Source organism: Vitis riparia, unplaced genomic scaffold, assembly GCF_004353265.1.
Source record: "Vitis riparia cultivar Riparia Gloire de Montpellier isolate 1030 unplaced genomic scaffold, EGFV_Vit.rip_1.0 scaffold720_pilon_pilon, whole genome shotgun sequence".
NCBI classification, from domain to species: domain Eukaryota; kingdom Viridiplantae; phylum Streptophyta; class Magnoliopsida; order Vitales; family Vitaceae; genus Vitis; species Vitis riparia.
This window is the reverse complement of record NW_023269750.1, coordinates 46,828-118,916: the sequence shown is the minus strand read 5'-3', so window position 1 is coordinate 118,916 and position 72,089 is coordinate 46,828. Positions and strand designations below refer to the sequence as shown.

The 72,089-nt window shown below is 33.3% G+C and overlaps 3 protein-coding genes and 3 long non-coding RNA genes across 8 annotated transcripts; 3 read left to right on the top strand and 3 right to left on the bottom strand.

Moving 5' to 3' along the window:
- The first annotated feature begins 2,196 nt into the window (after positions 1-2,196).
- LOC117910350 (protein FAR1-RELATED SEQUENCE 5-like) lies at positions 2,197-3,559 on the top strand. The gene is made up of 4 exons (XM_034824428.1): positions 2,197-2,226; positions 2,312-2,737; positions 2,862-3,359; positions 3,446-3,559. The coding sequence occupies exons 1-4, from the start codon at positions 2,197-2,199 to the stop codon at positions 3,557-3,559; spliced, it is 1,068 nt and encodes a 355-aa protein (XP_034680319.1).
- Positions 3,560-6,348: 2,789 nt separating this feature from the next.
- On the bottom strand, positions 6,349-6,974 carry LOC117910351. Its single transcript, XR_004650654.1, has 3 exons — positions 6,863-6,974; positions 6,679-6,779; positions 6,349-6,579 (listed from the first exon to the last, which is right to left on the bottom strand). It is a non-coding gene; the product is annotated as an uncharacterized LOC117910351 (long non-coding RNA).
- On the bottom strand, positions 6,970-7,741 carry LOC117910352. 2 transcript variants are annotated; one of them, XR_004650656.1, is made up of 3 exons: positions 7,468-7,741; positions 7,126-7,218; positions 6,970-7,003 (listed from the first exon to the last, which is right to left on the bottom strand). It is a non-coding gene; the product is annotated as an uncharacterized LOC117910352 (long non-coding RNA). The 2 variants fall into 2 exon arrangements; XR_004650655.1 differs by lacking the exon at positions 7,468-7,741 and adding an exon at positions 7,297-7,335.
- An 817-nt stretch (positions 7,742-8,558) lies between these two features.
- LOC117910349 lies at positions 8,559-9,266 on the bottom strand. Its single transcript, XM_034824426.1, has 3 exons — positions 9,050-9,266; positions 8,805-8,951; positions 8,559-8,711 (listed from the first exon to the last, which is right to left on the bottom strand). The coding sequence occupies exons 1-3, from the start codon at positions 9,212-9,214 to the stop codon at positions 8,559-8,561; spliced, it is 465 nt and encodes a 154-aa protein (XP_034680317.1). The 5' UTR covers positions 9,215-9,266.
- Positions 9,267-24,954: 15,688 nt separating this feature from the next.
- On the top strand, positions 24,955-39,671 carry LOC117910346. Of its 2 annotated transcripts, XR_004650653.1 has the most exons (5): positions 24,955-25,108; positions 25,328-25,586; positions 25,674-25,782; positions 27,439-27,488; positions 39,372-39,671. It is a non-coding gene; the product is annotated as an uncharacterized LOC117910346 (long non-coding RNA). The 2 variants fall into 2 exon arrangements; XR_004650652.1 differs by having other exon boundaries at positions 25,328-25,782.
- Positions 39,672-55,686: 16,015 nt separating this feature from the next.
- Positions 55,687-61,295, top strand: LOC117910348 (transcription factor MYB113-like). The gene is made up of 4 exons (XM_034824425.1): positions 55,687-55,801; positions 55,881-56,010; positions 56,348-56,705; positions 60,859-61,295. Exons 1-4 carry the CDS (start codon positions 55,687-55,689, stop codon positions 61,267-61,269), a joined length of 1,014 nt encoding a protein of 337 aa, XP_034680316.1. The 3' UTR covers positions 61,270-61,295.
- The last annotated feature ends 10,794 nt before the right edge of the window (positions 61,296-72,089 follow it).

Sequence of the window (72,089 nt, the reverse complement as noted above, 5' to 3'; positions counted from 1 at the left end):
GTAGAATATCAAAACATATCTCATTTTACGTAATTAAGTCTAATTAACTAACATTTCTCATATCTATGATATATTATGAAGCATTAATTAAAAATAAATTACGTTAATTCATGAAAAAATATAGTATAATGAACTCACTAAGATATAGTCACACCTATTAGATTAAAATTGTAATTAACTAACATATAGTACCATAGGGCCATTAAAATTAATAATGGTTGTATGACAAATTGTTCGAATAAGTACGATATACCATGGTGAGTAAATAAATTAATGAATCTGAATTTATTTAAAATTTCCATTAGTAGAATATCATAACATATTTCATTTTACGTAAATAAGTCTAATTAACTAACCTTTCTCATATCTAGGATATATTAGGAAGCATTAATTAAAAATAAATCACGTTAATTGATAAAAAATATAGTAAGTAGGAAACGGTATGAAAACATAGTTACAATAAATGGGCTAAACAACAGTAAGAAATGTCAATATTATCAATTAAGTCCATATCTCCCCTTTATATTTTGTTAAGTTATACATATATCCATTTCAAATGGGTCAAAAAATATCAACATTAGGCTGACTTTCCCACCTGATATAAATGCTATATTTAATGGCACATAAAAAACTGGTGCAACTATCCAAACTATCAACCACTAAGTGTACCATTGTGGTGGTTGGTTTTCAACATGTGGCAGCCTATTAAAATATGTAATAACTCCATCAACCAACCACATACATATGTTAGTATATATTTGGAAGGGAACATATTGTAAGGAGCTTGGAGACTGAACGAGGTCTGATATATGTTGGAGAACAGGTTACAAAAAACATCCAGAAGACAAATCTTCAGGTGAAGCTGCATCACACTTGGACTTTCCATTTTAACGGTATGATCTTTAACTCAATAAAGAATAGGTAAACAAATCCATAATACATTTTTTAAGCTGAATGCCCTCATCTTTCAAATGTATGGGGAAATTTTCCCAAAACCTAGTACTGATTTTTAAATGGTATGTAATGATGTTAAAGAGTTTGGATTTTGATTGTCTATAGCACATTGTTAGTAATATGCATCACTGATCTGTTGAACAGTTGACATTAATTTATTTAATATAAGTGATTCATGTTGGCTGTAAAAATCACACAATCATCAAAATTATAGGGTAATACATATTCAACTGACTTAAAAGGAGAGAATCAACCTTAAGAAATGTGTATTATTGACTCCCAATATGGGGTAAGTTTGGAATTAGTTTGGCGGTGTACCCAAAAGCTTCCATGCTTTTACATAGAATTATATAAAAGTGATTTTCCATGTTTTTAAAGAATGTGCATGAGAGGTAGTAATTATTGTGACTGACAAACTCCTTGAAGATGGCAACTAAGATTAATGATGGAATTTTTGTTAACATAGTATGCCTAAATAGGGCAACATTCTAACGTTCTGATAAGGAATGAAGGCCTTAATGAAATGAACAACGAAAAGAAACAATTAGCTACGCGTTAACATGTATAACAGTTAAGATGTACCGGTCGACCGGTTAATAAGACCGGTTGAGAGATTTTCTCAACCGGTAGACACTGCCGAATTTTGTAAGCACATCAAAATGCATCCGGTGAATTGTAGGTCAACCACTTTCTTCCACATTATAATAGCTTAGAGCAAGGGAAGAGAATAGATTTGGTTTACGAGGAACCAAACAATTGTACCGATTGTTTTTTTTATGCTCATCAAGACCAACAACACCATCCCCTACCACAAAAAAGTTGGACAATCTGAAATATTGGTCTTGAACAAGGACCTCCAAAAGCACTACAACCTTAGCCTCAACAGCAGAACCATGTCTAGGAAGTTGAATTTAACTATTACTTCACTTGGTTGTCTAAGGTCAATATAAATTATGGTGCGTTTCTGTATAGATGTCAGACGTCGATCATTGTCTAACGCCATCTTTTTAGGGTATTGGTGTCGCATTTGCATTTTCACAAGTTATTTCCTCAACATAATGATTTTTAAGTGATATTTAATGATTTTAAAAGTATTGCTTATGATTGTGTATAGCAGAGAAGTATCAATTTTGCAACATATGACCTTTTAAATTGAAAATCATGGGGAAATTATCACGTGTGCAGTCTAAACCGGTTCTATAATTTCTCAAATTCTCAATTTGTATCAAAAAATGAGAATAGATGACGTTGTCGAATTCGGTTTATCTTCAAGTATGCAATCAATTGATACAAAAGTGATATGATAATTTGTTAAAGTATTATTGGGGCACTTTTTTACGTTATTTATGTAATGTAGATGATGCAATCGGTGAAGGAGAAAACAATCAAGCGGGAGTTTGAAGTGAAAGAGGAGGACGTCGTCAATGACGATGCATTTATCGGTGGCACTTACCACCTGGGTGGAAACGGTTTGAAAGAGAAGGTGTTGAAGGGTATTTCAGATGAAGAAGTCTACAAATTGCAATTCGATTGCATAGATGAGGCTGGAACATTTTACAACATGTTAGCAAAAGTAGCCGGATTTAGTATTCGAAAAGATGATTTGAAGCGAGACAAGAATGGAGATATAATATCTCGAAAGTGGGTGTGTTCTAGAGAAGGACAGCGAGCGACAAAGTTTATTGAAAATGACAAGCGACAGCGTGAGCCACGATCATTGAGTAGAGTTGGATGTGAAGCTGCATTTCGTGTAGGCTTGAATAGGAAAGATGGAAAGTGGATTGTAAAGGAATTTATAGGAGATCATAATCATAATTTGGTCGATGCTATCAACACACAATTCCTTCGGTCTCATCGAACAATAAGTAATCCAGATAAGGCACAAGTTGATGTTTTGCGTAAAGTAGGTGTTAAAACACACAAATTATGGACTATATGGTCAAACAATCAGGGGACATGAGCACGTCGGTTTCACACAAAAAGATATATACAATCATGTTGATGCAATGCGTAGAAGTGAAATTAAAGACGGTGATGCAGAAGCGGCATTGGCTTATTTGTGTGGAAAGGCAGAAATGGATTCTTCATTTTTTTATAAATTCAACATTGATGAAGAAAGTCGACTAGCAAATTTGTTTTGGGCTGATTCAACTGCTCGAATGGATTATGCGTGTTTTGGAGATGTCCTAGCATTTGACACAACCTATAGGACAAATGCCTATAAAAAGCCTCTAGTAGTGTTGGTCGGTGTTAATCATCACCACCAAACTGTTGTATTTGGTTGTGCGTTATTGATAGATGAAAGTGTTGGGACATATGAATGGGTGTTGGAGACATTTCTTGAGGCAATGATGAATAAGAAACCCATATCTGTTGTAACCGATGGGGATAAAGCTATGCGTAAGGCAATCAAAAAACTATTACCCGATACGTGTCATCGATTGTGTTCATGCATTTGCAACGAAATGCATTCACGAATGTGCATATTAAGGATTTCTCAAGCATATTTGCAAGGTGCATGTTCATGCGTGGGAATGAAGCAGAATTTGAAAAGGTTTGGCATGAAATGGTTGCAAATTTGGGACTTAATGAGAATGTTGGGTGACCGAGATATATGGGAAACGTAAAAGATGGGCAGAGGCGTATTTACGTGGAAATTTCTTTGGAGGGATGAGAACCACACAAAGGTGTGAGAGTATGAATGCATATCTAAATAGATTCTTAAAAATTCGTTTGCGACTGTATGAGTTTGTACAACAATTTGATAGAGCCATAATGAGAATACGGCAAAACAAGGCAAAGGCAGAGTTCGAGTCGAACAATTCTTCACCAGTGCTTTCAACCAAACTATCTATAATTGAAAATCATGCTGCGACGGTATACACGAAAGAATCTTTCCTTAAATTTTGTGAGGAGATGAAGAATGCAGAGTTATTCTTTGTGGTAGGTCTTGTAAGTGATCATTCAATGCGGGCATACACATTATCTAAGTTCAGACACCCGAACTTAAATTGGGAAGTACAATTTTGCCCGGATATTGTAACATTAAAATGCTCATGCATGATGTTTGAGTCAATTGGCATCCCATGTTGCCACATGGTGGTGGTTATGAAGGTGGAGCATTTGGAAGAGATTCCTCAGTCATGTATTATGAAGAGGTGGACAAAGTTAGCAAAGGTGTATACAAGATCAGTACGAGTGAATGAGACGGATAACGACATGGATCGGTTTGTACGATATGGTTCATTGAGTTCGATGTACAACAAGCTCTCCTACTTTGCGTCAGATACGTCATCTTCATTTATAGAGGCCAAAAATGAAATACAAAATTTGACGGCGAGAATGGAGGAACTCTATAACTATAATTTGAAAGGGAAGAAAATAGCTGCAGATGGAGCGACAAGCAATAACCAAGTTCGTGATCCAAATATTGTGAAGACTAAAGGGAATCCAGGCAAAGTGGCAATGAATGTTCAAAAGGGAAGACGATGTAGTCGTTGTAAAAGAGTGGGTCACACAATTCGAAAGTGTCCAGAAGCTACAATCCCTGAAAATGCTCAGCCGGGTTATATGGTATGTCATATTCAATTAAAAATTGCCCCTAAGATTAATTTTGGTAGGTGTACTTAAATAAATGACTTGCATAATTGTTTTGATGGCATTATGAGTACGTAGGAGGAAACTAATTTGTCTTCCCAATGTGACATTCAAATGGAAATGATGCCTTCAACAAATTCATCAGTTGACATTTTTGCAAGCATACATGTATGTACAATAGGCTTGTTATATAATTTCCAAACATTGATAACATCTAATTCAATAATAATTGACAACACTTAATTTTTGAAAAATGCAGGGAATGTTAGGGGAGCATTTGTCGAATGACCGATCTGACATGTACATAGATTGTGGTGAACTTAATAATGTAAGATCGGGAATAAAGAAACACTTTTGACATGAATTTGAGCTATGCATTATTTAATGATTAGGTTTAATTAATTGGAATGGAATTGGACAGCTGAAAAAAACAATGGAATGTGCATGTGCAGATAGCAGGATTTCAGCAACATGAACAAAATATGACAACACCATGTCAAGGTGGGGATCCAAACAAATATCCAAATATGGTGGAAATGCAACCTTTTTTTTATTCCTTAACGGAGTAAGGGATGGTAGGTATTAAATCAGTATTTTTATTAGTTGACGTTATCGCTTCCAGTAATGTGTACTTTTAACTTGACTATTTAATGAAAAGTTTGAATTTTGATCAAGAGTCAAGTTGATTGATAGACTGCAATATCCTCTACATTTATAATTTAATTGATTACAAGTGATAAAATGATTGGTAAATGGAGAAAACGATTCATTTATATCATGTCGAATAAAACGGTTAATTATGCGGATTTAATTAAATTCAATTGTGGTTAAAGTTTGACAAATTAGGTGGTTATGAGTTAACTATAGGAAAGTAATCAATATGATGTGTAATTCATATGAAACAAAGGTGTCGGTTGAGGGAATTCCTCAACCGGTTGAGGGATTTCTCCACCAGTGGCTACCGGTTGAGGAATTTTCTCAACCGGTTGAGACAATTTCTCAACCGGTAGCCACTGGTGGAAAAAATCCTCAACCGGTCGAGAAAATTCATCAACCGGTTGAGAAAATCCCTCAACCGGTTGAGGTGTTTTTCCACCAGTGGCTACCGGTTGAGGAATTTTCTCAACCGGTTGAGACAATTCCTCAACCGGTTGACACTGGTGGAAATTGACTCATCCGTTTGGTACATGTGGTCGACCGGTTTGGTCGACCGGTTTCATTTAGTTAAAACAACTGGTTAAAAAACCATCAACCCATTGAGAAAATCCGTCAACCTGTTTGCTATATTTGTCAACCGGTTCCCACTGGTCAAATCATTCGTCAACCGATTGAGACAATTTCTTCATTGATCAACCGCTTTCCACAACTCTAAAAATTGCTTACTCCCTTTAGAAAAATCTTCAATCACTCAATTGAACGCCGACACCGGGTCATTCTGCATCCAAAATTGTTTGAGGTGGTTGGGACAAATCCTGAATGAGTTCACACTGCATCCATAGATAAATGAATATTTTTAGCATAGATGTCATTCATCAACCGGTCTACTAATGTACTAACTATATATTTTTAGCATAGACAAATGAATATTTACAAATCTGATTAGGTTAAAGATCGTACAAATTCACACATGTCGAACATGAATGATACCAATATATTACAATTTCATTTTGCCTACCATATTGAAAGAAGAGTATTTGGATATTCAAATAAAATGGACTTAATCATTAATAATGTATGGTCATCGAATCTCACAACTTCCCAATAAACATGACCATATGTGGAGATGGAAATGATAAATATTAGAAAAATAACAAATATCATAATAATAATTTTTTCATTGCTCGTGTCGACGTCTTTGTACAAACAATAGCCACAATGGTTTGTTTTTCTCTATTTCCCTCGTGTAAAACTAAATCACATGCTATTTCTCGACGTATTTTAACGGAATTACAAAAGTCGGATCTCGTCATCGAATCACCATTTTTGAATCTCTGCATATGTCTAATGACATGCACTCCACAGTCCCACCTAAGAAAGAGAAAAGAAAAGCAAAACAACTTATTGAATGGTTGTCTAATTATACATCAGAAAAAAGAATATTAATGTGAGTTATGTATTCATACTAACCCATTATCTTGGGTCGGAATCGAAGGAGCCCAATCAATGGAGAATTGGAAGACATCTTTCCCTATGTCATACAGTTTGAAGAACGTTTGACAAAATTCAACCTAATTTATTTTGAAAGTGGTTAATAAATATAGAAGAGAAAAAAAAACCAAATAAAAAGGAAAACAAAAAGGAGAAAGCATACCACTTTTTTCACACTCTTAAACCGGAACTCGTCCCGACTCTTCGATCGTAATGAATCCAAAATTTGGATATCAAAGTCTTTGAAGTCAATGACGCACAGATACCAATGACTAGGGCAATCGTCATGCATTGGAATAAATAGCTGTAAAGATAGGAAAACAATATATATGACTTGGGCCACAAAAAATATAGTATATTATAGGTGAAAACGATATCTACTCTAAATTGCATATATGCAATTAAACATTACAAATAATTACTAACCTTCTCGCAATCATCCAATTCGCTAATGTACTTACTCACGATGGATGTTTTTCTATCGAAAAAAGGATGAGGACTCCCGCACAAAATCATTTGCTAATAAGAAAACATAATACGAACATTAGTATATTGTACTTAATATGTAAGTAAACAACAAGAGAAATATGAGCTTACTGAAAATGTCGTGGGAAGATAGCATCTTATACTTCGTATGCCTATGAATTGTCTTTCAAAATAATTTAGCTTTGAGGCTTCTAGATTTATTACCTGTTGTTGAACAATAACTTCAATAAATTTATTTAACTAATATAGCATGCATTTGATATAAATGAAGTAGGTACTTACAACATCCATCAAATTTTGTCTAGGACGTAAGCAGTGAAAATCTCCACGAACTCCATGTTCATGACCAAAGTCAACAAGAACCTCACTAAAATAATAATATGTTCAAACAAACTTGAATAAATTGGAAGCATATGAAGGCTAAAATTGTAACAACACATCTATGAATGTTCTAGACACGACAAACCTTTTTGACAATGCTCTATTGAAAACATAATCAGCGACAAGAGATTGAAGTACATTGAATGATTGAGTATCCACCACGTCTTCACGAATGGACATGGGGATTGACTAAATCGAAAACAAGACATAATTATTAACTATATATGTTAATTATCAAAAATAAGAACAATGATATTAAACTATTTGGATTATACCTCTGATGCTTCGTGTTTTACCATCTTCCTTAAATCGTGTACAAACGGGGAGACCTTGAATTTACTTGGTTTCCTATCCCTTGATGTACGTGTTTTCATGACATGATTAGGATAACCACATAGTGCTCGTAATGGTTCCTAATATGGAAAATGCCATTAATATACATCTATTTACTATGTAATGGTTAAGTAGTTGTAAAGAAAATAATTTTTTCTTTTATATGATACATACCTTTCCATAATCTCTTCTACTCCTTTTGCTTGGAAGTGGTAAAATATTTTGATTTTCGTCTGGAATGATATGCACTTCAATTGATGTAGCACATGCATCTTCATTCTTTTCATTCAAGTCCTCAGTGCATAACTTCTCATTTGACAAAGTGTGAAGATAATGTTCATTCACATTCATATTGTTCGTATCTTCCAAACTTCTCTCGCATGAGAGAATGTCATTCTTCATTCCTTCCTCGTGCATTCTCAAAGGTTTTCCGCTTGACCTAAGGAAGAGACCTTTCAGTGTAGTATAATTCTCCTCAAATTTAGCCAAAATTTGATCACAACTACTACTACTTGCACCATAAGCCATATCAATTAGATGTGTCTTTAATTGTTGAAAGGTTTTATCCATCTCCATTAAGTTCCCACCATTAACCTAGTGATATATACGAACGTGATTAATAACATCATAATACAAAGGTTCAATGCTAATATAGATAGTCACGATGAATATTGTAAAACACTTACTCGTTTAATAACATCTTTGTTTAGATTGATTACAAATTTCTCATTGTCCTCATTCTCACTCGCCATTGTCGTTGCATTTCCATCAACGCAATCCCTTATCTCATTTTCTATCACCCATATTTTGAGCTACAATATATTCATCAAAATATAATACATATCAGATTTTAAATCACTAAAAACTTAAATCAATAGTAAACGACTTTCAAAACTATAACTTACATTCTCATTTGCATATCCACCAAGTTTTTTCAATCTTCGTTTCCTGTCCAATACTTCATCATCTCCCCAAGCAGTAATCCGAGGAGAAGGTCGAGTATATAGCGGTAGAAATTTCTCTTCAAACGATATATGCCCGTGGTAGAATAACTACGAGTATATTTGACATAGATATATAGTTAGTTCATAAATTATATTAAAACAAAATCGTATTTCACTATGATGTAAATTAATTACAAGGACATTACCATTAAAAACAATATGCAACCGCAAACCCCACTTTGTTGTTTCTTCTTAAACTCTTCAATCCCGTGCACAAGATAGGACAACACAAATTCTGCCCAATTCATCTTCTTTATTGAATCGATGTCTTCCACAAGATGTAAGAAGGAACGATTCACAAAAAGCTTCATTGTTGGGCACAATAATGCACCCAACACAAATAATACAAAACGAACTTTAAAATCGTTTCCACCCTCTTTCTCCTCCCTAATTTGATTTTCTAACATCACTAATGGAAATCGCCCTTTTTTATCACAATATTTTTTACATAAATCATTCTTATGGCTAACATCTTTGTTCAAGCCAATCTTGAACCCTCTTGCCCTCAATCCCATAATAAATTCAACATCAATGGGGGATAATTTGATACAAGTATTATACAACTTTAAGATATAAGTGTTCGGATTAAAACTATTTATCAACCAAAGACATAACCCATGATCAATTTTCCTACATCGAAGTTGCAAGAGGCTACCAAATCCTATTTCTTCTATGGCTGCCTTTTGCTTTGGTTCTAATTTTTCAATCACTCTAATCACTCGCTCGGGAGAGCATCGAGTCTGAAGATATAACTGAAAAGATACACAAACATCAAACATGTTTACATTAATATAATTTCCAACAAATACATAAGTAAAGAAATTAAATATTCATTACAAAAAAAAATTACCTTTGGAACCACACCCTTTTGAAGTGAATATTGTTTTGAACTTTCTTTGGACTTTGCCATGAAATTTTCTTTTTCTGCTTTTGAAAGTGCATTCCACTTCTTGCCCAATTTTTTCCTCAACTACATTAATTGGTCACATAATTTAAATTCTATTTTTAAAATGTAATTATATTAGACATAGCAATATTACTCCTTACATCATCGTTTATCTTCACTCCTTTATCCTTCTCTTTCATCATGGCTAATTGATCGTTACTACAAAACAATTTCAAACAAATTTAACTATAACAACCACAAAAATTACATTAAAAAACATATTATTTTACATATTTCTATTTTCCCTTACTAGTAATGTATCCAAGCGCCAATAGGCCTCTTTAGATTTCTAACAACTTCAAGACCATCGCGTTCGCTCCTAAAAATTAAATCAAATCATTTAAGTCAATTTTTATAATATGATTTCGGATATAATAAATCAAACATACTTTCACTACCACTACAAAATCCTCCCTAAATCTATGTACATTTTAAATGGTCACAAAATTAGCATATCAATTATTTTCAATCTCCAATTATGGATCTAACCACATTATTTTCATTAATGTCATCAATCCATAAATCTCACAAAAAACATGAAATATAATGGCTACAATATTGTAAAACACATTATCAATACTCACATTTTTTTTCCTTGATATAGAACTCGGCAAATAAGTACGACACAATCGCCTTTCGATTAACAACAAATTGTGTCCTTTTTAGCTTTCTTTCTCTTAGGACTACATGTCTTCTTCTTCTTCTTCCGGCTATGTCTTCAATTCGGGTCTTCAAACCACGAAATTTAAAAGCCGAAAACACCCCTTAAACAAAATATAAAATATGAACAAAATACAAGGGTTATGGATAGGAGGAGGGGGGGGGGGGGGGGGGAGCAGGGATATCGTACTCTTTACTTCAAAACCCGAAAAAACCCCAAATATGAAACCTAAATATGGACATAATCAGAGGGGATACTAAAAAGCCAGAACTCGAAAAGATGTCCCCCGAAACAGTTACAATATCTCACTCGAAAACACCCAATAACACAAAAACATCCAACAATACACAAAAACAACTTAAAGCACCTGAAAATAACAACCGATGGAGATGAGCTGAAAACACAAGTACCTGGAGAAGAGCCGAGTATGGAGAAGAGAGGAAAATAGAGGAAAATATCGGGAAACTCGGTAAAAAAGGGAGAAAACAGAAACTCGACTGAAGATTAATGGTGAGAGGGGTCTCTATCTCCTTCTTTAGTGCTTTCTTTCCCCCATTTCTTCATTGTCTCGCATTTGCCTCTTACGTTTCTTCCGAAGATAGGATTTTTTTTTTTTTTTTCTGGAGTAGACTCTGGTTTTTAGGTTGGTTTTAAGGTTATTCTAGAGTTGTTTGAGGTGGGTTTTGGAAGATGATGAGATTGTGAGTGAAGATTGAGAGAGGGTTGTGATTGTGGAGGCGGGCTGGTGATAAATTTGGCACTGGACACTCCTTGAATGAAGAGAGGAAAAAAGAGGAAACTCGACCCGGCTGTCGAGGATGAGTGGAGATCAGAGCACGGGGACACAACCGACTATGGAGGACAAGACGGCCGCCTATGGAGGAGTGTGGAGATGAGAGCACGAGACACAGCCAACCATGGACCTATGGAGAAGTGTGGAGATGAGAGCACGAGACATAGCCAACCATGGAGGAGAAGACGCTCAGCTATGGAGGAGAAGACGCTCGGCTATGGAGGAGAAGAGAGGGAAAAACAGGAAAAGAGGGGCTGAGAGGGGGAAAGAACAGGTATAAAATGAGGGAAGAGAGGGAACAAACGGGAAAATGGGCTGAGAGGGGGAAAGAACAGGTAGCCGGTTTTTCTTTTTTCATTTTTTCTTTTTCTTTTGAATGGCTGAGATTTAATATCTTTCATCCAACGGCTACAAAAAATCTGAGGTATGGTACCTCCCTCAGCACCATAGAATTTTCCTAAAATTAATTGTATATTCAAACACAATGTGGCACTTCATAAATGAAATTATGGATTTGTTTCACAACATTTTTTAAAATGGTCCTTGATTATTTTTAAAAATAAAAATTGGTTTGAAAACTTAAATATAAAAAATAATTTTCTTAGCCTGTTGTTCTTTATTAGTATTAGCATATTTTCCACTTTGGCAAAATATAGAAGTTTCTAAAATATTTTTATATTTTGGATTCTTTCTCAAAATATTTTATATATATAAAAAAAAATCTCAAAAGAGTTGAAATGGATTCTAAAAAATAAACTAATTTTAGTATAAATTGTTAAAAAAAATTGCTTTTATAAGAAAAAAATAAAAATTGGGTAAATGCTTCTAAAAAACTGTTCTTTAGTTGAGAACATGTTTCAAAAAGGAAAAGTTGTTTTGAGGATAAGGGTGTTAATGGTCCAAAAGAAAAATTCATCTTTTGCTAAATTTCATGGTTGTTATCTAGAGAGTGAAATAAAGAGAGAGAGAAAGAGAGGTGTGGGTAGACTTCTCAACCTTGGGTATTCAAATCTTAGGTATTGTTTGTTTGTTTTTTTTTTTTTTGTTGAAAGTAATTTACTTTCAAATTTTAGATTGTTTGTCTTTTTACTTTTTGTCTTCAAATTGATAAATGGTAGTTTTTTCATTCATTCTTTCATTCGTTCATATACAGAGTATATATAGAGGGTAACCATTCTAAGAATGGGAAAGAATAATACAAGGAAAGAATGATATAAGGAAATAATAACTAATATCCTAATATCTCAATATTCCTAATATCTTAACTTTCCTAATATCTAAACATTCCTAATATCTCAACACTCCCCCTCAAGTTGGTGTATAGATGTCACACATGCCCAACTTGTCTAAAAATTTTGAGAACACTTGACTTGAGACAATTTTGGTGAGGATATCGGCCAATTGATCTTCTGATTGAATCTTAGGCAATTCCACAATCTTATCATCCAACTTTTCCTTAATGAAGAATCTATCCACCTCGACATGCTTTGTACAATCATGTTGTACTGGATTATGAGCAATGTCACATGCGGCTTTATTGTCACAAAACAATCAGATTGGTTGCCTAGATAGGTAACTTAAATCCTGTAAGAGGAGTCTTAGCCATAATGCCTCACAAAGTCCTAGAGCCATACCTCTAAATTCTGCTTCTGCACTTGAACGAGCGACGACATTTTGTTTCTTACTTTTCCATGTCACAAGATTACCACTTACAAAGGTAAAATAACCAAATATAGATCGCCTATCATCCACTGCACCGACTCAATCAGCATCAGTATATACTTCTATACTCTGATGATCAACATTTTTAGCAAACAAAATTCTCTTCCCAGGAGCATTCTTCAAATACCTTAAAATACGCATGACTGCATTCATATTTTCCTCTCCAGGATTATGCATGTATTGACTCACTACATTCAATGCATAAGCAAGATCTGGTCTTGTATAAGCTAAGTACATTAATCTCCCCACAAGTCTTTGGTATCTTCCCTTATCGGTTGATACTTGACTAGGCTCAACACACAATTTCAGACCTTCTTTTATTAGTGTATTAACAAGTTGACATCCTGACATTCCAGTCTCCTGTAAAAGATCTAAGGCATACTTTCTTTAAGATAGAAAAATTCCTTCACTTGATCAAGAAACTTCAATCCCAAGAAAGTATTTCAGATGACCTAGATCTTTCATTTCGAACTCTCTAGATAGATAATTCTGCAGAGCTTTTCTTTCTTCAAGATCATTTCCTATAATTATCGTGTCATCCACATATACGATGAGTGTCGTAATCTTACCATGTTGTTTTTTCAGGAACAAAGTGTGATATGAGTTACTTTGACGATAGCCAAAAGCTCTCATTGACTTTGTGAACCTTCCAAACCATGCTCTCGGGGATTGCTTCAACCCATACAATGACTTCTTCAATTTGCACACCTTCTAACTTTTCTGACACCATACATCCTGGTGGAAAATCCATATATACTTCTTCAGATAACTCGCCATGCAAAAAGGCATTTTTCACATCGAACTATTGTAATGGCCAATTCAGGTTTGTAGCTAAAGACAGTAATACTCGAACTGTGTTGATCTTAGCTACAAGTGCAAATGTCTTTGTGTAGTCAATTCCATAAGTTTGAGTATACCCTTTTGCTATCAGTCTTACTTTAAATCGTTCAATACTACTATTTACCTTGTACTTCACAGTATAGATCCAACGACACCCAACTAGCTTCTTTCCTGGTGGACATTCTACAAGTTCCCATGTTTCATTCTTCTGCAATGATTTCATCTCTTCATTCATGGTTGCTTTCCACCTTGGATCAGCTAAGGCTTCCTGCACACTATTAGGAATAGCTACAGTAGATAATTGATATACAAATGACTTATTTGATTCAGACAAACGATGGTTAGACACATAATTGCTCATGGGATATTTGACTTTGGTAGACAATTCAGGTTCATAAGTGGGTTTAGGAATACCTCTATTATGACGGTGTGGTAACCGTTTCGTGAATGGATCAGGTTCCAAATTAAGAACACCCTCAGTAGACGATGATTGGTTTGGTATTTCAATGAAGGCATCTTCGGACCAAAATTGTTCAAATCGTTTAATTGTACCGTCTTTCCCATCTTCTATCACTTCTTCAGCTTTTGGGTGGTCATTACTACTTGGTTCTAGAGTTGTACCACTCATATCCAATTCACCCACTTCCTGGTTCACTAGTTCAGATTGTCCAGATTCATCCTCCTTAGAAATATGATAATTATAATCGAGAGTTTGAATTTCCTTATGGTACTCCCCCTGAAGTTCAGAATCAGATGAAAAATACATCGAATCTTCATGAAACCCCACATCCATTGTAATAATCATTCGTTGAGTTGGAGGATGGTAACATCGATATCATTTTTTATGCAATGCATATCCAATAAACACACATTGCAATCCACAGGAAGTTAACTTGGTGCGTTGGTGTTTGTGTAGATGCACAAATTCCACGCAACCAAAAACACAAGGAGGTAGATTTGTGACGGTTGGGGCAACTACGGTATTAGTAAGAGCTTAGAGAGGTGTTTGGAAGTCATTTGAGCTGGAAGGTACCCGATTGATCAAGTATGCGACAGATGTGATTGCTTCTCCCCAATAAGATATCGATATTTTTGCTGTTATCAAGGAAGCACGAACAACCTCTAACAAGTGCCGATTTTTTCGTTCAAAGACTCCATTTTGTTGGGGTGTATTAGAACAAGTAGTTTGATGAATGATGCCATGTCCTTCCAAATACTTTTGAAGATCAGAACTCAGATATTCTTTACCATTATTGCTATGCAGAACCCGAACCTTTGCATTGTATTGAGTTTCAATCATTTTATGAAAATTTTGAAACAATAAGTTCACTTCATCTTTGCTCTTCATCAAGCATAACCAGGTCATTCTGGTACAATCATCAATAAAAGTAACAAAGCAACGTGAGCCACTCAAAGTTGGGACTTTGGATGGGCCCCAAACATCAGAATGTATAACCATAAAAGGAAGCAGACTTTTATTTAAAATTAACGGAAACGAAGCACGATGGCTTTTAGCCAATTCACAAATATCACAACGAAAACCAGAAATATCACTCTTTGCAAACAAACTAGGAAATAATTTTTTTAAATAACCAAAGGAAGCATGTCCCAGACGTCGATGCCACAACCAAATTTCAGACTTTTTCTTCTCCCCCTCAGATCTATCTGCCATCAAGGTTTGTTGCAACTTATTTGAATCATTTGATTGCAAGTCCAAGTAATAGAGTTTTTCCCGCTTAATACCACAACCAATCGTCTGTCTTGTTTGGATATCCTTAATAACACAAAATTCAGGCCAAAAAATGACAATACAAGATAAGGCTGTAGTGATCTGAGAAACTGACAAAAGATTGTAATATAAAGATGGAACAACTAAAATAGAATCCAAATTCAAAGTATCAGTAAGAGTTAAGGATCCTTCCCCAATGACTAGGGTTGTGTTACCATTGGCTGTGGAAACAATTTTTTGTGAGAAAGGTTTAAGGGGTGAAACCCTTCTAGAATCAAAAGTCATATGATCTGTAGCACTAAAATCAATTATCCATGCACTATTAATAATAGGTGTAGAAGTATTTAAAAACTTACCACCATAATCTGTAGCGGCTACCAATGCAGAGGCTTTCTCAGCAACATTAGCCTCTGTTTTTATTTCGGCAACAGTTGCAGTCGAGGTTTTCTTAGAATCCTTCTTCCGTTGATCACGATTATTATCATTAATAACAAAGTGGTGATAACCTAAACATGATCTAAAGATTCATGGTTCAAACCCTCGGTTCCTCATTATTTTCCTGGTCATACCAAGAGTCATTGCTTTGAAATTGTGGGATATCCAGATTGGCGGGATCAGTCTTATTGCAGTGAGTGCATTTGAAGGTTGACTTATCAATATTAGGGCTTGTCTTAGGATGGTTGATCGCTGTCGGACTACCATAGCGACAAAATATCCAGGATTTCAGTTCCATGACTCTGATACCATCTTCAAATTGATAAATGGTAGTTTTTTCATTCGTTCATGTACAGAGTATAGATAGAGGTTAATCACCATTCTAAGAATGGGAAAGAATGATATGAGGAAATAACAACTAATATCCTAATATTTTAATATTCCTAATATCTCAACTTTCATAATATCTAAACATTCCTAATATCTCAACATTGAATGATATAAGGAAAGCATTCCTAATATCTCAACATTTTGTTAGTTTAATACTTATTTCTTAATTTTTTTATTAAATAGAAAAAATCAAAATATTTGGTTATTTTTTTAATGACATGTTTTTCTTTACTTCTTAGTACTTAATAGAAATAAAATATTAAAAAACAAACAACTTGGTACTTAACACTATTAACCGTCATTTAATTTTAAATTTTATTTAGAATTAAGTAAAAAAAAACATACTTTACCTTAATCACTCAAGTTTTTTTTTTAAAAAAAAAAAAAATTGATTATCTAATATAATGCAATAAACTCATTTTATTTACACAAAACACTTTGCAAAATGAAATTTAGTGACTGTTGATAAAATTTTTGAAACAATTCTCAAATAATTCAAGTAAAATTTGTTTGAAAATTCAAACATGAGAAACTTTTTTTTTTTAATTTATTCTCTATGAAATTAGTGTATGCAATGCAAAAGTTTTTAAAATATTTTATATATATATTTCATTCCAAAAGCGATATAAGTAAGGATATTTTGCACTTATTGTAGTGAAGCTTGTTTGATTTCAAGGACTCTTGTTTGAGTAGCTCCTTTGCAAATTGTTAGTCCAAGAACCACTCTTCTCTTATCAACTGAAAATTGAACCCATTATTGGAAAAAACTAAGTGTTGATTTTGGGTTCTAGCCCCCTTTTTCGTCTTTAATCTAAAATGGCTATTATAGCTCCATATCTAAGCAAAATTTTGTTTTAGGAACCATATTTGTTACAATTACCATTGATAAAATCTAGTTATTTATCTATTTGGGTAGTTAAATTCTCTATTGAAATAGTATTTGGTTTGCATATTGCTTTTTTGTTGTTGTGGTGGTGGAAGAGTAGGAGGAGAATATATTGAACAGGTTTTTCTAAGGCATAAAAAAAAAAAAAAAAGGTACTACCTAATTAAAAGTAGCCTCAAGGTTTTTTTCTATCTTGTAGTGATCTTATTCCTTCAAACACAAGTGTTATTTCTTCGTCTTAAATTTCATTTCTTTTTACCTTGAACTTATTTGTCCATACATAGGTTTTTTTTTTTTTTTTTTTGATGGTCTAGATTTAACCATCGTTAAGGGCTCAGATTTCAAGTTCAATATGATACCGAATGGATAATTTATAAATTTTGAAACTTAGTACATGATCAAGAAGAATTTCATGTCTCATCATGCACATGAGAAAATGTGTTAAAATTTTAATTTATTTCAAGTTCCATGAGATCCCATTTTGTTACGAGTTATTGTGTAGATTTTGATGTTGATGTTTTCTTGGTTCTTTTATTGAATAGAAAATGATTTAGGAATGTCTCTGAATATTTTTATATTGAAACCTTTGAATATTATAAAGATGTAAATGAATATGAAATACAAGTGGGAAATGTTTAGTAGATAAAAAAAATATGATATTGTTTCAAAACTCATGTTTTTCAAAACTCATATACATATATATTTGGTACTTTCTTTTTCTTTCTAATTTTTTTTTGTTATTCCCTGTAATAGTGGATTGATTTATCACATCTAAGGATATAGGCATACTATTCCTTGTAATAATGGATTGATATTGTTATTCGTTGTTATAGGCATGCTTGGATGAATCAATAACAACACTAAACTCTTCCAATGAAACAAACCTCGAAACATTTCCCAATTGGTTTTGAGTATAACCTCCCATGCCATAATGATATTCATGAACACTTCCATCATACTAAACTTCCAATCTGAAGTAAATTGATTTTAGTTCCCCAAATATCAAGCATCTTAAGTTGCACGAGTGCTTCTATTTCTATTGGGAGTTTTGTTGGGAGAAAGTTGAACACAATATCACAATTAAAATAAACCATGCATGCACCAGAATTTTTAACGTGGAAAACCTCCTTAATGTGAGGAGTAAAAACCACAGGACCAGAGTCCACTCAAAAAGCCTTCACTATCAACCAAAGTGAGAGTCACAATCTGTCCCAACATTAATTAGGGACCATCAACAACAACAATCATCAAGAAAAAAAATTCTTGGCTTCACAAACATAAGCACCAAATAATAAAAGAGTGACAAAAAGAGATCACAAATTTAGTGCTCTGTTTGGGTGTAGTAACCTGTCTAGAAAAATCCAATCGATGATCAATTGTTCAGATTGATGAACCATGAGTTTCAAACCTCCTATTGAAATTTCACCTCAACAGACTAGGGATCAAAGAGATATCACTCTTTGATGAAGACTGCATAGAACCGAGATGTTCTCCTCTCCTTTTCGTCCTACTCTATTTGGATGATTATAGCTTATAGTTGACTACCTTGATCGACAATCCAACCGACCAGAATAAAGAGACATAAGATACAAAGATACTTTCCAAATTTCAACACGATCCAACGGTGAAAAATATAGATCAAGAAAATTTATCAAAACTGATCCAAAGCAATTCTATTTCCAACCAACTTTGTTTAGGCGACTATAGAATGAATAGACTACTTCGATCAATAAACCCACCATCCAAAATGAAGAGCTACAAGTGATAAACCAACCGACTAAGTTTCGGCTTAAACATACCATAGATCATAAAAATCTACTACTTGAATGAAAATGGCTCATTCACACTCTTCAATTTCTTCTTCTTTCTCCTCTCTTTTTCTCTCAAAATCATCAACTGCACTCTTCTCACTCTGTATTCCGAGAAGTGAATCCTTTTTGGGTTTTTCAAAAAAAGCCTATACCAAAAGACAAAGATGCCCATATCATATGGGCTTTGTTGGGTTTGATATAAATGGGCCATCCTCCACATTAGAGGTAAACCCAACCCAACAAGTTCTATCAAGTGGATGCAAGAATTCAACACTCTAGCAAGTAATTTATATAAATCTTATACTCTTCAGGATATAACGCACCATACAAAAAGACAACCTTTCTTTGCGTCACTGTCTAAGTTATCATAACAAAACCTCATAAATTCAAGCACTTCATCCATGCCCTGAGTATTCTCCCATTTTCGCAAATTATTCGATCCATCCCTCCAAAGGGAAACATTTTTATCCTTTCTAAAGGTTCTTTCTACTCTGTCTATCAACAACGATAATCCCCCACACTCTCTAACCACCAACTCAGCTACTAGTTTAATCCCTAAGAAGTGAATAGACCGACCCACTTTTTTCCTTGAACATATTGAAAGCTTCATGATTTGACAATGGTTTGACATTAATTAGCTCATCAGCTTCCATGTCCTTGCAGATATCACGAAACCTACTCGCCAACACTACCTTGCTCTCCTGATGGTCTTGGATGCCCATTACTTCATGTAGATCAATAAAGTCACAAACTTCATCTAGAAGAATCAAACACGTCTTTCCCTTCAACTCTTTAGAAATTCTCCCACCCTTTTCCTCAATGCCAACATTGCTCTCCATATTCAATTTTGGTCGCTACATGATTGCACCTTGCAACTTTTTTAAGCTCCACTCATTTGAGGTGGTTACCCAGATGACAATATAAACCATTTTAGCAATATCTTTATGATTATTCAAGTTTTGCATTATGGTGGTTTTCCTAGTTCCCACTGTTCCCTAGATTCCTATTATTCTTATTTTCTTATGCTCTTGAAAACTCACTACATCTTCTACAACTTTGTGTGGAGATGGGTTGTGTTCTATCTTCTGTGCATATATTTTCCTAACAGGTTCTATTAATTTCGCTACCAGGATTCCTCTTTTAAGATTTCTCTCTTCCAATAGACCTTGAACTTTCTTACACTTCTCTGCCATGTCTTTGCTAAGATTTGAATGCGGCCAAATGCGAACTAATCTCCACAGATGCTTCCTTTAATCATTGTATTTACTTTATAGTTCTCCCACTTCACTTTTGATCATCTCGACCTTAACAATCCATTCTCTTTTGATTGGGCTTATCTTATGTCTATTTATTTCTGTTTCTATGGCATCATTTAGTTCCCAAAGCTTTCTTGCTTCTTGTACTAACTTTTTATAGTTTTGTTTTTCAAATCTTTCACATAGGCAATTTTGGAATTGGTAGAAGTTAATAAGTTTCTTCCATCTTTATAAACCTCAACTGTTGTTGCGCCTGCTACTACATCAGCCATCTCTCTATCACCAACAACATATGATTAGAATATTAACAAAAATTAAAAAATAAAAAATTTAAATGAACAATGATGATTCTTACAAGTGGTGGAAGCCTCAACTTGGTGAAATAAATGAACATTTGTATGCTCAAAAAATAGAAACCCAAAAAGAAGAAATTATATTTTGTAATATATGTAATGTAAATTAGTGACTTACAAGTTAATTTCTTGTGTCATTATGATCATTGTTGGAATCAAATCCAACTAGTTATAATTTTTTCCAAATAATTGTCTTAATAGATTCTTAGTCCTTGTAAATTGGATTCTCATTGGCTTCTTTTAGAGTTAAATGTGTTTGAGGTAGAGAGATTTTTTTTCCTCTAATTTGTTCATCCTAATCATGGATGTTTTTGGTTGTCTCTTGAAGAAGATAAGTGAAAGGGGTTTCATCTTAGGTTTCGACTTTCAAGGTGGGAGGGAGAAAAAAAACTAATTTACAAAAAAGCAAGCTAATAGGATGAGTAAGGAATGTGGAAGAGCTAGTTTGGTGTTGGCTTGGAGGGAAGTGATGTTCCCACCACATATTTTGGACTCCTTTTAAGTGTTTTTTATAAATCAACTTCGATGTGGAATGTGGTGGAAGAGAGGCTCCTAAGAGGACTTGTGATTGGGAAGAGACAATAACTTTCTAAAGGGGGGAGACTCACTGCGATTAAGCATAGTTTGTCAAGTCTACAAATTTACAAAATATCCTTGTCCATTATTCCAAGAAGAGTGAATTTGAAGCTCATGAAGGTTCAAAAAGATTTTCGATGAGGGGAATCATTAGAAAGCATGCCTCATCTAGTAAATAGGTCAATTATCTACATGGAGAAGAAAAGTGAGGGTCTTGGTATAAGGAATTTGTCTATGTTCAACAAAGTCCTACTCAACAAATGGAGTTAGAGGTTCACAATAGAAATGGTGGCTTTGTGAAAAAGGACTATAGTAAAGGAATTTGGGGTAGAAGAGCAAGGAAGGTCATGGAGTAGACTTATGGAAGACAATCAAGAAATGATGGGTGTAGACCCCTCTTGAACCCGGGGATTTTTTTTCTCACACCCGAGAAGAGCTGGCAACACCTTAAAGGAGTGGGGGATCTCGTTATGCCGGGAGAAGCTACACGGACAGGTGGCGAGAATGCACCACCACCTCGCCATGGTGGTGGTTGAGATGGGATTTGTTCTAGACATGGGATGATGGATGATGGGTATGGGAGCAATGGAACAGGTGAGAGAGAGGTCTTCATTTTTTAGAGCTAAATGAGATAAAGAAAATGAAGGGGAAAACCAACTGAGGAGCGAAGAGATTGCTAGAGAAAAATGGGAAGTTTGGAGAACCAGATGAGCGCCTTCAATGTATGATCATCTTTTGGTATCCACGTTTAATTAATCAATTGTCATACGTGCTTCATTTTATTAGTAGAGACTCGTTTTTAGGGATTTAGAGGGGTGTTACGGTCTTTACCGTACCTTCCCAATAAGTAACCTGACCCCCAAACCCAAATTTGGTTTTTCACGAACCGTCTTTTCCAAACAAGGAGTCACACTTAGGTTTTTCTTTCTTATTTTGTTTTCCTTTTAAAAATAAAACAAAAATAAGTGGCAAATCCAAGTCATTTTCTAAATAAATAAATCATTTCCAAATAAAAAGTGAGTTCACCATCAAGTGGGAGCGCATGAGAAGAAATGCGGGGTCCACAAAATAGAGACTCCACTGGGGATGACTAGAGGGTCAAGTTTGAACTTAAGATGAGGAAAATGTGGCGTTTGATGAGTCAATCAGTGGATAGCTCTTGATATCATTGGATGCATACTTGGTTATTATACTCATTTGGGACATTAACATGCTGATTATGTTGATTGATTATCTGGATTGAGGATTCTAATGTAATGATTTTTCCGTGCTTCATTGTTATATCCATTTGGGACATCGACATGTTGATTGTGTTATCTTGCCTATCTTAGCATAGTGACTTTGATCATGTCATGATATTTATGTTCACCTCACATGTAGAGACTCACTTCTTGTATATCTTTCGACTTGATGTGTTGATTCTCGTGCTCGTATATTATCTTGATTATCTTTGAGCATGTAGTCTTTGTCATTATTCATCTTGATTGTCATAGCTTGTATGTGGACATGAGTGGTATATTCATACTTTACTTGACTGTATGTTGCATGATTGTCCTCCTCTGTGTGATTTCATGTCACTTGTCCGTGTGGGCCACACATCTATCCCCTTACTTCCAACCCTTTGGTTTCGATCAATTCTTTCATTTCGGTTTTCACTTTTGCAAGTGTGAGGCCTTGTGTGTGTTTGTTCCTCTGACCAAGCTAAATGTTAGGAATAGGGTTTAGCAACAGGCTATGTCGATGTTTCGGAGCATTCTGGAGGAGACTGACACATTGATGCTGATTTGAGTTTGATCATTGAAGGCCTGTATAGCCTAGAGCTAGGTTTCATGGATATTTGTGTGACCAGTGTGTTTCTTTTTTTGTTTTACCTTCATATGGTTTTCGGATGCATCCATACTGCTCATTGCACACTTTAGTTAACTATTGAGAGTTGAGAGTTTTGAGAGGCTTCACCATAGAAAACCTCCTAGGTTGTCGAGGTAGTGTATATGTGGAAGTGATGACCACCTTGCATGGAAGCTCCCCGTCTCTTTAGAGGCCTGCAGAGGGTTGCGTATCGTCGGAATGTATGATTGCTTTTGTTGGGGATCTTTTAAAGTCCACCCTTATCCTTTTAGAGCCCCCTTAACCTTGTAGGTTGAGCTATAGATACTTCGATTAGGACTCCCTCCCTACACGTGGGTGCATTTGAGGGCCTTCAGAGCGAAGAAATTATACTTGTGAAATCATTTGTAAGTAATATATTTATAAGAAATCTTATATGTTAAAAAAGATAATTTATACTTGTAAATTAATATTTTAATAGTTTATATAAACTCATTACATATAATCCAAGAATATGAAAATGTTATACTAATAAAAAAATTATTTTAAAAATTAGTCAAAATGAAAAGAAAAAAACAAGAAAAAGCCAATTTAATCTTTTTATGGTATAAATGTAATATTTGTTATATTATATGTATTTAAGGCTATTGTCTTAGTATTAGTGTAATGTCCCATATCGGATACAAGAAAATTTTCTTGACGTTATATAAATATAAACTCTTCTTAATCTTGTAGATGTGTTTTAAAACCGTGAGGAACTCTTTGGGTTTACAATGGACAATTTTTATATAGTTTGGTGCGAGTCATTACAAATGGTATCAAAACTTATCCTCAATCCCAATGTGGGGGTTTGTAAGGGTGTTTATCTGTTTGGTCCCATGAGGGGTGTTTGTTTGTGTGGCCCCGTTGGGGTATTTATCTATTTGACCCTATAATATCATGAGACACAACGAGAATATTATGTTTATATGGAAGAATATTTGTAATATTCTACATTAGATAGGGGAGAAAGTTCCTGGTGCTATGTAAGTATAAACTCCTCTTAACCCTATAAACATATTTTAAAGCCATAAAAACTCCTTTAGGGTCATAGCAGATAATATCTATACGGTTTGATACGTATATGATTGTTACTAAAATATTAGTTTTAGTAATTGGAGTAAAAATGACAAGACCATGGAAAGTGAATTGCATATTTTGGAGTATAAATATAACATTACAAGAAATGTTATATATATATATATATATAAGATAATACAACGACCATGAGAATATAAAGGTACCAATATGAAGATACTAGTTTTAGAAATTAAGTGATATAAATTTGACATCATGCTAATCTAAATCATTTTGAGGCATATGTAATTAATTATAAAAATAATATATTAATAAATAAAAGGCTATATAAATTAAAAAAATTAAGTTACTAAACTTGATTAATTAACGATGGATTGAAAATTAAATTATTTATCAGATTTAGATTGAAAATATGTAAAAAATTTTGGGTTCAATTGGAGTTGGCTTTTAATTGGACCAAATTATTTTAAGATAGTGTTTGTTTTTTGGTTGAACAGAAGAAGTCAAAATATTTATTTTTTCTACGCAATTAAAAGTAAAATGTTAATATCAACCAATATAAGTAAGTTGAATTTATTAATAATAAGTTTATTTTATTTATATTAATTTGTATCAATAAATTACTTTTAGACTAATAAAAAAATTAATAAATTATTTTTAATTGAATATAAAAATGAAATATTTTGAGACAAAAAACACAAACACCACCTAAGATGCAAAACTTTATCTGGGGCTCACAGCCCAAGAATTAGGCCGGCCCAGGTTCGGCCCATTATCACCTGACTGACGACTCCATCACGCTAGGGTTTCCGTGCGGAGTAAGAAGCGCCGATCTCCATCTACACAAAATCATTGAATCATTTTCCTTCAAACTCTGCATTTCAAGCAATTTCTGAGTTCATGGTACTGCTCAAATCCCTATTCCCGATTCAATCAATCGAATTCTAAGTACATGCAACTGTTTGGATGCTGAGAAAATGTAAAAAATGAAAAAAAAAAAAATGAATCATAAAATTTTCACCATCTAGGGCTCCAGAATACAGAAAAGAACTCATATGATTCTTTGATTGATTTTATCTGATTTATTTTATCTTATGATTTTTTGTTTTGGATTTTTGACAGCAAGGAAAGGGCGAGAGAATATAGGAATCGAAATGTGGTTTCCTTTACTTTTCTTCATTTCCTTGGTAACCAAGCAGGGGTCGGATTTTACTCATAACTTGGGAATGTTATTGCTGGAAGTTTTGAAAGCTAGGGTTGCTGTTTGAAAGACTTGGAACCATTCCAAGCTTGGATTATAGCTAAGACTGAATTTTGTTAGATTGATGGTGATTGATCTTTGGGAACGTTTTCTTCTGTAAAAATAGATTTAGTTTGAATTGTAAGGTTTTCATAACTGAGGATTGGGGAATACGGAAAAAAGCCACTTTACTTAAAATTCACACTTTACTTCTCAACTGTGATGCAGAGTGATGCACCTCGTCAATTCCAGACTGAGAGCTGAAGCTGCTCTTCTCTTCAGTCTCACCCAAATCTCTCATTTCACATTGCAATTACTTTAATGCCACCCTCACCTGGTAAGCTTTTTCTTTTCTTTTCTTTTCTTTCCTTTTCTTTTCTTTTTTCCCCATTTTCTTTGCTGCTTGTTTGGTTTCTGAGAAATTTGATCAAAACTAAAGAATGTTTGGATCTTATATTTGGAGGTTACCAGTTCTTAACTGAAGCTTGTTTAAAATCTGTATTTAATAGAAAAGAAAAACATGGAGATGCTTTTAGTCTAGGGGCTCTGAAGTGAATTTTTCATGTCTAGAAATTTAGGTGGTGATCAAATTGGTGTCCAGAGCATATTAACAGCAAAAAATAGAGGAATTTCTGAAGATTTCATAAGGATTTGGTTTTCCTTTTTGGTTATTTTTTAACATTTTTACAATCCTCTGCATCCTAATGGTTATGGAAAATTTATAAATATTCTTTCTGTATTATGACAATGAATCTGAGCTCAAACAACATTTGTGTTGGTTTTTTAACTAGCAAAACAATCCAAAAGTAAAAAAAATAAATAGACTGAGAACATTCTTATGAAGGTTTTTTGCACCTTATTTTCTTTTATTACTTTAGAAGCCAAATGTAGCATTATTGTTTATCCAGCTTCTTTTGGTTGGTTTAGTATATTGGTTTTTTGAGCTGAGGGAACATGTCATGGTGCCTCTTTGATTATTTTTTTCCCCTTTTTCTCTGTTCTTTTATCGTTCCAACTCCTTTCAAAAGCTGAAGACTGAAAGAAAATGAAGATTCATGGTTCAAAAAGTGTTGGAAATTTTTTTTTTAATTTTAAAATTGGTGTTGTTTGGGAGGGATGATCACAAGTGGTATTTCTGCATTTTCAGAAAATGAAAAAAAGTCAGTTGAACCATTAAAAAAGCCTTGAGCCTCTCTTAAATAAAATATTTGATAATATTTTCTTTAATAATTTGTTTGCTTTACTTATTTTCTTATTATCTTAGTAGAAATTTGGCTACATTAAATTTCTTTGACTTTAAAGGAAATTTCATGCCTTAAAGTTGAGAGCATTATAAGCCTTGATGTTTGTTTATTTTTGGTTCTTTAAAAGATGGTCAATAGCATACTACTGGAGAGGAGTTTTTTTACCATAAAGATGGCTAGAATTATTTTATTGTTTTATCATTTTGTTTTGGAATATCTAAATTGAATAAGACTATTGAAAGGACACATTTTGTGATGTTGCATAGATTCTAATTGTATTTCATGTGAATCATATTTTGATATTGCACAATTCCTGGTGTACAAGAATGAAAGATTTAGCATTTGTGATATCTTCACAATAAAAAATATTTTTTTAATGAAAAATATTTAGCATGTAAAATTTCTCCATTAGCATCATTCTGTAAGTGATGAGTTCTAATGATTTTCTATGTCAATAGTTTAAAGGTATAGCAAGATGCGGAAAAAAAAATGATATTAAGCAATTATCTTTCTCTAGAGGAAACCAATGCATTAAATTGGAAGAGGTTGAGTTATGGTAAAATATGTCAAAAGAAAAAAGAGAATCCAAGGTCCTTTAATATATGATATAAATAAGAATATTGATAAGAAGATTTTTTGGTGCCATTCTTATCCTTTTCCTTTTGGATTTTTTTTAAAATTTTATTTGTTGTTTTATGTGGAAATTTGCATCGTAAACAAGATAAAATGTTTTTATTTTTATGATTTAGATTGGATGATTGTGGCAAAAAGTTCAATGGCATGAATGGAGTCGGAAAAGGTGTGTAGTTTACTTTTTCAATTCTAATTAGGAAAGTTACTTACTAGTTTGATTATGTTGTTTAATAAAAGTGTAAAAAAGTTACTTGTAGGTGTCGATTTAGTTTTTGAATTCTTGATATTAATGACCATTTTTAAAGGAAATGTCTCTCTCATTTGATGGTTCCCCTATCAAAGACGGTAAAATAAACCGTCCAATGTTGTCATTTCACGTTTAGGTATTTTCTTTTCACCCTTTTTGAAATTTTGTGTTATCTTATAACTTTGGTACAAGAACAACTATGTATTATTTTAATATTTAGTTGTGTTCTTTATTGTAAGCTTCAACTCATAATTTCATCCTAATATTTTCTTGCCTATCAAACAAAAAAAAAAAAAATCATCGTAATATTTTCTCAAGTTTTTGAAGACTATAGTGAAAGCAATAGTTCTATAAGAAGATATGGACTCTATAGACATGCATAAAAAAGGGAAAGAATGTAGAAAAATCATACTAGTTGAGAAAAAAGAATGAATATAAAAAGAAGAGTTCAAATAATTATATTTAGATTAGTTGTACACAATGTTTTAAAAGGCTAAAGGTGGTCTTAAGTCATTTTACCTAAATGAGGTGAAGCGTAAGCCTCAACTTAAACAAATAAATAAATAAAAACTTATAAAATAACAATAAATTGAAAAATAAAGAAGACATTAACTTTATAATAATAAAATTAATCATTTCTCATTATCAATAGTTCTAATTTAGTTCTTTTTTTCTCTCATAAAATTTAGCTCTTTCATGGCTTATTTTTCATTGTTAATAGTTTTAATTTAATTTCTTTTTGTTTCATAAAATATGGTTCTCTCATGATTTTGCCAAATAATTTTCAACGTCATTATTATTATAACTAGGATCCTCTAAGGAATATAATCATATCTAATTGCTATATTATCCTCCTCATTGGTCTTAATGTGCACCCATCCCTTTTCTTCTTCGTCCATCAATTGTAGCGGTATTTTTTTTATCTATCAATAATTAGATTATATATGTGATCAACCACTATAATATTCAATTTATTTTTCCCAATCTCTCTTTTCCCCTTCTATTTTAAAAGCTCATTGAAAGTTAAATATGCCCTTATTTTATAAAAGGTTTAACTAAGTAGGGACTCAATAGAAGATTCATGAAATCAATATCAGAAGTCTACAAAAGCATAGATGATAGAACTCATTAAAACTCATTGAATATTGAGACTTAAGTCTCTTATAAAATATATACCAAAAGCTCAATCAAGTCGAAAACCCTTTGGATACTTGAGGCTTAGGCTTCATTAGCATTGAGGCTACAACCTTAAAGCTATAAGCCTTGGTAGGATGAAGGTTAAGCCTTGAGGCAAGCCTCAATAGCCTTTTAAAATATGGATTGTACAATTTATGCATCATCATTTGCCATGAGTGGTTAATAGTATGCATATTCTACCACATACAAAAAGGAAAAAAAATATTCTAGTACATTTATACAAGTAAACACTCATGGTTACTTGTATACACCTTATATGCTTTTGTGAACTCGTTTGGTGGACTCTTTTAATATAATTGATCTTTACATATCAAAAAAAGAAAAAAAAAAAGAAAAAAGAAAAAAAGAAGAAACTGCGACATTGGATAATATATGACATCATTATTTTTTTTTCTTCATCTTGTTTACTCATGCAATTTGTACCTTTAGCAATGTGGGGAGACCTAAACCCTAAGCCCCTTAACCTTAAAGGTTTTTGGCATACTTCTCATTATTCACTCTATGTGGTGTAGTTACTATAGTCTTTAATTTGTACACAAGAACATTCCATTTGTATTTTCCAACTTTGTTGCGCATCACAAACCTTAAACCCTCAACCCCCAAACTTCAGATGAGATGATTGGTCAAGTGCTTGGGTATAAGTTGACTACTTCTAAGTCAACCCTCAATTGTTAATTTTCATATGAAATAATTGATCAAGTATTTAGCGTAGAGTTAGGGATAAGTTACAATTTTGGGTATGGTAAAAGTTGGCTACTCCTAGGTCACCTAAAAGGAGGACTACACCACTTGAGGAGGCTATGAAGATGTCTTAGGATCAATTGTTGGTGGCTACTTAGTAGATGACAATTGACATTTCAAATCAACCATGACTAAACACTTCCTTCGTTGATTAGAATGATCCAAGTAAGTCATTGTACTCGTCCTTCATTTTTCTAAGTAATGTATTTACTCATCCTTCATTGTAACTTCCTACTTTTGATTAGTAAGAGTTGACTTATGAGAAGTGGATGTTGTGTGTTGACTTGTAGAGGGTAAGGAATGTTTAGTGGCAAGAAATGCCTTAAGCTTGTGTATGTACTCTTAATTTGGTTGTCGCATATCGAAAATAAAATTCTAATTTTATGGAAATTTAGGAAGTGACTACTAGGGTAGTAAATGAAAGGTGATACTTGTTGGAATCAAACTAGAAGGTGGATCAAGGTGGGATGACTAGATAGATTGTAAGGTGGTAGGTGGATGGTTAAAAGGGAAGTTTGCAAAGTGTATGGTGAAAGTAGGGGGAGGACCTTACAAGAAGAAGTGGGGAACAATCAAAGATGGAGTTGTAAGCATATTGTGAGCAAGTAGTAGAGAAGAAAGAGGACTAAGTGGCATTGGAGCAATGGGCTTAGATTGGATGGTGGGTTCAATATGAAGGAAAAATAGAACTAGGTGGCATAAGGGTGATGGGGCTTTAGATTGGATGGAAGGGTCACTAGGAAAACCTAATGTACAAATGAAACTCAAATTCATTAAAGACCACATGTTCACTAGGAAATCCTAATGCAAAAAGGAAACTCAAATTCATTAAATACCGTGTGCCTAATTGTATAAACCCTATTTAAATGATGCCACAAGCTATTGTAGTCTTTATGCATGTTATTGTATGAATAAAAATATATTTGGTGGGTGAAAAGCTAGTTTGTTTGAGCTATAGGGTCTTAAATGGGAATAACAAGTTTTGAGACTTGGCTAGATGAGTTTTTGATGGAGTAACTTTTCCAGGTGAAATATTCCTCAATGTATGATTGGTTAGTAATCAAGATCATACCTAATTGAATGATATGTCTATGTTTAACTTTATCATTCCATTCGTTTGTGTGTGTGGACATGAGACTATATATTGAAATGTCATTGTGAGTTAGAACATTAAGAAATGGGTTATTTGATTAAAAGAGATGAAATAATCCATTATTTGTAAATCTAACCTTTTTTTTTTAACCTGAAAAATACCTATTTTGGACAAAAATACCCACTTTTTCTTTAAAAAAAAAAACCTTCTCTTTTAAATCTTACATGTAAATAATTAAAATTTTGAAGGTATTTATGTAAAAAATGAGTTACTTGCCAAGTTCAAATATGGGAGGAGTTTAGATTTACAAATTTGGGATCATTTCATCCCTTTTAAATCAATTAGTTCTTAAGAAATGGTCTATTCCTCTATCTCCCCATCTCTTCCCTCCTCCCCCATCCCCTCTTTTTCACTAATCAAATTGAATACCTTTTGTCTTTTGTTCAAATATGTTCTCTACAAGAGCCTTGAATGAAAGTGGCGAGAATTTTGCTCCTAATTGAAATGGGCATATCCATGTGCACCAACGGAAGTCATCTAAGGGATGTAGTGTTGATAACCCTAGGTAAAGAAGAAAGATGAAGGATTATACACATTGGAATGTATGAGTTTAGGATGTTGAAAGATGGAATTAGTTGAATTTGGAATGTGACTTTTCCCATATTTACATGCATAAGAAAAAACGATCTTTTGTAGAAACTTTGAAGTTGCAACCTGTCAACACTTTAATACCAAGCATCTAAAGAATCAAATTCTAAAACAAAACCTAGACTAGGAAATAGAAATAAGAAACAATTGTTGAAGACTCAAACTTGGATCGAGGAGTTAACTCTAGTTGAACCTTGACATAAAAACAGATTGATGTGGACTTGTCAATGAAATTGGTGAGGTCAAAAGTATAATGACCACCTTAAGTTTCCCTTTTTAAGTAAAGTCTCCTTGTGCACTTGTCTAAATTCAAATAGTGCATTGTTATCAAAAGTAAATCTAGCTATAGTATTTAGATTTTTGGTGATTTCAGGCACATGCAAGATTTGGTTAAAATGTAGAACACAATTATGAGCAAGCAAAGAAGTAGAACTAGTATGACAAATATATATATATATATATATATATATATATATGAATAAATAGCAATATATTAAAAAGAAAAAGGCACATCAAGGAAGCACCCCAAAGTATATAGGTGGTATACAAAAGAGATTAAAGAACCCCTTAAACAAAGTCTAACCAATCTACAAAATCCACAAAGGAAGGGGGACTAGAGTAAAAAAACCCCTTAGCCCACGCCCAAAGATTACAAAGGAAAAAAGATTTACACCCTTGAACTAAATGCCCCTCATTTTCAAAAGCCTTATTGTTTATGTCCTTTCAAACTATCCAAAAAAGACACAAGTGAGTTGAAAGCCACACTTTCTTATTCTTTTTCGCACAAGACCCAAGCCACCCTAATAACTCCTCTCTAACTGAATATGGGAGCACCCACGACACCCCCAAAAGGGAAAAAAGTAAGTTCCATAAACTTCTTGTCAACTCACAATGCAAGAGGATGTGATCAATAGACTCTTTCTTTGAAAGACACAAATAACATATGTTAGCCAAAGGGAACCCTCTCATCTGAATATGATCCAAGGTTAAAAACTTTTTCCACATAGCCTCCTAAGCAAAAAAACTCTCCCTCGGAGGCACCAAAGAGTTCCAAATTACTCTTGTAGAAAAATCCCCTAGTCTTTCTGATTCCAAAGCCTTATAGAGAGACTTGACAAAAAATCTTTTGTCCTTTGCCTTTGTCCAAACTACTTGATTTTTCACATCACTATATACCCTCCTTTCTTGCAACCTTAAAAGAAAACACTCCACATTGAACACTTCCCAATCGTTAAGCCGCCTAGAGAACCTAGGAGCCCACACTCCCCCTTTAGAGTGGCTCCACACATCCTCCACCCAAGTCTCCTTAGCCAAGGAAATAATAAATAAGGAAAAGAAATACACACAGAATCGTTTCCACACCACTTGTCTTTCCAAAATCTAACCCTCCTACCATTCCCCACATGATAAACCATATTGTTGCCTATCACATCCCAAACTCTCCTAATAGCTTTCCACAGACCAACCCCAAAACTACCTCTCACATCACAAGACCGCCAACCGCCTGCTTCTTCCCCATACTTCCCACAAATGACTTGCCTCCACAAAGCCTCCCTTTCCACCGCAAAATGCCAATTCCATTTGCATAAACGAGCCTTATTTAACAACGCCAAATTCCTCACACCCAAACCACCTTTTTGTTTATTTGAGCAAACAATGGACCAATCTACTAAATGGGGCTTCCTCTTTAGGGCCCCACCACCTCAAAGAAAATCCCTTTGGATCTGCTCTAATCTCAAACTCACACTCCTTGGCATATAAAATAGGGACATACAATAGATAGGCATATTGGACAGAGTGCTTCAGATCAAAGTTAGCCTGCCCCATTTGGAGATATACTACCTTTTCCAAATGGAAAGTCTTTTCCTCAGCCTTTCCTCAACCCCATCCCAAACTACCACATCCTTAAAATGAGTACCCAAAGGAAGACCCAAGTAAGAAGACGAGAGCGTGCTAAACTTGCAACCAAACTCAAGAGTCAACTCCTCTACATTCTCCACTTTCTCCTTCGTAGTGAGCTCACTTTTGTCCAAATTCACCCTCAACCCCAACATGGCTTTGAACCACATAAGAAGTCAACTCAAATAGGACACCTGATCAAGAGAAGGCTCATAGAAGACTAAAGTGTCATCTATGAACAACAAGTGAGAGATCTCCACTTTTGCACCTCCTTTACCATTAAACTGCCACCCCAACAAAAACCCTCCCTTCCTCGCTCTCCTCAATAAGCAACTGAGAGCCTCCATGACGATCACACAAAGGTAAGGGGATAAGGGATCCCCTTGTCTCAAGCCCCAAGAACTTTGGAAGAAACTGGAAGGGGTTCCAATAATAAGGACGGAGAAACTGACAGTACCAATACACCATTCGATCCAACTGATCCACTTAGCTCCAAAACCCATCCTTTCCAACAACCAAAGAAGAAAACTCCAGTTTACATGGTCGTACGCCTTCTCAATATCCAACTTACAAAGGATGCCACCACCCCTATCTTTCTACATCGAATCAATAGCCTCATTCGCAATCAGCGAAGCATCTAGGATTTGTCTTCCCTCCACAAAAGCATTTAGGGACTTGGAACTATTTTTCCCACCACCTTTTTAAGCCTATTAGCTAGCACCTTTGCTAACTACTTGTAAAGGTTGCCCACGAAGCTTATAGGCTTAAAGTCCTTGAGATCTTCAACTCCCCCTTTCTTAGGAATTAAAAAAAAAAAAAACAGGCATTAATGCTCTTGACAAACCTGCCCCGATCAAGAAAATCCTTAAAGAACCCCATGACTTCCTTCTTTAGAAAACTCTAATTGAATTGCCAAAACGCCATTGAGAAACCAACAAACCAAGAGCTTTATCTCCATTGAGGTCCGAGAGAGCACTAAAAACCTCTTCCTCATTGAAAGAAGCCTCTAACATTGTTGGATCTTCCCATTCAAGGACTCGAACTTGCAGCTCATTGCATTTGGGCCTTCACTCCTCTATTTTAGACAAAAGAGAGTGGAAAACTTGAACCACTCCTTTGATGTCACGCTTTTCCATTACACAAGTCCTATTTATCTTGATCTTCACCATAGAGTTGCCTCTCTTATGTGCAGTAGCCATTTTGTGGAAAAAGCTAGTATTTATGTTTCCCTCCCTCAACTATAACTCTCTAGACTTTTGCCTCTAAAAGGTCTCTTCCATTATCACCCACTTGTACTCTTCCAAAGCCTGCTTCCTGAGACTTTGTTCTTCTGTAGACAACACCTTGTCTCCTTCTACAAAATCCCAAAACACTATATGCTTTAAGGCCGATTCCTTTCTAGTAGAGATACTTCCAAACACTTCTCTATTCCAAGTCTTCAAGTTAACTTTAAGCGCTTTAAGTTTTTTAGACAGAGTGAAACTATTAGGCCCTTTGAACTGGAAACCCATTCACCAACTCTTTAACAAATCCTTAAAATCGTCTTCCTTCAACCACATATTCTCGAATCTGAAGGGGGAAAAACCCTTTCTCACTCCTCTGCCGTCCAACAAGATTGGACAGTGGTCTGAAATAGGTCTGGGAAGAAGACATTGAACTGTCCCACTAAAATAGCACTCCCAATCCTCAGAAACTAGAAATCTATCCAACCTTGATTGTAATTGATTATTCAAACAACCCATCCATGTGAAAGACCCCCCTGTAAAGGGAGATCCCGCAATTCCAAATCCTCAATGACCTCCGAGGATCTTCTCATTGTTGAAGTTAGTCTTGAAACTCTGATCCTCTCTATAAAAAATTTGACAATATTAAAATCTCCTCCTATGCACCACGAATCTTGCGAAAAACCCCTGATAATCCCCAACTCCTCCTGGAAATCTTCCCTAAGCCTCCTAATAGAAGGACCATACACCCTTATAAAAACCCAACATAAGCCATCCTCTACATTCTTAAACTGACAGAAACCAAAAAATGACTAATTTCCATTCCAGTAAGCTCTAACATCCTACTATCCCAAAAGACTAAACCCCTACTGCCATACCTCAAGAATTAAGAGCGTCCCACTCCAAGAACTTGCCCACCCCCAAAAACCAAACCAAACTACACGACAGACTTTGGATTTTGGTTTCTTGGAAACAAACCAAATCCGCTTTTTGAGCATTGACTACAAATTTGATGATACTTCTTTTATTGCTATCATTTACCCCTCTCAAATTCTAAGAGAGGATTCTTAACTTCATTTACCCATAGAAACTGAACCCCCACTCTCTCGGGAGAGAGCTCTTCTACTTCCTGAACTTTTAAAATTAATGGAACACTCCAGCCTTCCAAGTTCCCTTTCAAACCTTGAGGAGTCAACCTTAATCCTTTTAGACCCAGACCATTGGTCCTCTTGTTCTTTCCTCAATTTCCATTTCTTAAGCAAAGTTAGAATTTCCTCCTCAAAACCTGTAGTTGACATGCCTAGAAAGTCACTAAACTAGGCAAGACAACATTATTTCCACTCCTCAGCCGACTCTGATCCACACTCAAGCCACCTCATTAAGTTGTCCCTTTCCTAGAGGCTTGCCTCACGTACCACAACTAAAGCCCTTTTCTCCCCAGAAGAGGTCGTCGTAGAACTCCCGTAAGCCAAAATCATATTTAAAGGACGAATACTCACATCCGCTTCAACATTTTCGCCCCCATGCCACAAACAAGACTGTAGTCCCCTTACGCAACCCTTTTTCGATGAGAAGGAAAAGAAAAAGAGAAACCTTGCACTTCCCGAAGCACCAAAGAATAAGAGGAATGAGAGGTGTACCTTGTCACTTCAGCTTGGAGAGCCTCATCGATGCTTGAAATCCAAGCCAAAGACGACTCGATCATCTTTGTTGGGATAGTCTCTACTGCACGATCACCCTCGACGAGAAGCCCTAAAGGGCAAACCACCCCCCTTCCCCCCCAAAAAATCTCCTCCCTAATAAAAGAAAGGCCACATGCTAGCCCTAGGCTTGACCCAACCCACCATATTTTCCAACAGCTAGCCCACTCACCCTATGGGCCTTTTGCAACAAAGATGGGCTTTCTCACAACAACCCACTTTCCCCATTTATGCTCACGATCTCCTCTAAGCAATCCCTCATGCCAATTGAGCTTTCCTTGCCATTGCCTCCAAATTCTTCCCCACATGCAACAACTTTTTGAACGCAACAATCTAAACTTTCACCGAAACAACCACTCTTCTCTCCAGGGTTTGACACATCTTCCCTACTAGTATGCAATAGAGGTACACTGACCTCCTACTATGGCAACCCATTGTTGCAACTCCTCGGAACAACCATGGAAAATTTTTTTGAGGGGGGGACTTCCCACCACAATTGGATAGAATAGCTAAAAGACCCATCCACTAGCTGCAACGAGGCAGGTAGACCTTTCCCATTCAACCTCACTAGGATCCTAGCCCACTACAATTGGATCGAGTTCATCGTGCCTTCATCCATTGCAACGAAATCTCCACAACAATCCCCAACTTTAATAAAGACTTCACGGCTCCACAAATGCAAAAGAAGACCCAACACTCTCACCCACGCCTCCTTGGAAGACCCCTCATTCACCTCGCACCCAGTCTCATGTCGCCACCTTTTCAAACTGAGGAGTCTCTCCTTGAACCTCTTAAAACCTCTATCCAACACCCTTTCTGCCTCCATTCAATCCTCAAAGTCAAACATAAGTAAAGACCCCCCAAAAACAGACATTTGCAACCCATATCTCAAATGCCATGTACCTCTCGCCCAAATATTCAATGCTTGAAGCTCTAAGATGGAAAAGGGTTCCTCACCAATCTTCCAACCAGGCACCTTCTAAGTTTCTCCTCTTTATCTTGCACAACTCCCTCCCCAATTTGGAGCTAAGCAGTCTCCTCCACCAATCCCTCATGCTTTCTTATTGTACTCACATACAACATACTCTCACTTCCTGTCTTCCCACTTCCAGCCTTCCAACTGCCCCTATTCTCAACCGAAGATTCCACTTTCTTTTCCTCGAAAAAGAGAACAACCCCAAGTGACCGTAATTTCTCAACCAAAATGAGCCAACCCCTATGGTTACCCCTTCCTTCTAGGAAAACCAGAGAGAAACTCTCTAATTCTGCCGTGACTACCTTGCAAAATAAGAACCTCCCAGTCCCATTCTCCTGACATTCCAATTTGAATTTCCTTTCTCCCTTCTCCCACCCAACATCTCTACAACAAGCTTCCACCCTTGCTAAAAGGCAACCAAGACTGAGCTCCCCAAACCTAACCCACTTGGAAAAACCTCTTCCATGTTCCACGATGACCCATCTCAGTCTCCCTCCAAGCTCCTCAACAGAAATGTCAAAGGACTTGGACTCCACTACAAACCAACACCACCCCATTTTCTTTGCATGCAGATACAAGCTATAAAACTTAGAAACCTTTCACACTAACTATAAATTCTATCCATGTCATTAGCAAAACTAGTATGACAAATATGCAAACCTACTATTATCAATCAATACATTCTCTTCCCTATCGTATTCATTCTGTAGTGAAAAGTTGTTCAAGTCGGAGGTAATTTGATTAGCTTGACTATCAACATACCACATGGAGTCATTAATTGTTGTTGGTGTTGCCATCAATCTAGTTAGTTGATTTCCTTGCTATTACTGTTGTTGAGATGGTTGGCAAGTCTAAAAGTTTGGGTTAAACCTAAAGCAACAACTATGGAAGTTTTGTGTAGAACTAGAGTGATAGCCAAATATGTTGCAAAAAATTGTTTGCTACACACAAATCATCTAAACAATCAATTTTCCTCTTTTTTTTTTCGTTTCTATTTCTTTATATTTTTTTATTGGGCATTTGTGATCCAACTATAAGAAACTCTACCCAAGTGTCCTCTTAGATGATCTGGATCTACACATAGAGCAACTATGGCTATAAAGGGAAGAATAAGAGATTTGTTTGTGTTATGGTTTTTTGTTACTTGCTATGCTTCCACTATATAGGAATTGACATGTATATTATTATTTTTTTAAAACGGTTTTCATTTTTTCTTTTTAAATCAAACTAGATGGTTAAAAAGTTAAAACAAAGCTAAAATAAAATATACCTAGGACTTAATTATATGATGATAGTGGTCTAGTCTTCAATATGGTAATGGTATAGCCATCAATGTGATAACAATTTGAATTCAAATTGTTGTATTGGTGGAAAAATGTGTTCAAACTCTTATGTTTGGATGACCTAGATGGAGTATTAGTTTGATAAATGTATGATGGGGTTATTTCAATGTATTGTGGACAAATTTGTTGCATTTGTATATAAGAGAGATATTGTGTGTGTGTGTGTGTGTGTATAAATGCATACATTTGTCATTCCCCATCTAGGGTAAAATAAGGAATGAGGCAAGGATGAGGATAAATTTACAAATGAGGATGAGATAGAGGAATCTTCCACGGCCTCACCTTGCTTCATTTACACCCTTGCATTGAAGTGCTAATTGTCCTCTATTTTTATATTCGAGTTTAATTACAAGGAAAATTGAGGTTTTATCTTTTGAATGTAAACTTGTCTTACATCTAACTATTTTTGTTTTATATTTTATAGGAAGGTACCTTTTTCTATGCACAAATATAAGGGATAATGGATTAAAAGGGATAAAATTCCCTTCAAATTGCAAAAGTAACCTCCCATTTTTAATAGCCTAAAAACTGGCTCACTCCAAACAAAAATGCCCTTATAACTATCCTTTCAACCACTTCAGCCACATCAGCCTATTTTCCCTTTTCTCTTTCTTTTTTCATTTTCTCTATTTATTCTGGACTCTCTCATTTTCAACACATTTCTTTAAATTTTACACAGAAATTCTCTTCAAATTTCTTTAGTTTAAAGTGCTTAAAGCTATGGTTGGATAAATAGTGTACATTTTTTTTTCATTTTTTCTTTATTGAATATTTTCAAACCTTTAATGAGATATAGTAAATACTTAAATAAATTCGAAATTCTTATAATTTTTTTAGTATCATTTACAATCATGAAAAAGGAGGTTAAAAGAAGGAAACAACCAACAAGAATATGAGTAAGTGATTCTTAGATTTACCTTCATATCTTGTACACTAAATCCTTAATAACAGTTCTAACATTGATTATTGGTGTATCATGCAGTAGTGATTGTGGAATGTTTGTAATCAAATATGTTGAATACTTGATGCACAATCATCTATTCAATTCACTAATTGGGGGCTTGTATGAATTGGTTTCTGGAGAAAATGTCAGCAGAGTTATTCTATTTGAAAGATTTGCCTATGTAATTAATTCATATAAACTTAATGATTCACATTTTGATAAATGTAGTTGGACTTTTTGATATGTGTAGTTGGACATTTTGATATATGTGGTTGAACATTGTAATATATGTAGTTAGACATTTTGATAGATATTAATATAAATTTAAATGTAGCTTCATGATAGTAGGTTTCTAATTGAATGACAAGGTTATTCTAAAGTTATCAATAATGTTACTATGGACTTTCTAGGCAACCAATTATTTGTGGACATACTTGTAAGAAGTTGTGTCTATTCTAAAGTTATCGAACTTAATATGGACTTAATAGGTATCAAGTTGATTGTTGTATAAAATCGTTAGAAACTGTGTCTTTAGTTAACAATTCAAATTGAACTTAACTATTCTCAAGTTGTCTTGTGTACAAACATGAAGGTGGTTAAGTCCATAGTTTTTACAAATAGTTGAACATAACTACTGTCCATTTAATTGTGAACAAATTTGAAAGATGTTAAATTCAAGTCTATTCTATAGTATCACATTTAATTTAGACTTAACATGCATCAAGTTGATTTTTTATAGACTCATAGGAAGTTTTGTTTACAATTGACATTTTAACTTGAACTTGACTATTGTCAAGTCGTTTTGTGTACAAACTTAAAGGTGGTTAAATCTATAGTCTTTAGATAGACTTGAACTTAACTACTATCAAGTTCCCTATCAACAAAGTTGAGGATAGTTTAGTCCATAGTTTGAGAATAAATATGCAATTTTCATTCATGCTTTATGCATACCTTATCACAATATATATATATATATATATATATATATATATATATATATATATATATATATATATATATATAAAGTAACTAATAACTCTATTTGTATGGGTGTCCAAGAAGGGGGAGCACTATTACAATAATCACTTGTATGTTTTTCATATCATCTTATACAAAAAAATAACTTATATTTCCATTCACATGGGTACCAAAATAAATAAATAAATAAAAAGATCACAATTACAATTTTCATTCTATGTTAGTTCATAGGGTGCCAAAGCTATAATGATATCAAGGGATTGGTCGGTTGCATGTTTTCTGATTATGTTCATATTGACCACATCAACTACAACGAGATGTGCGCTTGCCCTTTGCACTATAAAGGATTCTTACTTTCCTTGGCCTTCCTGTTGGCCGCCTTGTTTTAGGTGGTAACACAACTTTGTTATGAATGTGATAAAGTATTATTCAGTCTATCTCATTTCCAATTGGATAAATAGACATTGAATATGGAGATAATAGTGCTTTAGTAGTAAAATATCGAGAGTACAAAGTGCAACATGAAATGTTGTAATATCTACAAGCAACAATAGCACATGCACATGGAATATGATCAAGATTAAATTGTTGATATGTGCATGAATGAATGTTTAAATTCACTTGAACATTGAGGCTAACATATTTAACATTACACTGTTTGGAGTTGATAAATTCTACCTAATCTATCAATGACATATTATACCTTGAAGTTCTCCATCAACTCACATGGTAGGTTTAGTTGACATTAACATTGCTTGTTATTAACTAGTCACAAACCATTTTTGAAGTAAGTTTCTCAATTCTTCAACCAATTGTAAAATCGAAAGATCTCTAGCATTTTTCTAAACCAGAAGTTTAATTGTTTTGAACTCAAACTTCCTTTTGAGAGCCATCATGTACACCTTCCTTTGTAATTCTTTCTCACTAGAGTATATTTGGTGTTTTTCTACATGGTCATCACTAATTCCACTAACTATAGGTTGTTGCTTCATGTTTTGTCCTTCATTTACTACACTTTGGATTATGGTGGGATTGTCACGCATGAAACCATCATTTATATCAATGATGGTAAGAATTTGTGCACTCTGCGTTGAACTAGTTCTAAAGGAGCCAATTTAGGTCACTTACTCATCATTAGTAAGGTTAGTATTCATCCTATAATCCTTCTCATTAATAGCAGTCTCATTCATGTTCCAATCATGACCATTATACCCTTCAAGTGACTAATTATGAAATCTTGGTCCATTTTCACCATTAACACTAAGAGTTTCAATTGACTTACAATGATTGTGTCTACTTTTATGCATCAACATTAGGTCCCCATCCAATTCTTTATCAATTTTGGATGACATATGATATTCATAATAGGGAAAATTGTGTTTTGAGCCCAGCTAGACTTGGTAATTGAGGTAAGGTCCTCCTATCACTCATAATTAAACTCAAAACCCAATAAAAGAGCATAAATTGAGAGAAAGGATATTGTATTTAAAAAAATCCCTAAAATACCCTTGATTATTAAATGAAAAAGCTAACCAGCCACCCCATCGTTCTCATTCTCTTTTTTTTTGCTCTTTCACTCTTCTCTCACCTATTTATTAGTGAGATCAAATTGAATCATTTCCTAATCATTTTTCTCCATCAAATTGAATATGAAAAATAAATGGTTAAAAATTATTATTACTAAATACATTTTTGAAGTAAATAAATTTTAAATACCAAATCAAATATTATTCTTTTTTTCAAACTTACATAATATATAATAAATATTATTATTTATTTCAACTTATATTATTTCTCGTATATATTAAACAATTTTTAAACACCTCATAAAATATTAGTATTCTTTGTTTGTTCTAACTTGCAAATTAGACGTCATTAAATATATATTTTTTTCAAACTTATAGAATATATAATAAATACTTTTTAAATACCTTAGCAAATATATTTTTTGTTTCTTACTTACAAAATAATAAATATATTGTACATTATTTCTTATATATATTAAATAATTTTTAAATACCTCATAAAATATTATTATTATTATTATTTTCTAATTTGCAAATTAGATACAAAGTGTTTATTATTTCTCCTATTATTTCAGAAATAATGTAAACACTCACATGCTATATATATATAATATTAATCAAGAAAACAATATTTCAAAGATTAATTTACCAACCTTCCAATAATTTTGAAAGTGTAAATAGGGCAATTAACAAAATTAAAGTCTTCAAGATATTCAAAATTTCTTCATTCCAAAATTACCTAATTGCTCTCCACACTAATCCTAAATATTTTAAATATTTAAATATCTAAAACTATTTCATATTTCTCTTAAGTTATGTATCCACGTAGGTGTGTTTAACCATATTTTCAATGATATAGCTGAGAAAATAGTGGATGACTTAGGGTCAAATTTTTTTTCCCAAATATCATTACTAAGAAAGTATTAGAATTTTCATGTGAGAATCAAATAAAATGCATGACATAGGTATACAATTCATGGGTGATAAGAAAAATAATGGATCAAACACAAGTTGACCAAAAATCCAAGTCTAAAATGTAAGCAAGTCAAGCACAACATGTCAACTATCAACGTGAAAACATCACCACAAATACATCAACAATCTAACAAGCTTTGTTATCATGGAAGATGCTAAGCCTAATGTACAAAGGTATGGAAGTCTCGACCAGAAAACTCAAGACTAGTCCACATCCTCCTCTAATCAAAAGAGTGAGATAAGGTCAAGTAAAATGATGAAATAGGTGTGCTCAATATCAGTCAAGCTTTGACATGATGGGTGCAGGTGTTATGGTTCCAAAGGTGGGGATGTCTAGGTCTGAAATATAGGTAAGTGGGTATCTAAATCAAACCATTACCGGTTGTGGAGTCTAAACCTAAGTTGTCATCATCTCTATAATCCCTCAAAAAGGATAATCATAAGCAAAAGGTCAGGCCTATGTATCAAAATCGGCAAGGTGGTTGTGTCCTAGTATGAATACATCCTCTTAAAATGGGTAAGCTCTATATAGAATAAACATCACTAGAATCAAACATGACCCAACAAAAATGAAAATGCAGAATGACCACATCTAATGTAAGGTAACCTTTGGAAAGTATATGCCTAGTATAAATTATCATCTCAAAATTCATTATTGATGAGTGGGTTATGCCCTAGTGTAAGTTGCTCTCCCCAAATCAAGTCATCAATGAGAGGTATACTACCCAATGTACATCATGTGATAAAAAATGAATCTCCACTCCCCAAAATCTCCTTATACTATAACATGGAATATATAATCTTCTTCAAGGAATAAGCAAGCCTTGGTATGGGAAATCAAAGAAAGTGGTATGTCACAACATAAAATGTTCTCTGACATGGTCATCTCCCAATGTAAGCTAGTATCTCCAAGACCAATCACCAATGAGAGGACTACGCCCCGGTGTAGTGCAATCTTCAAAATGACTAAAATCCATTGTAAGCCCTCACAAGTATCTATACCCTAATCCAATCACCTTAAAAATTCATCAATACAATGAAAGGGCTACACTCTTGTATATAATCACATAAAAGGAAATCAACTAGCCACATCTCATGCTCCAATATGAAAAGAAAACCATATCACCTCCAAGGAATGACCATGCCCCAAAAATCTAATCATCGACAAAAGAGGGGTATGCCTCAGTGTGAAGCACATCAAATGAAATCTCTCATCCTTGTCTCATATTCCAATGCGAAAGGAAAATCTTATCAACAGTGAAAGAAATGTTATGTCCTAAAAATTCATTGTTGACTAAGAAGGGTATGCCTTAGTGTAGGCACATCAAATGAAATCACCTGACCATAACTCACTCTAGTATGAAAAAAAATTGGATCAACTCTAAGAGAATGACTGTGCCTCAAAATCCATCATCAGCCAAGAGGGGTATGCCCTTGTATAAGCATATCAAATGAAATCTCATGGCTAGGTCTCATACTCTAATGTGAAAGGAAAATCTAATCTCCTCCAAAGAATGACTATGAATAAAAAATTCATTATTGAGTTCGAGGGGTATGGCCCAGCGTAAACACATCAAATGAAATCACCCAACCATAACTCGCACTCTAATATGAAGGGGGTGTATGATCTCTTCTAAAGAATGAGCATGTCTCAGTGTAAACTATCATCAGGATATCCCCAAAACGTCAAGCACAATGACAATCAACTAAATCATGCCAACTAAAGAAAGGAAGGCTAACTAAAGCCCTAGAGAGAAAGCACACTAGACTCAATAAGAGACAAGAAGAGATTAACACTGTGGCAAAGGGTGGTCCAATTGATACTCAAACTCGAATCGATCTTTGAGCACTCTGAAAGGAGACTAAGTGAAGGAAATACTGGACCCAAATTGTGAACAAAGTGGCTCTAGAGTTTCATAGATGCACCCATGTGTAGGAATGAAATCCTAATAAGGTCCAAGCTTAACTTATAAGGTCAAGGTGACTCTAAAAGTAGAAAAATAATAAAAAAAATAGGCTAAAAGGGAATCATAGTAAAAACGATCGTACCTATCGGTGGTATGTAACCTCTTACACTTCTCTGAAGAGATAGAACATTTCCATACAAGATGGTTATCATTTCCGCACATGCACTACTTCACATCCTAGGGGGTTACCTAATGGTAAAGGTTATCCTATTAGTTAGCAAATCTCAAAAATCTCAATTACTCAAAGACGATCTAATGTGCATGGTGAAAGGTGTGGTTGTATCCGAAAAACCTATGATCTAAAGTTAGAAAGTAAACATAGAAAAACAATCATACATCATGTAGGAGGAAGCATTGTCATGCAACAAGCAGTCATGCAAAGCAAATAAATAACATATAATCATTATTCTACCTAAACATAAGTGAGAGTGACTGATGTTACATGTGAACAAGCAATCATGTGATCATGCAACATAAGTAGGATTAAAAACATGCCAAGATATCAAATCAATCAAACAAACAATCCAAATCACCTTGCCTAAAAGAGAAGATACCCTCTAATTGACTAATTAAACGTTACATTTTCCTCAACTAGTGTTCAAGCTTGATCCTCAAAATCCTTAGCAGAGATGCTAATTTTTGGACCCATATTTTTCATGTGCATCCCCACTTGATGGCATGACTCATTTTTTAAATGAAAAAAATGTATTTTAGAAAAACCTAGAGTTGTCACTTTTTTTTATTTTTTATTTTATTTTAGGTAAAATAAAATAAGAAACTAAAACTCTAGGAAAAAAAATTCCTTAAACTTTCGAAAAATCGTGTTTTTGAAAAACATGAGTGTAGGTTTGGGGATTGGGTTACTTATTGGGAAGGTACCTTAAAAAGGTAGTATCCCTCTAAACCCTTAAAAGGTTGCTGGGTTGAGCAAAGTGTGTCAATTAATTCATTGACTTTCAATACCAAGAAAGGTTAAGGTGTTTACCTAAATTCAAATAACATATTAAGCATGCTAAACAATCATTTCAAGTCACAATCATAAAGGAAGAGTAAGGTGCGTACCTAGACCTCAACTTAAAGCATTATTACAAGATACCAAAATTAGTTCAAACAACAAGATATATAACATGTATTTCATAAGAGAAAATCAAATAAACATCAAGGCCTTAAATATCTTAATAAAATTTTTAGAAAATGATAAAATAATAATTAATAAATAAAATAAAATAAAATAATAAATAAAAATAAATAAGTGATTGATAATAATAATTAAATAAAAGTGTCATGCAAGCCATGTAAGTCATGCTTATGCAAGTCATGCAAGAAATATCTAAAAGGTGACCTAAGTGGGTCAAGTATACCTAGATGGGCCTAAGTAACCTAAATGGGTCAAAATGTGTCTAAATGAGCCTAACTGACCTAAATGGGTCAAGACATGCCTAGATGGGTCAAGTGTGCTTAAATAAGCCTAAGTGACCTAAATGAGTTAGGTTATGCCTAGATGAGTCAAGTGTGCCTAAATGGGCTAAGGCGTGCCTAGATAGACCTAAGTGACCTAAATGGGTCAAGTGTGCCTAAATAGCCTAAGGCATCCTAAATGGGTTAGGGTATGTATAAATGGGCTTAGGTGTGTCTGAATAGGCTTAGTATGCCTAAATGCGTTCAAGTGTGTTTAAATGGGCTTAAGTGACCTAAATGGGTCAAGTGTGCCTAAATGGGCCGATGTGTGCCTAAATAAGCCAATGTGTGCTTAAATGGGCCAATGTGTGCCTAAATGGGTCAAGGTAACCTAAATGGGTCAAGGTGTGCCTAGATAGGCCTAGATGTGCCTAAATGAGCTTAAGTGACCTATGGTGATTAGAAAAGTGCCTAAGTGACCTAGAGTAATCAGAAAATTAAGTGTCGGCGATAAATAAAATGCCTAAGTATGTTGTCCTAAAGGTGCACTTAAAGGACCTATCCTAAAAAGAAAAAAGGAAAAAGGAAAATCCTATGTCTAACTCGGGATTGCTAAGGGTCACAATGAGAGGCCAAATAAATCCCTCAACTAGAGTCTCCAAGGTGGCTAAAAAAGGTAAGTTATAGCAATGGACCACCAATGTGACGAATATAAGGTAACAAGGAGTAGAGGAAAACATGTAGAAAAACATGTGCTACTAGGATAAAATGGAGGGTCTACAATAATATTTGAGAACACTAATGCTTTCATTGGTGAAATTCTCCCAAGTTTAACTATTTTGTACAAAGGGGAATAAAGATGGAGATGTTAGATTTCTGTGCTTGAAAATCTTATTAGATGCAATGGTCAGATACTTGAATGAACTATCAAAAGTTGAGCAAAGTTCTAAAGTTCATAGGATTTGTAGACCATATCTAGTACTCACCAACACCTCTCCACTTTTCGAGCCCCACGTGTGCATGGCCACCCTTTAATGCATTATTTTAAAGTGCACATGTTTCCTTATTCTTCGTGCATGCTCTCAAATTTTGATTTTCAAATAGTTTTAATTTCTTAACTTTTCTTCCTTAGAATCTCAAGGTCAATAAAATCTATTTTTAATAATCTTTGTTTCCATTTTCCTTCCGACACGCATTTTTTAAATATCCGACTTTCCTAATTTTAATAATATGAATAGATTCTACAATTCCAAAAACAATGGATTTCATCCAAATTCCTATAATCCTCTTCCATGATCACTATGAAAATGGAATTTGTAAAATTAATTCATACAAATAATTTCGACAGTGGTGAGGCCCAACATCTGTGACACTCATTTTCAATTACTATGCTTGAATGATACATAATGATTTTGCCTTGCTACATGATATATCTTGTACTAGTCATTGCACACTAACCTTGGTTTCTATCAAGCGCTCAACTCGTCGCTAAGGTACGCTCCCACCTCTATCTTATTTATTCATTTATGTCTTATGCATGATTTGCCTTTATCATATGATCACCTTGGTATCTATTGATTTCTTGATGAATTGTCATACTTGTCTTGATTAGTAGAGATCTATTTTTAGGGTTTAGAGGGATGTTACAACTTGTCATTGTACCTTCTTGATAAGTAACTTAACCCTCGAGTCTTGACTTGGTTTTTCACAAACCTATTTTTTTTTCTTTCTAGGAATCACATTTAAAGTTTTCTTTCTTATTTTGTTTTCTTTTTAAAAATAAACAAAAATAAGTGGCGACTCTAAGAACTTTTTTAAAAATCATTTTCTCACAAATAAAAATCGAGTCTCGCCATCGAATGAGAATGCATATGAAAAATGTGGGTTTGTAATTTTATTTTATTTTTATTTTTCAATTTATGAATAATATCATTATCATTTCAAATGAATTATATTAGATAAATTCAAATAAAAAAAATAATGTCATTTTTACTTTCATTGTTTTTGGATTTTAATATTCAACCTGTTCATTTAAAAAAAAAAAACAATAATTTACCATCAATATTATTCTAAAACAATGTCAGACAAATACAAATAAATTTTAAAATTCTCAAATAACTAAAATTATCCATTACAAGATAAAATGAAAGAAAAACATAGCCCGTGAAGATGGGTCATGGTGACCATGTTTGAAGTTTGTAAACCAAAATGGCCCGGCCGAAGGGAATGTAGAAAAGGTTGAAGGGAATGAAAATAAATAAAAATTTTAAAATAATTGAAAAAATAAAATATTTTATTTCCTCCATTTTTTTTCTTAATAAAAAGGTTTAATCTTTATTAATTTTAAGAGACTAAAATTATTTCAAATAAATATTATAATAAAAAGACTTAAGAATTTATCTATCCTCCAAATCTTTTCATGCTTACGGAATTTACAATCTATTGTTACCTTATAAGAAAATCAAGAATTTATCTATCCTACAAATCTTGAATTGAGTGATAGTAGTTATCATCAAACTAAAAAATATCATTTTAAGAAAGATATTAAGATATAATTTAATTAAAAATAAATTTTTTATTTGAAAATTTATCTAATAAAGTTAAAATATAATTTAATTTAAGAAAAGTTACGAAATATGCAATATATTATTACCTTATAAGAAAATTGAAAATTTATTTATCTTCGTGATTCTAAATCAAATGAAAGTAGTTATCAAATTAAAAATGTTATTTTTAAAAAGATATTAGTAAGTAATGTCATAGTAAAAATGAGCATTAAATATATTAAATAAACTTTAAAATTTTAAAATTTTATTATTTATTATAAAAGAGGAACATAAAATATAGTAGTTTTTATTTTTAAAAATAATTAATTAAATTAATTTTAAAGATAAAATTCAAGATGAAACCAAAATATTTTTTTAAATCAATTTATAATTTAATACAAAATAATATTTATTTTTATGTGACATGAATATATTCATCTACAATAATTTTAACTTGAGAGGAAAATGAAGATTAATCAACATAATTTATACTTTTATAAATTTTATTTTTTAAAAATAATATATAAAAATCATTAATTTATGATATTATTATTTATAAACAATATATCCAAAATAATTAATAATTATTGTTATAGATTGGATTTGTTAAAGAAAAAATAGTTAATTTTATAATATGAAAAATAGTTAATTTTATGGGGAATTTGTGTTTTGATGGGGTAATTTGATAAATATATGATTTTTGAAACCCAATTTTATGAAATATGAGAATTAGATTTTAATATGGAAAATAATTTTGCCTTCATGCACTCTGAGCCGGCCCCCTTTTTTGTGCCAAGATTGCCCTTCCCCTTCCGGTCTCCATCACCGATGAAAAAAGAATGGGGCGGTGGCGACGGAGCGGAAGAAAAAAAATCCCCGTTTGATCCCAAGAAAATCCATCCCCCATTCGATTTCCAGGAAAATTCATCCTCGTTTGATTTCCGAGAAAATCCATGCAAAACCCCCAACCAAAACCAAAAAATTGCTTTTTTTTGCTCCCTGTGCTTTCTGGACCTGTTCTAAGGGTCTCCATCCCCCATTCGATTTCCGAGACGTGCAAAACCCCCAAGGAAAACAAAAAAAATGGCTTTTTTTTGCTCCCTGTGCTTTCTGGATTTGTTCTAGGGGTCCGACCCCCATTCGATTTCCAGGAAATTCATCCTCGTTTGATTTCCGAGAAAATCCATGCAAAACCCCCAAGGAAAACGAAAAAAATTGCTTTTTTTTTTGCTCACTCTGTTTTCTGGATCTGTTCTAGGGGTTTTGCGTGGATTTTCTCGGAAATCAAACGAGGATGAATTTTTCCGGAAATCGAATGGGGGATGGATTTTCTTGGGGATCAAACGGGGATTTTTTTTCTTCCGCCGCCGATGCCGCTGTCCCCATTTTTTTTTTATCGGTGATGGATACTTTGATCGGTGACGGAGACCGAAGGGCAATCTTGGCATAAAAAAGGGAGCCGGCTCAGAGTGCATGAAGGCAAAATTATTTTCCATATTAAAATCTGATTCTCATATTTCATAAAATTGGGTTTCAAAAATCATATATTTATCAAATTACCCCATCAAAACACAACTTCCCCTAATTTTATAATACATATATGTTAATAATTAAAAACATTGTTAAAAATAAGAAATAGTCGCTTGAAGAGATGACTATGATAGAATTGTTTTTGTTTTTGTTTTGAAGAAATCATCTATTAAGAGGGCTAGTTGAGTATTGGGAATTCTGTTGTAAAATTGTCTTTTCAAGAAGCAATTTTGTTTTTGTTAATTAGAAAAAAAAAATTGCTAGATACTATTTTGATGATGTGGCAACAATCCATGGTTCAAACTATAATTTTGGAAATATTTTTTTGTTAGTACCTTATTTTACAAATTAATTTTTTTAATTTATCATATTATTATTATTATTATTATTATTATTATTATTATTTAAAAAAAAAAAACCCTTCTTTGTGGTTGGTGTTTTTTTTTTAAATTTCTTCCCGTTTGGTTTCTTTAGTGTTAAAGCAGTCAAAGTGGTGTTGTAATTTGGAACTTATTTCAAATCAGATCATGCGAGAGAAGAAAGGGAAGGAAAAGGTACCAACGTTTTTTCATGAATCACCACAATCACCAAAAACTCATGCCCTTAATTTAGTCAAATTAGTCGGCAGACATCATTAACACAATACACGAGGGACGGTGACCTAATTCATTGGAATTTACGAAAACTTAGGATTTGAGGGGGGACAAGATCAATGGAAAAGTACTCTCTACTTCCCTTTTGAGACTTCTATAAAATAATAATGGTAGAATTATGTATTGAGGTACAAATTTTAAAAAATTCAACACTTGGTGCACCTGCCCAAAAGCCCAAGTTCTCAAAAGGAAAAAGAAAAAAAGGGGAAATTCCCCTAAGGTCCCACAAATAGTAACTTCCCATACCAAAATTACCCTTATGAGTTGCTTTGCTAATCCATTTATCTCATTAAATGTATCCATCTTTTTTTCAATGTTATTATTCACTTTTAATGAAAAAAAAAAAGATAATTATAATGCTCATCTAAAAAATTGATAATTTTAAGAGAATTTGGGGACAAAACATGTCTAAATCAATCAATTAATTCAGACGTGATACATTGAACACACCATCATTTATAAACATGTCTAAACTTGAATTGATAACTCCCAAGAAGGGTTGATTTCGAAAATAGGTTCATGAATTTCTTGAATTATATTAATTTATATATCAATATCATTAATCATCAAGAATTTCTCTCCAACATTTGTGCATATCTATTAATCATCAACATTTCAAGTGATAACCCTGAGGAGTCGCCTACTGCCCAAAAATTGAAGTTGATTCTCATACTCCGCTTAATTAAAAAAGTAGATCTAAAAAGCACTAGAAGATAAGGACTTATGTTACATGGAATGAAAAAAGTACTCAAAAGCACTAGAAGATAATTAGGACATCTTTGCCGTACACTAGTGTGTCATTGTCTTAGTTTCTAGTTTCTACCCAATCATGCATCTTTTTTTACCTCAAATTCTAAAGCAATAATTTAACTATGATATTAAAGGGTTAACTCATAATTCTAATATTTGAAATACAAATTAATGGATATATATATATATATATATTTCCAAATAATAAAAATAGCATAAAACTTTACGTTACAAGTTTTCAATTTAGAATTTTCCTTCATTTAAGGGTGTTGAAAACATAGTCAAAGAATTGAGAGTTTCTAGCTAGATACACCCTATATGTTGTGCCAGCTTTTCACACTCTCCAATCATTCCATTTTCCATAGTACGGTGATTAAGACTTTCTCAAGGCTCAAAAGTCCCATTTTGGAGTGTCATTATCATCACCATCACCATCATAGGAGAACCATTTTTTTTTTTGCCTATTATATATATTTCCAAATGATAATGATAGCATAAAACTTGACGTTACAAGTTTTCAATTTAGAATTTTCCTTCATTTAACGGTGTTGAAAACATGGTCAAAGAATTGAGGGTTTTTAGCTAGATGCACCCTATATGTTGTGTCAACTTATCACACTCTCCGATCATTCCACTTCTCACGACAAAGACTTTCTCAGGGCTCAAAAGAACCCTATTTTGGAGTGCCATCACCGACATCATCATAGGAGAGCAGAATTTTTTTATGCCTATTATTATTTTATATATCCAAATAATAACAATAGCATAAAACTTTATATTACAAGCAAAGATGAAAATATCGATAATCACGGATATATCGGTACTTCGATTTTACGGATATATCGGATATATCGGAGATATATCGATGGATATTGGAAAAAAAATATTAGTAGACTTAAAATTATTAAAAACTCATAGAAATGCAAGGAAAACCTCATAATAATATAATTAGAAGTATAATGGATATTTTAAAGTTGTTTTATTGAAAAATTTGATATATATATGATATAATTTACGATATTAGATATAATTATATCATGTTGATCTATAAAAAATGTTAATTTTGTAATTGTTCTCATTATAAAGTCACATAAAATACTTTATTTCATTAAATATCAATAATTTGTACACATTAAATTCATTAAATAAACATATTTCATATTCAAAATATACTAGTTCATGTTAATTAAATTAATTAAATAATTTAGCATATTAATTAAATTAATTAAATAATTTAGCTAAGTTAACTAGTTTAATTTAATTCTAAATGTGAAAATAAATCACAAATAATAATCTAAAATAAACATATCAATTTATAATTAAATAATCAAATTAACCTAAGTTAATTCAATAAAAATATAAAAATTAATTACAATTGAATGTAAAAATAACATTAAATCATCCATATTGCAAACATACTAATTAATTGAAAATACATGAGCTAATTACAATTGCAAACAAAATTAATTACAATTTAAATTAAATATATCTTAAAATGATTAAATAATTGAGCAACCTTAATAAAAATTGGAGTAATGAGAGAGCAAATGAAGAATGAAAGAAAAAATGGATGAAATAGATGAAATTTGGGCTATTTATAGAAGAAATTTGGGCCAAAATAGCCGTTGGAACATTAATTTACCATTGAAAATCAATTTTGGCCGTTGGATCAAAATCTGGGAGCAATCTGGCCGTTGGATTGCCATATTACCATTGGAATCACATTTAAGTCGTCGGACCAACATGGATGTGATTTGGGCCGTCAGATCACGTTGCATGAAGGAGGAGAAATATCACAAAAAAAATCAGCGATATATCTCCGATATTTTGTCACCAGAGGCGATTTTTTCAAAATATCTCCGATATATCTCCCCGAACCGATATATCGCCGATATTTTGGTGATATTTATGGAAATATCTCCCCTCTGATTTTTCTTCACGAAATATCGTGTCGACTCCTCCCGATACACGATATATCGGCGATATATCGCCGATATATCCCGATATTTTCCTCCTTGGTTACAAGTTTGCAATTTAAAATTTTCCTCCATTTCAGGGTGTTGAAAACGTGGTCAAATGATTGAGAGTTTCTAGCCAGATACACGCTATATGTTGTTCTAGTTGTCACTAAGTATGGAAAAAAAAAAGGGTCATGTTTTAAAGTTTCAAAATTTAAGATAAAAAATATTGAATTTTATTGTTTTCATGTTGATTATACTCAATATAATTTTTCGAAATTTCATCTTTGCTAATTTTATGTAGACAAATTTATTTTGAAGAAAATTTAGTAAAAACAGTCAAATTATAACTAAAATTGAAAAAAAAAATCAAAAATTGATTTACTTATAATTAGATTTTAAAAGTATCTTTATTGAATTCTAATAGAAGATATTGTTATTTACATTGTACACTTACGGTAAATATCGATATTTACTTAAATGTTTACAATGCAAATATAGTACTGCAAAGAGTATAATTGTGTAAAACTATTGAGATACTAGGTGCTGAATATGGACACTAATAAGATGTTTAGCAATGGGAGGAACATATAAAGCATTCTTGAGAATTAAAGGTCATGAACTAGAAATTACCATTCCCAATGATAACTTTATTAGAGCTAGAGAATGGATTAGGTGTTATAACATTGTTCAGATTAGAAATTAGATGGTGAGCAGCTCCGATGTCCACGAGCTAGTTGACATTACCAACAGTGGAAGGAGAAGCAATCATCACCGCAAGTTGATTGTTGATAGGAGGTTGGAGGGATGGTAGCAATTGATAGTATTATGACCATATTTGCTGCAAGCTTGGCATTGTGTCTTACCATCACCATCTCCATAAAAATTAGTTATTGAGAAATTATCCAAATATATAGTGATTGCCTCAACTTGAATTTCCATTGTTATTATTATAGAAACCACGTCTGTGATGACCAAACTGCTACTGATTGAATGTTGTTGGCCCTGGTTATGGTTTCCTCCTTGAAACTTGAATTGTCCAAACCTTTGATTTTTCTCATAGTTGGTTCTTTGTGATTGCAGAGAAGCTACACTTGTCTGAAGAAGATTTGCCTCATCAATGGCATTCTGTTGCTCCAAGCAATGCTCATAAGTGAGCAACAGGTTATGAATCTCTTCAAACTCAAGGCTTCATGCCTAGTCAAGTCCTAATCCTCTAAGTAAGGAACGTGATCTTGTTTAGAAATTAATTCTTTAATTGCAACAAGATTATCCACAATGAATTTCTCCTTAAGAAGATATATACTCCATCATACTCAAAGAGAAGAATGACTTTAAGAGAATTTCAAATGTCAGAAGTAAAAGTGAGACCGATGATTTGAGACATCACATGATTTTCAGTGAGAGATGAATAAATCCAACACATGACTAGATGATTACGTAGTTGCTTGAGATGAAAATTTGGATTTGCAATCTCAAAGTTGTCAAGAAATTTTGGTGGACAAGGTCATGAGCCATCGATCATCTCCTTGAGTCCATTAGCAATTACAATATTTAGTTTCATTTTGGAGATAATTGAGCTATCAAGTCTGACGGTGAATGCTTGATTCAAAGGCAACAAAATCGAAGTTGCATTTGGCTTTGAACCAATACCATTATGGTGGGAGGACGACCAAGAGTAGAGGATGAGGAATCTTAGGAGACCCTGGGAGGAGAGCTTCAAGAATCACAACTCTGATATTAAGATGAAATGCAGAAATCTCAAATGCGTTTGGGTGAATGTCATGGAGAGAAAGGGAGTTGGTCTTTCTTTTTAGCTATAAATAATTACACGGTTAAACTGAAGTTCCAGTTACTTAAGAATCCGTACTTAGGGACCTGTGGTTGGAATACACGCTTAAATTGAAGTAGTTGTTACTAAGGCTACCAACCATCATGTCACTTAATTAAGAATCAGTACTACTTGGAGTTCTGTGGTTAGAATGAAAGCACGCTAATCATATGAAGTAGATACCAAGTGTTTAAATTAATCGGACAAGTTGCATATGTTCTATGTAGAGTTGAGGAAAAGCTATGGAGAGTTTGGGAGTTAGAAAGGGAAAATGGACTCGGGAAGAAGATATTCTTTTAAGAAAATGTGTTGAGAAATATGGAGAAGAAAAGTGGCATCTGGTTCCACTCCGAGCAGGTAATATACACATATGAGAGGAAGCCTGCAAACTTTTTTCCTGCTTAAATATTCCTAACTGGAAGAGTTGCTTTTTCAGGTTTGAGTAGATGCCGCAAAAGCTGTAGATTGAGATGGTTCAACTATTTAAAGCCAAATATTAAGAGAGGAAAATTTGCATCAGATGAAGTCGATCTCATGATTAGACTTCATAAGCTGTTGGGAAACAGGCAAGTTTATTTATTAATTTCCTATTACATTTAGTATAGCCACTGTTAGATTGGTAATAGAGATACAAGTTTGGATTGAATCCTAAGAAAATACGAGGAAAATGAAAGAAAAAAATTGAAGTAAAATAAGAAAAGAAGCTTAATCAATTAAGCTTTTTCACTTGCAAAGAAAAAAGAATTGTACCTACCTTCCCTTAATTTTTTTCCTTGTCTGATCCTTAACCCAAACCAAATTCTGGAGCTGATGGTTAAAGAAACAACGCCCCCATGAATTAGAAACTCAAATAAGATCATTTTAATTTAACACTTTAAAAAAATTGTAGCTATGTTTTTCCAGATGGTCCTTGATTGCCGGCAGACTTCCAGGGAGGACTGCGAATGATGTCAAGAATTACTGGCACCATCATCACTTCAAGAAGATGGTTCCCATCCAGGAAAAAGGGAAAGATAAAGCCCAAGCCAATTCTGAAAACACTCTGATAAAGCCTAAGCCTTGCAAACTCTTTCTAGGGTTCACATTCAAAACTACAGCTGTGGATGCTTATGAGACACAAGGCAGTACTTCTAGTGAGCTGCAACCCACATTGGTCCAACCAAACCAGGATATTTTATGGTGGGAAAGCCTATTCGCTGACCATACCATTGAAGATCAGGAGTTTATTGCCAGCCTCTTGGCTGACGAAACTGCATCAGCTGTAGATACCAATGGAGGTGGGAATTTTGATTTTCCTTTTGAAATGGGCCTCATTGATGAAGTCATGAGATAAATGAGAATCTGAGATTTCATCAGTCTTATATCAAGTTACTTTTGTGTAATGTCCTACTTCGTAGTTAATATTTGATTAATGTAACGCATTTTTATTCTGATTATATAATAAAGGACTACAAATAGCAAAAATGACTGGGACATACATGCCTTCACATCTGCACTATTCAGATTATGTAGCAAGAATTATGTACAAGATAAAATGGGGATGGGAAAATCCGAGATAAAATTTAACCATGAGGCATAACCTGAATACTTAAGCTCGTAGGACTTGAGTTTATCATTTGTATTAAGTACTTTAATACTCTTTTGTAGTCTCTTTTGAGATTACACATAGATATTGAATTGAGAAAACAAATAACTTCTCTTAGGCTTAACAAATTAAGGAGATAGACATTCAAACACATATCGGTGATTAAATAACAATATTACAATTTTTTTTTTTAACTTCAAATATTAAGGCAAAATAGTTTTTTTTTCCTTAATCTCAAATCTTTTTTTATCTTATTTGCTACATAATAACATATTTTATAATCATGATTTCACATCAATAATTTATTTATTTTTAATAAATCTATTATATTTTATGTATTTATAATAGTTTAAATATTTATGTTTAACCATAAAAGTGAGAATTTAAAATAAATTTTAAATTTATCAAACAATATTTAAATAAAAAGTTTTAATTCTATAACTTAAAAAAAATAAAAATTAATTTAATTAATTAAATAATAAATAAAAAATTTATTAGAAATTTTTAAATAATATCTTATTTTTAAGTTTAATAAATTAAGAAAATAAATATAAGTAATATTTGAATATATAAACCCTCTTCCCTTCCAATGAGGCTATGATATGTTGTACAACTAATTTGGCCCAAAATTTGTACTCTCACATGTTCGACAATTAATTTACCTAAAAACTTGTACATGTACTTGGAAATTATGGCTGAAATGCTGGAAAATTCAGTGATGAAAATGTCGTCTGGTCCAGTACCCAGCACAAAAGAGAGGTGCTACTTGCTGGAGTTTTGGGCCAAAATGTCCCATATCTAACTACTTTATAAAATTTATGTTGGTCTCGTAAGTGCCGCATACGAGCATCTCATAAAAATATATATTTTTTAAAACATATAGTTAACATCTCATTACAATTACAATTGAGACTTTATTTTTGAATTAAAGGTATATTTATTAATTAAGACTTCGGTTTTTGAATTGAAGTCATAATTATCAATTGTTGCTTCGTTTTTAAATTAAAGCTATAATTGTCAATTAAGATTCCATTTTTTAATTGAAGTCTCAATCTGGTTCTTCATTGAAAACTTAGAAGTCTCATAAAAAATTTTCTTGGTAACCTTATATGTTTTTTGTTTTTTTGGAAATTTAAGAATTTGCTTCGCATGATTTTTTAGAACAACTTTTTATTATTTAGAATAAAAAAACACGAAAATATGTTTGACAACTAGAATTTTTTTTTTTTTTTTTTTATGTTTCTAAGAATATAAAATAAAGTTTTTTTTAGATAACATATTTTTATTGTTTTATATTATTTTTACTTATTTTCTAAAAATTGTTTTAGAAAATAATTATACAAACATATAGTATAATTTAAAAATAAAACATTGGACATAAAAAGTTATTTTTAAAACATATTTAAAAATATTAGAATATGTTAAAAATATTTTAGGTTTTCAAACCGACTTTTATTTTACAAAACATTATAAAATAATTTTCAAAAACTATTTTTCAGAACTATTTTAAAAAATAATTACCAAACAGGTCTAACCCTCCATTCTTTTTTGGCTTCGTTTTGGTATAAATATCATCACTTTTTTTTTTATAAAAACAATCATTTTTCTTAAAATTATGTATAAATACTTGAGATGATAAGTAACATTTATATAAAAAAAATATGTTACTTTTCAAGTAAAAAGAAGGAAGCGATAAATTCACACAAATACGAGGAGTATTGAATCTCTTTTAGCTAATTAATTTTTTTACATTCCACATTAAAGCAATAAAAAATGAAGGAACTTTGGTTTTGAAATTCACATTAAACCAATAATACACACCGATTGAATAGCTTAGATTTAGAAAATGATATATTTGGAATAACAACTTTTTTAATTAAGAAAAAAAGAAAGATAAAAATGATATTATAAAAGTTTTATTAAAGCCTATAATGTTCCCACATAAGTCTAAAAACGTCTTCTTCAAGAAGATATCTTATTGCTGCCTCTATATTAAGCTCTTTTTTTTTTTCTTTTTTTTTTTTCCTTCTTTAATGTCAAAAGGTCTTTGGAGAAAATGATGGAACGGCCTGCAGAATTAAGGAATTACTGGTGTGCAAAATCATAACTTTCTTCTATTTTTATTAATAATAACAAATTTTTTTCTTAACACTATTAATCAAAATATTCACTTGAAAACTCATATTTGTTATTTTATTAATTTTTTTAAAATATAATAATTTAATATCTACACATTACTTATTTTATCAAAAATTTCAAAGGTTCTGGTGAAATTTTTATACTTTTATCAATTTCCATCATTTTTCAAATTTTAAAACAATTTTAATTTATATGCAAATTTCTACTGATATTTCCATAAAACTCGAAAATCAGTGAGGGTAACAAAGTCAATTTTTTTAACATTGGGTATATGTATATATTTGAGGGAAAATAATTGTCAGTGAGAAGAGTACATAGTAGGAAATGACACACGTCCCTATCAACAGATGGATGGTTGAGAATGAACCCGGTCATTGAATTGACAATAGAAAAAGTTCTAAAATATATTTTTATCGACGTTACTGGTCAGAAACAAAGTCCTCCGCGAGCCAGAGGCATATCCTAATGATTGTACCTTTCTTCACCGACAATTCCCACTAATTATTTTGGGTCAAAGCTTGTAGAGGACCCATGGAGCTTCCCTTTTCAGTGAACATGGGTTAGTCGACAAAAGAAAATGTTCAAGTTGAAAGAGGAGCGGCCCTCAAAGGTTCCCATCACTTGGCTGCTTTTTGTCAAGGAAACAGTGGTATCGGAATCCAAATCTTCTACGTAATGTCCCATTCATCCTACCAATGTCCATATGAATTCCTCTGGACGTTAAAAAGTGGTTGCACGTGGTTGTCTTCAGGATCACACCAGGACCACAAAATAGAGATTGTTCATAAAGGATACTAGTCAGCAATTAATTCCTAAATTTTGCACTGTACATTTATAGTAAGTTGATACATAATGGGTAAATATCTCTTATGACATACACCCTTTGTCCATGAACTCCAGCGCATTTGGAAGCCAGGTAATGCACCATAAGAAACGTGTCGAATAAACCAATTAGGGGTCTGGTGTCCGAGGTTATTTTATTGATTTTTTCTTTTTACAAAAAAGAAAAAGCATCCGGTTATAGGAAAAGGAAAAATATCCCAAGGAACATAGTAAACAAAGATAGGAAGTACGGTTTTGTGGTTGTTATATATCAATCAATAATTAGAGAAGGAGCTGGTCTCTTGTGTTGAGTTGACTCCATGGAGAGCTTAGGAGTTAGAAAGGGTGCATGGATCCAAGAAGAGGATGTTCTCCTGAGGAAATGCATTGAGAAATATGGAGAAGGAAAGTGGCATCTGGTTCCCCTCCGAGCAGGTAACATGAAAGAGAAAGGGATCAGTATTAATTTGTGTTTTTTTACTTCTGTTTTGCTTAGAGAGTTTCGTTTTCTTGAGTTTGCAGGGTTGAATAGATGCCGAAAAAGCTGCAGGTTGAGATGGCTCAATTATTTGAAGCCGGGTATCAAGAGAGGAGAGTTTGCATTAGACGAGGTTGATCTCATGATTAGGCTTCACAATTTGTTGGGGAACAGGCAAGTCTATAATAACTCAAGTACTAGCTTGATAATGATATTATATTAGTTCTGAAGCTGTTCAGAACTTTCAAAAGAGCTGATCAGTTGATACTTTGTCTGATGTTGTGCGTGTATAGATGGTCCTTGATTGCTGGTAGGCTTCCAGGGAGGACTGCTAATGATGTCAAGAACTATTGGCATAGTCACCACTTCAAAAAGAAGGTTCAGTTCCAGGAAGAAGGGAGAGATAAACCCCAAACACATTCTAAAACCAAAGCTATAAAGCCTCACCCTCACAAGTTCTCCAAAGCCTTGCCAAGGTTTGAACTAAAAACTACAGCTGTGGATACTTTTGACACACAAGTAAGTACTTCCAGTAAGCCATCATCCACGTCACCACAACCGAACGATGACATCATATGGTGGGAAAGCCTGTTAGCTGAGCATGCTCAAATGGATCAAGAAACTGACTTTTCGGCTTCTGGAGAGGTGCTTATCGCAAGCCTCTGGACAGAAGAAACTGCAACACAGACAAAGGGACCCATGGATGGTATGGTAGAACAAATCCAGGGAGGTGAGGGTGATTTTCCTTTTGATGTGGGCTTCTGGGATTTTCCCAACACAGAAGTAAATCACTTGATCTGATTTAGACCATTTCAATCTTAATGTTTAAGTTCAAAAGTTGTTCTTGCACTCACACTCTACTCCCTAATCATTTTAAGTTCCAATGTTGTTAATCTTAGAAATAAAAACAAAAATAAATAAATATATCAATATGTACAATGGTGGATATGGATGTGAGCAGTGGATGCAAACTCAAGCATTGAATGAATGGTTAAGATTAATGAACCCAATCATTTGAAGTGACAAAAGAAGACTTTTTAAAATATTCTTAACAATATTTGAATCCTCTATCTAAATCTATGATATGAAAAAGTTGTATCATATTTCTATCGGTTTCCAACCCTTAATTAGAAGGATGAACCATTGAAATATCTCAAGCATACTGAATTAATAAAACAAGAAATTTCCACATAGTTACACCAGTAAAAGGAAAATAAGTTGAAAATGGAAAATTATGGTGCCAATTTTGGATATGATAGAACGACTTCAATGTTTGGGGATATGATAGAATGACTTCAATGTTTGCCTATAATGGTTAATCAATATTAACACATCTCTCTTTCTAGCTTGTTAGCAATTTTGACACATCTCCATTTTTAGGGCCCTATTTGGTAATTGGTAATTATTATTTATAACAGTTGTGAAAAACAGTTTTTAAAAATTATTTTAGAATGTTTTATAAAATAAAAGTCTCTTTAAGAACCTGAATTGTATTTAACCTATTTTTAAAATAATTTGCATATCTAGTACTTTGTTTTTAATCATTTTCTATGTTCGTGTAATTATTTTTTAAAACTACACTAAAAAAAAAGCAAAAACAATGGAAAATTATTAAATGATGTTCTCTGAAAATATATGTCTCCTCATTTATATAAAACTTATGAATTGATAATTGGGTTATTGTATCATCATCTAAAAAATTGGTATTAGTTCGCAGGTTGACCATGTATTTAATCTTTTGGGTTTAACAAGCACACCCTCATTTTTAACTATTGAGCAATTCCCATGATGCATTCCACTAAATTTACCTCAAACAAGGTATTGTGCTACGTTTTTTGGGTGGAAATTTCAAGTATATATTAATTAAACCTCTCAAGGAGAGTTTTAGGTTCAATGAATGTTTATATGTTATTTACAAATTCTAAACATAGTTACGTAGGATTCTTAAATATGGGGTTCACACTTTATTGATCCTGGAAAAAAAAAATGGGACACCAAATTAATTTTATTTCATTAAAATATTTGAAAACATTAAAATTATCTTTATTTTCAATTAAAACATTTTTAATATGTCCAATTTCCAAATATAAAATTTAGTAGCATAGCAACTATACCTATTTCTACTTAAAAACTATGCTGGTAAATAACATGGAGTGAGGGTCCAATTTTAACATGTCAAATACCAAGATAGAGGTAAAAGGAAGAAAATTTAATAGATCAAATTCCAAGATAGAGGTAAATGGAAGAAGGATTGCTAGTTGACTCGCATTAATGCTACAATTATTATTGGTTGGTGGGTAATAGTTAGGTTGATAAACTCATCATGGATGCCAAAAAAAAATTGAATTGTAAGGACTTGTTTTTTGCTTTTTGCTTTTGGAGGCATGACTTCTCATGGGACCTATTTCTATTTTTAATAAGTAATTCATACATATTTATTAATGAGAAATGTAATGGAGTCCCATTTTTTTTTTCTAACTTTCCAGATATGATCTAAACAATGTGAGTATAAACTATGCATTCACAAGGTTAAATTAAACTTTTTAATTAAATATGAACATAATTTGTTGAATGCCAAACACCAAGATAGAACAGTAAACAATTGTCTCGTTCATCAAAATATAATTATAATTATGTGCAAGCTTGTCATTTCCTAAAATTACACCATCCTTCCAAATTGAGAAAGAACTCACGTCGGGTTAATCTTTCATCCAATTTACTATAGTTTCTCATCTAATTTACCATGGTATACAGTCAAAACTTGCATACATTGGAAATGAGAGGCCTATCTATGGACCCGCATTTTTCACGTGCGCCCCCACTCGATCGGCAAGACTCGCTTTTCTATTTGTGAAAAATTAATTTTGGAAAAAATCGGAGTTGTTACTTATTTTATTTTTATTTTAAAGGGAAAATAAAACAAGAAAGAAAAATCCTAAAATGTGACTCCATAATTTTTGGAAAAAGCATCTCTTTGAAAAAACCGAGTCTAGGTCCGGTGATCAGGTTACTTACTGGGAAGGTACCTCTAGGAGGTAGCACCCCTCTAAGCCCTAAAAAAGTCTCTACTGACTAAGTTGAGGGAAACATGACAATTAAATGGTTGATCATGGATACCTAGGTAGGCTAGGTGATTTCAAAAAATAGCATGCCAAATAAGAAAGTCTAATCATAAGAGAGAATCAAAGTCGTACCTAAACGACTTCTTAAGAGCTATCATGAAACATAAAAGTTAGTATAGAAATATATCACAACATGTGTTTTTGTCAAAGATAATCAAACAAGCATCAAATATTTATCAAGGCAATCAAATAGGATAGCAAGCATGGGCATAGTACGCAATGACAATCATGTTCACGGGGTTTAAAAAGTGGGTATTAGGGAATGTACCTGGATAGCATATATAGCTCATAGCGTGCTTCCGTAGGACGGGGGGTTTAGATAATAAATAGTAAAATAAGAAACCCTAACATGCTTAACTAATTGACATATCAAAAATGATCAAATAATACGAAATCATCAATTATTACACACATCTTATGTACAATTCCAAAAAAAAAAAAGATATGATTGTAACAACCAACAAAGGTGGTAGCAAAAATAAGTTTTGAAAAGATTTTTTATTTTTTTATTTTTTATGTAGGGGTTTCACCAATTTCCCCATTGATATACACAAATCTAACATGAAATTATCCCATTTATGTGGGACCATAAGCTTGGATTTGTGTCTGATTTTAAACAAAATTTTCAATAAAAAACCGAGAAAGATGCAAACCGATCAAAAAATGGTTGCATATTATTTTAAGAAAATGGGGTTTTTTGATTCTAAGGACTTTAAATGAATTTTTTTTTTTTTAAAAAAAGAATTTATTAAAGGGGTCTTTGGAGAAAAAGGTTTTGATTTTAAAATAAAAGGAATTAATTTTTAAAATAATAAAACATAGAAAACAAAATACCAATCAAAACAAAAGAAAGCGAAAATCACAAAATAAAGATTTAGAAAATCATGTCAATTAAAGTGGTGAGGGTAAGACTAACCTTCATGAGTTTCCAGTGGCCTTCAAAAAAATAAGAATTTAACTAACAATCACTAAGGCATCAAATTTATGACTTCCTAATCAAACAAACTAACAAAATATTACCCAAGATTAATATTTAGATTTCAAGAAACACATGAATTAAAATAAAAATAACCAATCAAATATTAAAGCCAACAAACTTAGCATATGGAGATAATAATATGGAATCAATTAAGGTAAATTAGCATTTTAACAAAATATGATGAATCAAAGACCAAAGTTCAAAAATCTTGAAGGTATGAAACCAATGACATGTAATTAACTGGATTAATTATCTAAAATTCCTAAAGCTCATACTAAATGTCAATAGATCAAAGCCAAAATTACCATACTTAAAACATGAAAATAATTACACGTGATTGACTTAATTAATTAAACAAAATTATAATTAACTGTAAAATTGGATGAATGGATTAAATTCAAAGTTAATGAAATAAAAAACACACAAACACATTCAATACTAAAAATAATTAATACTAGATTAAATTAAGGACATCATCATCATCTAATAAGATTGGATAAACTATCAAATTGAAATCACAAATATATTTAAACTAAAGCAAATAAATAAATTAACAAAATAAAATTAAACTAAGATCGAAATTAAAAATATGAAATTTGTCTAAGAAGGTTAATCTAACAATTGAATTAAAATCATGAACGCATTTAGATTATAAAACAAATTAAAATCAAACTAAATTGAAATTAAATTCTACTTAATAAAATTATTGGAATATTAAAAACTCAAACTTTACTTGATACAATCATTTAAACTAAAGAATTAAGATCCATGAATGTTTTTAAGTTAAAAACGAATTAAAATTAAAGTAATTGGAATTAAAAACACAAACTTTATTTAGCGTGATTATTTAAACTAAAAACGAATTAAAATAAAACTAATTAGGATCACTAACACATTCAAATTAAATCATAAACTAAAACTAAGTTAATTTGAAATTAAAGAAAGTAAACTTTATCTCACAAATGATTTAAACTAAGGAATTGAAATCATTAACGCATTCAAATTAAATTATAAACTAAAACTAAATTAATCCAAAAAAAAAAAAAAATTAAACTTTATCTCTTAAATTACTTAAACTAAGGAATTAAAATCACAAACATATTTAAACTAATAGCTAAATTAAAATTTAAACTAATTTGGGATTTTAAAAATGTGAACTTTATCTATCAAGAATACTTAAACTAATGAATTAACGTCTCAAACACATTTAAACATATAGGAGAGATTAAAATGGAACTAAATTAAAATTAAAAATAAGAACTTTTCTAATACGATTAATTAAACTAACGAATTAAAATCGCAAAAACATAATAGGATAGATTAAAATCAAACTAAATTGAAATTAAAAATAAGAAGTTTTCTAATAGGAATAATTAAACTAACGAATTAAAATCACAAACATATGGGATAGATTAAAATTGAACTAAATTGAAATTAAAAATAAGAACTTTTCTCATATGAACAATTAAATTAACGAATTAAAACGACAAACACTAAACATAAAAGGTAGATTAACAGTGAACTAAATCAAAATTAAAAACAAAACTTTTCTAATAGAAATAATTAAACTGACGAATTAATATCACAAACACATCTAAACATAAAAAATATATTAAAATTGAACTAGATCAAAATTAAAAATATGGACTTTTATAATAGAAACAATTAAATTAAAGAAAACTACAAACACATCTAAACATAAAAGATAAATTAAAACTAAATCGAATTGGAATAAAAAAAGGGAACTTTATCTAAAGGGGTAAATTAAACTAAAGAATTAAAACCACAAACACATCCAAACTAAAAAAGAAAACAAATTAAAACTAAATCGAAATTAAAACAAGAAATTTATTATATAGGATTAATTAAATCAAAGAACTAAAATCATTAAAACACTCAAGACTAAAAGGATAAATCAAAACGAAATCAAAGATAAATTTGAAAGCGTACACTTACCTATAAACTGTTATTTGTGGAGATTTTGTGGACTGCTCCTCCTTTTTTTATGGTTATCTGTCGACTCTTCAAAGTTCTTCGCACGTCCTCTCAAAAGAATTGCTCTCGTGTCCTCTCTGCCCTCCAAAAGAAAAGTCTCCGTGTGAAAATTCTTTCCGCCTATTCCCCTCCGAAAAAAAAAAAATTCCTCTTATGCTTGGATTCTCTCCTTTATTTATAAGGCAGCCCACTCCTTATGGAATATCTTATTTCCATTTTTTTCCTACGTGCACGTGGATATGGGAAGTCCATTATGTGTGGCTCACTTGGAGATTTCCCCAAGGATGCAGTCATATCTTGTTTGGTAAGTGATCAAATCCCCTTTAATCTTCTTTCCATATGCTCCCGGATGTTCCTGAGCTGTGATCTGCCCACTTTCTATATGCAGCCCAGATTCTTTCTTCAAGCAAATCATATGCAGCCCGGATTCCTTCTTAAAGTCGTGATCTGCCCACTTTCTATATGCAGCCCGGATTCCTTCCAAGTTTTCCTATTTGGTCGTGATCTCCTCTCCTTGATGGCTCCAAGTCTCATGCAAAATTAAAAATAAAGTTGAAATAAGAAATCATGTAATTGGAAATAGAATAAAATAAAATATAAAATCAAATCACATAGCCACAAAAATCCAAAATGTCAATTCATGGAATTAAAGAATAAATGAATAAGTGAGTAAATAAACAAATAAATTGATAAGGGTATAAAAATAAATATTAGATGTATGCAATTAAAAAAAAATCAAGAAATTAAAGTAATGCAACGGATTATAATAATTTAAATTTCAAACTCAAACCTTCAAAAATAAAAATAAAAATAAAAATAAAAATAAAATAAAGATAGAATAAAAATTCATTTCATGTAATAAAAAGTCAAGCCAACACTCATCTTATCCTGAAAAATAAGTAACCAAAATCAAGCACATGCCTAAGTGAACTATTCCAAAAGAAGTGTCCAAGTGACCTATTCTGAAAGATTGTCTAAGTAACCTAGGGTGAATGTGTGCAAGCTAGAAGGTGCCAAGTGCATCTAAATGGGCCTAAGGTGATGCTTAATGGGCCAAGTGTATCTAAATGGGTCTAGGGTGCCTAAGTGGGCTTAAGTCTAAATTAGGGCTGCCAAGAGTCACAATGGGGTTAGATAAATCCCTCAACAAAGTCCCCAAGGTGGCTCAAAAAAGGTAAGTAGTATGAGTAGCTATGGGCCACTAAGGAACTACTGTGGAGCACTAGAAGTGAACTTAAAGACATGTGCTAAAGGGACAAAATTGAGGGTCTACAAATATGCCCCTCTTCAGTATAGATCGCGAGTGTAAGGAATATGAGTAAAAATACGAATAATGAACGGAACGAAATGAACTATATCGAAGAACTGAAGAAGGACCGGAGATTTTGTCTTAGCACATGGCGAGAGTAAGGTTGGAACACAGGGCTGCAACGACAAGGATGGAACTACTCTATGTGGGGGGAATGACAATAAAGAGATAAAGGTATGTGACAAGTAGCACAAAGATGGAAAGATGTGAAAAGGATGACTCAAAGTCATGGATGAGATGAATGACTCTAGGTCATGGATAAGATGAACGACTCTGGGTCAAAAATAGGATAAACAACTTCGGGTCGAAAATAGGATAAATGACTCTGGGTCGTGAATAGGATAAACGACTCTGGGTTGCGAGCTCAAGTCTATAAATGCTAAGAATGACTCTAGGTCATAGATGGAGTGAATGACTCCGGGTCATGAGCTCAGGGCTTTAAATGGAAAGAAATTACTCTGGGTCATAAATGAAAATAGACTCTGGGTCAAGAACTCAGGGCTCTAAACGGATAGTCGATCAGGATGCTTTCCGGCTCATGGTGTCGGGTCGAGGCCACTCACAATTGGCTAGAATGATGAAACGAAACATCTCAGGGATGTGAAGGATGTAAACGACTCTGGGTCTTGAGCTCAGGGCTCAAGATGTCATGAACGACTTTGGGTCATGGTGCAATGAGTAACTTAGGGTTACAATGAATAGCTCGAGTCTAACTTAGGGTTACAATGAATAGCTCAAGGCTATGGATGGAATGAATGACTCTGGGTCATGATGCAATGAGTAACTCAAGGTTACAATGAATAGCTCAAGGCTATGAGCTCCGGGCTTTATGACTGATCGGCTAGAAAGAGAGTGCGATACGCAAACTCCAAGTCATACCACTCATGGGCGACCAAATGATGCAGGCTCAGCTCAGGGCTGGAAAGACTCTGGGTCTTAAATAAGAAGTGATAGTTCAGGGCTATGAGACTCAGGGCCTAAGAGGAAAAGGATAGCTCAAGGCTACAAGGCTTAGGGCCTAAGAGGAGAAGGATGGCTTAGGGCTACGAGACTCAGGGCCTAGAAGGAATGGATAGCTTAAGGCTATGAGGCTCAAGGCCTAAGAGGAAAATGATAGCTCAGGGTTACGAGGCTCAGGGCATAGAAGGAGTGGATAGCTTAGGGCTGTAAGACTCAGGGTCTAAAAGGAACAGATAAATAATACTAACTCGAAAGTGGATAGGAAATAAATGGGCTCAAAACCGTACACTCAAAATGCCAAGAGTCGGACTACTGAACTCAAGAAGGGAAATATGCCCCATTATCTAGGGTGTTTGCAGTGCTGAAACAACCAATAAATCAATCATCCGCTGAAATCAATAGCTCAGAAACCGATGCATCATGACAAACCTCTGAAAAGTCTAAACTGAAAGAACTCTCTCTGTGTCTCAAAAGTTGCTCTGTCGACGGATCTCAAAAGGTAAATCTCAAAGTGTGTATATCGTGGCTCATCTAAAAACAAATCTCAAAGTGCACAAAATACTGCTCATCTGGGTAATCCAATCTTCAAGGTAACAATGACGAAAACAAATCTATTCCATGAACATCTAGCTAAAGGATCCACCCATGCTCCTCGAGTAAAACCCGATATGATCCATCTCTATCTCAACAAATCCTTATAGGGGTGTCCTGATGAAGTCAATCGTCGGAAGCTCTAGACTGACACTCAATCTAAAACTAAGTTGGCCACTGTCTCAATCTCAAGGATACTAAAAGAAAATGGGGAAATATGCCATAGTATAAGATCCGATATCAAAGTCATGAGGTAAACAATCGACACTAATCATCCATCCTCATACCACTGCCCAAACAAATCTCGTAAAGGAGAGGGGAATATGCCCCAGTATGGATATCTGATGTCGAAGTTATGAGATAAACAACCAACAATGATCATCCATCTATGTACTGCTGCCCGAACATAATCTCATCATGGAGAGGGGAATATGCCCCAATATGGATATCTGATGTACAATAAAGAATCCGTCAAAATCAATCAAACATCTCTATAACCATGGATAGGAATAGTCATATCATCCAACAACAACTAGAAACCTCAGAGAAAAGGGGAAATATGCCCTAGTGTGGATATCTGATGCACAATCAAAATGATGAATCCAACATCATCAATCAACTGTTTCCAACTCAACAATAATCCGCTAAGAAATCAGAATGAAGTATCAACCGATGGCTCAAGGAAGACACTTTAAATCTGATCTCAAATGAATAACCAAAATGATGAGGAATATGATAATCTCGAGAGTAGAAGCACATCTCTGATGAATCCCTAACTAAATCTAATGGGAATCTGGTGACCTCAAAATGGGGAAATATACCCCAATATATAAGATCTATACACTACACTGAAAACTGCCTCCAACTCAAAAATGATCCACTAGTCTATCTAAAAAATACTCCGCAAATGGAACCTAGAATCATAAAAACTGTCAATAAGCTCAACAATGCTCCACTAGAATTGATATCATCTCAACATACTCTACTAGGGATCTCAGATCAATGAAAAAAGGCCCAAACTCAAAGAAAGTGCTCCATTAGGGGCTCATCTCAACCGAATGAAAGGGGAATATGCCCCAGTATGGATATCTAATGTCAACAAAAGGACGAATCCGATATCATCAATGAACTGTCTCCAAACTCAAAAATCCATCAAACATCAATATGTCAAGCAAGAGAGAGACCAAATGCTTCCAAAAGTATCTTCCATAAAAGAGAAAATGGTAACAACTATACTTCGACCAGTCTACAAAAGCCTGTCCAAGTGAAGACTGTCAAAGATAACGTCTGATCTCATGGCCTCAGGGTGGTCTTAAGACACGGGACGTAACGTAGGCCAAGGTGATAGGGTGAAAGAAATGAAGGGAAACTAGGTTCAAATACCCAATGATCAAACTCATACCCTCGTGTATAAGATGTAATGCATAGAAAAAAATCTCATAAGCCATGGACCTAAAGGTAACCAAAGGAAATGTCAAGGGCGAAATGAGAGAAAGAATGAGTGGTCAAACCATCAATGAAACATGTGAATGATGTGAAAAGGTATCGAATAAAAAAACGTGTATAAATATGTAGGAAATGGATAAAAAGTGGAACGAAGATCTGGAAATGGGTGAGGAGATACAAAGTAAGGCAATAAGAAAATGGAATGAATGATGATCAATTCGTATCAGTACAATAAACGAAAGTCATATAACCAATGATGTAATAGTGGATAAGACAATGATCTGGAGACCTTAGTAAAAGGTCACTCATCTCTCATACCTAACACATATCTACCATGACTCGAGAAGTATAGGATACCATAGAACCCTCACATGAACCCCCAACACTCCAAATGCATAACAAGAGTGGCTCAAGGAGTGAAAACTTGTATAAAAATCTCATAAGAACCCACAATGACTAATATACCCAGTAAATAAACCTCAAAAGATGATATAAGTGCCCAATGGAGCAAGATACCATACACAAACATGTCATTGCGTTTTTTTTTTATTTTTGAATGCGCATCTTCTGATCATCAATAAATTGGACTCCAATGGGAAAGGTACAAGGAGTGAACAAACTCTCTCAAACCACTGATGAATACATGAACCCCAATCCATGAGACAACCTCTCAAACTAAAATCTCTGAATCGATGCCAATTGATGGGATGGATGGAGTGATATGACTGCCTTCTTTTGCACCAAGATGTGAAGAATCATCAACCCAAGAAAGAGAAGAGATAAGATGAAACAAATAATGATAAACGCAAGAAAGATAATGAAAATGTGATGATAGTAAAATAGAACAAACGGGGGCGATAAGGGGATGGTAACAAAAATGAGAAGATAGGCCTATAAGTCTAAAACTCATGAGACTTTCCTAGCAAAGCATGCATATACATCAAAGGGCCCCAACCCGGGTGTAGAAATGGTAATCAAGGCTATAAGAAAGAAATAAGGCTATAACATACTACGTGAGGCTCAATGGGCTAGCAACAGTTTAATACATTAATAAAGGTGATAAGGTATAAGGCTGACTGAAATGATGGCCACCCATCTTGCGACCCTAATCTCAAACATACTACTTCTTCAACTAATCCACATTGGTAGGCTTTGAAAATTGGTTTCCATTTAAGTCGGTCAACCATGCAGCCCCTTCTGGAGTCAACTCTCGAATAAC

What these genes read in the sequence shown, in the direction of transcription:
- LOC117910348 (XM_034824425.1), top strand. Translation starts at nt 55,687, where the DNA reads ATGGAGAGTTTGGGAGTTAGAAAGGGAAAATGGACTCGGGAAGAAGAT. An exon ending in CATAAGCTGTTGGGAAACAG is followed by an intron (nt 56,011 to 56,347) that starts GCAAGTTTATTT and finishes ATGTTTTTCCAG; the next exon opens with ATGGTCCTTGATTGCCGGCA. An exon ending in CTGACGAAACTGCATCAGCT is followed by an intron (nt 56,706 to 60,858) that starts GTAGATACCAAT and finishes GTTCAGTTCCAG; the next exon opens with GAAGAAGGGAGAGATAAACC.
- LOC117910350 (XM_034824428.1), top strand. Translation starts at nt 2,197, where the DNA reads ATGACGTTGTCGAATTCGGTTTATCTTCAA. An exon ending in GGAAAGATGGAAAGTGGATT is followed by an intron (nt 2,738 to 2,861) that starts GTAAAGGAATTT and finishes TGCGTAAAGTAG; the next exon opens with GTGTTAAAACACACAAATTA. An exon ending in GGGATAAAGCTATGCGTAAG is followed by an intron (nt 3,360 to 3,445) that starts GCAATCAAAAAA and finishes GTGCATATTAAG; the next exon opens with GATTTCTCAAGCATATTTGC.
- LOC117910349 (XM_034824426.1), bottom strand. Translation starts at nt 9,214, where the DNA reads ATGAAGCTTTTTGTGAATCGTTCCTTCTTACATCTTGTGGAAGACATC. An exon ending in GTTGCATATTGTTTTTAATG is followed by an intron (nt 8,952 to 9,049) that starts GTAATGTCCTTG and finishes ATATACTCGTAG; the next exon opens with TTATTCTACCACGGGCATAT. An exon ending in GTGGATATGCAAATGAGAAT is followed by an intron (nt 8,712 to 8,804) that starts GTAAGTTATAGT and finishes AATATATTGTAG; the next exon opens with CTCAAAATATGGGTGATAGA.